General features: G+C 34.1%; 3 protein-coding genes and 1 long non-coding RNA gene across 4 annotated transcripts; 3 read left to right on the top strand and 1 right to left on the bottom strand.

Moving 5' to 3' along the window:
* The first annotated feature begins 7,264 nt into the window (after positions 1-7,264).
* On the top strand, positions 7,265-13,673 carry LOC105154085 (uncharacterized). Its single transcript, XM_011069356.2, has 2 exons — positions 7,265-7,895; positions 12,644-13,673. The coding sequence occupies exons 1-2, from the start codon at positions 7,607-7,609 to the stop codon at positions 12,787-12,789; spliced, it is 435 nt and encodes a 144-aa protein (XP_011067658.1). The 5' UTR covers positions 7,265-7,606; the 3' UTR covers positions 12,790-13,673.
* Positions 13,674-34,336: 20,663 nt separating this feature from the next.
* LOC105154084 (hypothetical protein) lies at positions 34,337-41,308 on the top strand. The gene is made up of 4 exons (XM_011069353.2): positions 34,337-34,548; positions 35,934-36,220; positions 39,771-40,054; positions 40,219-41,308. Exons 3-4 carry the CDS (start codon positions 39,773-39,775, stop codon positions 40,330-40,332), a joined length of 396 nt encoding a protein of 131 aa, XP_011067655.1. The 5' UTR covers positions 34,337-34,548; positions 35,934-36,220; positions 39,771-39,772; the 3' UTR covers positions 40,333-41,308.
* A 236-nt stretch (positions 41,309-41,544) lies between these two features.
* On the bottom strand, positions 41,545-47,503 carry LOC147909326 (uncharacterized). The gene is made up of 2 exons (XR_015545318.1): positions 45,080-47,503; positions 41,545-44,028 (listed from the first exon to the last, which is right to left on the bottom strand). It is a non-coding gene; the product is annotated as an uncharacterized LOC147909326 (long non-coding RNA).
* Positions 47,504-47,663: 160 nt separating this feature from the next.
* Positions 47,664-60,377, top strand: dap (cyclin-dependent kinase inhibitor dacapo). The gene is made up of 2 exons (XM_011069352.2): positions 47,664-49,955; positions 56,872-60,377. The coding sequence occupies exons 1-2, from the start codon at positions 49,250-49,252 to the stop codon at positions 56,970-56,972; spliced, it is 807 nt and encodes a 268-aa protein (XP_011067654.1). The 5' UTR covers positions 47,664-49,249; the 3' UTR covers positions 56,973-60,377.
* Positions 60,378-72,089: the final 11,712 nt, after the last annotated feature.

Below are 72,089 nucleotides of genomic sequence, written 5' to 3'. Positions count from 1 at the left end.
ATAAATATAGGTACTTTTAGGAATTGGTCCTCTAATTATTTTTGGAAAGAACGATTTTACTGAAGCATACAAAAATGAGATCAAATGCAGATTTGAAAACACACAATTATGGACTATAATAATTATGTAAGAGACTCAAGCATAATAATAATTAAGAAATTTAGACATTACTTGATCTTAGAAATCTAACAATAATATTTTAGAGTACACATATATGAAGAATTCCAGAAAAGATGTGAAATTTTTTGCTGTATCTGAAAAGTGTTATACAAGAAATCTGAAAGATTTTTTTAAAAATTATAAAATTATTCAAAAATTCTGGAAATTTCTGAAATTTACATAAAAATTCTAAATGTTATATGAAAAATTCTCAAAAAAATTTTCCAAGGTAACTTTAGCTACCCTTTTATTACGTACAAAAAGCGAAAGGACGTTTGCGTCACTCATCGAAAGAAAACATCAGTTATTATCAACCCGACGTCCGTAAAAATCTTGTGAATTACAGCTCGTAACGCGCAGATCTAAATTGACTGAAATTACAGTGTCGGCCTTGAGCGTCTCTCAAAGAACGGTGTCACTGAATTCTCGCGCGCCCTGGAAAGTAGCTAACTGCCAACCGGCAATTTTTCCGCTTCCTTTTCTGCATCGTACAAGCTCTCGATTTTACATGGTTCGTATCGGCCAGAGGAGAAAATAATAAACGAGCGCGAGCTGCACGCACAAAGTGACAGCAACGTCCTGCGTTAAATGTTTCCTCCGCTCCGGTGAACGCACGATTTTTGCGTCGCGTGGGTAAACTGGATCAATTACTCGCAGTCATTTTAACCTTTTGTGTACGAAGACTGGCTATCAGTCGGTTGGATGCAACAAAGGATAGAAAAAATACGTCTTTATCATACCTAAACGATAAACGGCAAGTTAATTAAATCGTAAACTCACGACATAAAGCAACTTAATTTTATTAATGTCTTTGTAAAAGTAACTTTACGTTAGCAATTGTAGATCATTTATCAATATCACATAATCTAAATAAAATTAATAAGAATTAAAAGATAAACAAACGGCAACTATATTTTATGGGACGAATCATTCTGAGGAATATGAATCATCCGCTAATTTGATACTTTGCTGTCTAGTTTAAGATATTGTTAACTCTACATTACCAGCAGTTTTTTTAATGTAACTACTCGTGCGAGGTATTTTTGACATCCCAACATTATATCTCATTTTTCATTATTTCCTTAATTTAATAATTTACAATTAAATAAACATTGAGTGAAATAGACCAAGAAATGTTTAAAGTTTACAAGTAAGAGAGGGAAAAAAGAAAACCATTTTCGGTCAAAGTGGGTCTTGAACTTAATTATATGTATATAAAAATAAACAAATAAAATTATCAGTTCTACAGACTACTGTGCGTTGACTTGTGCGTTTGTCGAACTTAAAACATAATCATAAATTGAAATAATAATTTTATAATTAAATTAATTGTCAATTTAATAACAATGCTACTAGCAACTCAGTAATCTGTAAAAAATTTATAAAGATTGATAATATTCTTTCGTTCTTTAATTAAAGATAAATGCAATGTTTTTTAAATTTTGAAACAATTTGTTCTAAATGTAATAATATAAATAAGCATTCATGCATTTATCGAATTTATAAGGCAGAGGTATCCTGTCTGAATAATGAAAGACTAATAAAGCGTTATTAATGCAATTACATAAATTTTCTTTTATCAAAGAAATCACATTCCGAAGTGCTCGAAAAAGACGATCTCTTGTACGTGAAGAGTGCAGCCTCGTGTGCATCCAGTCGCGACATCCAATGTTTTCGACGTGGCTGGAATTTCAAAATTTTTAGAGCATCTGCAACCCAACGAGCAGCTGTTTGTGCATATCCCATTTATTCCTGGTACAATATGACAAACGCGACGATGTACAGACGTCTGCATTTCCGTAAAGAATGTCAAACCGCTCTACTATCGCATTTTCTCGGATCTTAAAAAGAGAATTTATGTATGTATATAATACGATATTATTTTCTTTTTATTGAGATACACAGTGTTCTAAAGAATTAAGAAGTATAATTTTCCTCCTACGCGCGCACGGGGATCTTGCGACGAGCAGATGATGAAACATTGATCGAATATATCGAATTTCCACGCAAAAGCAGCTATGCTAGCCACGCGACTGCTTCCGTTTATTTTCGTGATACAGGCACACGTGGAAAAGACAGCATTGTTTCCTCGGAGACGCTTTCGGACTACCTGCGAGTATGTACAGGTGGTTGCTCAACACGAGATCCATTGTCCAGCTTCTATCCCTCGTCTTACCGCTTCCTACACGATTACCCTTCGTAAATAAACCTATAGTATTTAGTCAAATTTCACCGTAGTGGTGAGTTTGATGACCTTAGTATAACCTTTAGCTTTTAACGACAGAAATCTATTTTTAAAATCTTATAGCTTTTCCTTGAGTAAAACCTACGACACATGATGCATTTTTTCCTGCCGAATTGCTTACATCTTATATTTTAATAAAATTTTAGAAATTCCACGTTCTTTGTGATGCAATTCTAGTAATTAAAAATGTAAGCAATTAAGCAGGAAAAATGCATCATGTGCAGATTGGATTAAAATTTTTTATAATTCATTAAAGAAAAATGAATTATACTTAATATTATTATTATTATTATTATAATAAAATATATATATATATATTTAATAATACTAATATATAATAATATATATACAATATTATTATTTATTCAAGATTATTAATTTAAAGTATTAATAATTTTCAGTATATTTTACAAATTGATTCCGTCGACTTGTAAAATACTACAGATGAGAATTCTAACGTAACGATTTATAATAAACCGTTTCGTGTTCATGTACTATATTAGCTGACTAGTAGAGAGTTAATACGCGGCTGGCAACAATCACGGCTAACAGCTGACCGACACGCGGTGCGCTCCCGTTAATTTCGACGCTGAACGAAAGCCGCGAGACGCATCGGTGATTCCGCAGAATTTTCAGAGCCTTCCGAGCGGGGGCACGGAGAGAATTTGCAGAGAGAGAGAGAGAGAGAGACAGAGACCGGGCCGCGGAGACGTTCGTCCTTTTATATTTGGCACATATGCTGCCAGGTGCTCACACCGATGGCCAAAGGGTAGAGTTTCGAATTTTCTTACCTTATTCCTTGCGGTTTCTTCATTTCATTTTGTTCGATGTTTCTCACTCTTTTTCTTCCTCCCTGACAACGACGTCAGCTGTCGATCATCTTTTCATCCGACTTCACTTTCCTCCAATACGGGGTAACGATCGTGCCTGCAAATGATAATAGCATGGTGTTATGGCAAGAATGCAAGTGCAAGAACGCAAGAAGAAATATGTATGACAGTTTAAGAATGTAAGAATTGCTGTTCATACATGTACAAAGTAATATATGTGGCAATATTTTTAATTTCTTGAAAATAAAGATTTTTGTTAATATAATATATCAGTATTATTATATATTAGTGAATATATTAATATTATAATGTTAATATATTAAATACATATTTTACCCGCTTTTTTATTGCGGGTTTTCGATGGAATTACACTTTCAAAGATTTGTAAAAATAGTTATAAAAAAAATGTTGAACAATATCTATAAAAAATAATATTTTACACTTTATATTTTTTTGCCACTAGAATATAAAAAGTACTTTAATTGACTATTCTTCAATTAACATCTCACAAATGAGGAAATATAACATTATTATTCCATTTATTATTGAAAAAAAATAATTATAACGATAATAATGTTATAAGTAACGCATTATTTTCCAGTTTTAAAAACAAAACTTAAGTTTCTGTTTAAAAAAACTCTATAAATCTTATGAACACTGTTATCAAATTAATATTAGCTTCAAAAAATAATATAACATATGAGTTTTATTTTTTTTTATAATACTTCTATCAGTTTTCTAGCATATTGAAAAGGATGTTATTAAATTAAAATAATGAAACCAATGGCTCGATTACAACGATAACGTACAATCTAACCGTTCCAGAATTTCTAAAAATCGTGAACACGCCGTCCATTAGATTGATCATAAAACCGTGAAAAATGATCGAGCCAGTAATTGTCTTCGGTATAAGTTAAAGTTGTGGCATTAGCTACATCCTGGCCGTGGAACCCCTGCAGATCGGTTTCTCCCTAATTTTTGACGATGCTCCGACGTCACGGTATACCCGGGGACCCCGCTTGTTCCGGTCTGCTTGACCAGGACCGGAAGCGAGAGTCCGATGGAGAGCGGGAGGGACTTGAAACTCGAAATCCCCCACGGATATTGACGTTCCCGTGTTTAAACGAGGAGGAAGTCGGCATTTCCTCAGAGATCCAACGGCTGCGCCGAAACGAGAGCAGGAGGAACGATTTACGCTCTGGAGGATAGCATCGCGGTTTACCCATTAATATCTGCGCGCTACAAAGATTTGTGGAACAGATTTCTCGGCGAGTATCTTGTGAATATTCCTTATTATAAAAAATATTCCTTGGATATCGATGGATAATAAGCCATCAATTTCGCACGCTGCGTTACAATATCACGTTGGGAAGTAATCACGGAATAATCAGGGAGCAAAGCGCATAATAATCAGCAATAATAGCCAAACAGCTGCTTCTCATGGACATTAAAAGTGGAAAAATCTCAAGAAGCAATCACAAAACAGTAATGATCATTACGGGCACTGGTTCGTGGTGGTCACGGTGTTCATCTGTCCATGATGGAACATACAAGAGTATACGATGCCGCATGTGCATGTATACGCATCCACTACGAATGCGCATCCACGACGCTGCAATGTGCCCTGTACTTTTCTGTAACGGTCGAATTTACTTCCGTCGTTTGGTTGGCTGATACAAAGAACCATGACTTGAGCGAGCAGCGCTTATCACTCGATATCGTGCGAGACATTTATAATTATACGCGTCTGATCTCGTGATGACGGCAACGTGCGTCATGCATCATTCTATGTACATATATATATATATATATATATATATATATATATATATACATAGCGCATACTTATTTAATGTTTGTACATACATCTAAATTATCTCAAAGAAGAAAAAGAAGGTCAAGACGAGCAACTAAAAAATATCAAATAAAAATGAACAGAAATTTTATTTTAAAGCGTAACGATGGGACACTTTCAAGTCTTTTTCAGTTAAAATAAATAAATCACAAAATACAAAATGTAGTTATATATAAATAAAAAATTGAACAAAAAATAAGAAATACAAAAATACAAAAATGCAAAAAATATTAACTTTCTAGTAACCAGTTTGAGCATTCTACATAATTATTTTCAGGTTTACATCCAGTTAAATTTCTAATTCGTTTAACATAATTGTTCTTTTCGTCTAATATAGATGATTTTTCTTCTTGCAGCTTATCAAAGAACTTAGGAAAGCGCAAGAAAAAGAAGCGTTATTGCGATAAAAAAATATATATCACAATCCGTAGCTCGTGGTGCTCGTTCATAAATCAAGTTTTTCCATGAATAAGCTAAATCATCATCAAATCGATTTTTGTTGGAGAAAAAAATAAAGGAGCTGTAACACTTAAGGATCAGAAGTGAAACTTTAGTTTATTTTTTACATTTTGAATGTCTTATATAAAAAACGCCTTACCGTATTGAGTCATGTTGACGCTATACAATACTCAATATTTATGAAAAATGTGCAGAATAGGCAAAAAATAATGTAAAATATTGCGATTATGATTAATTGATTAGGCAATTTAAAAGCGAGACAACAAGGAGATTTAGCAGGAAAACGACAAGATATTAATCTCACGAAACGATACTAAACAGGCATATAATACGTTGCACCCTTTATGTCATAGGACTAATCATATGCAAACTACACGATTATGATTATGATGGCTCGTTCATAAGTCACTTCTGTACTAAAACTTCTATGCGCTCGAGAAAGCGATTGCGGCAATTTTCGAAGGGCGATTCTCTGCCTGGAACTTGCTTCTACTTGGTCTCTCCCTCTCGTTCTCCGGCTGCTTCACCTGCTCGGACGGCCGTCCAGGAGTTTTTTCTTCTTGCTGCAGAACGCCCGACTTCCCGCAAAAATGCTCAGGGCAATCGTGCTCACGACAATTGGACGAACTGTCCTGTAGTCTCATCAATGCGCGCGCTTACAGGATCGAAACCATCTATTCTTCCAAAAAGCTTTCTAGAGAAATATTATTCAATTTCTAAACCTTACCTCAAATCGGAAACTGAATAGAAAAACAACTTTTTGTATCAATTTATATATAGCGCCAGATTCGATCTGACATTTTTTCCAGATAACGTCTATAAAAGAATTAAATAAAATAAGAGTTTTTATATTCTCTTTTTTCAAAAAGTCAAATTTAAAGGAATGAGAAAAAATTGCTTGTATACTATGTGTATAATGATTTGTTTATGATTTATATATGAGCAATTTTTTCTCATTTCTTCAAACTTTGGCTATTTGTGTGAAAAACAATGCAACAATTAATCTATTAATTAGTTTTATGTTTCTCTTATTATTATTATTTTTCTTGTATTAAAAAGTAATTTTACAAAAGAGAGAAGGATATATAAACATATTATAAATTATATGTTTATATATAAATTATAATCTTATATATATATATATATTATATATATGTATTTATATATGTTGTCATAGAAATGTTTACTAAAATTGAGAATTAATTAAAAAAACAGATTTGAAATATCTAGTGATTTGAATAAAAATGAAGAGAGCAATTTACGGATCAATGATAAAAAGATAATCTTTCCGTGCGATTGATAAGGCATTCCAACCGAATCCGAAAAAAAGCTCGTCGGAAGAAAGATCATTTCGAATCCTATCGCGACACGCTCGAACTACGATCGTGATCATTCTATACGTCGCGCTACTTAGAAAAAAGGCAAAAAGTACGCTTCATGGTGCACGCTCGGTCTTCTCTACCACGAGAGGTCGCTTAGCATAATCCGTTGGACGATTTCAAACAAACGCGGTGGTGAGGGTACACGTGGAGAACATGCGCACTAAAGAAGGAGCACACGATTGGATGCCGTCGTGCGTACGACGAGGACGTTACTATGCGAAATTCGCGCCATTTTTACTGCGCAACTGACACGGCGCGCCAATCAGATTTGAATTGAAACGTTCGGTGGAAGGGAACACCGGACCTCGTGGCTCGTTCAAACGGATACGAGTCGACCACTTGGAACGCTTTCACATCCCACCAGAACTAGTCTGACCGTGGAGCAGTGAGGACTGAGGCTCGATTGTTCTTGAACGTCGCGCAAGTCCATGAGGAGCGAGATCGTTCAAGAAGAAAACTTCACAGAAAAGTCGAGTGGATCAGCAGAATTTATACAGCCAAGGATTCTCCCGTTCTTCCGGAATACGCCGAATCGGAAGAACTGGAAGACATTCGCTCATTATATTCGCTGGAAACGGAGAAGCGAGCGGGTACGTACTTTGAACTGGAAAACAAAAGTCCACGGGGAGTCTGCTTGCTCGACTAACGTACGGTGGAAACACAACAAGTACCCGAAATGCTGGCAGCCTCGATTTGTCACGAAATCTACTACACGGTGTTGCCAAGTACGACGATGACCTCACGAGTACCACGCTGCCTCTTCGGCCGGCCAAATCCGCGAGAGACGATGGAGATGCTCCAGGAGGCATTGGACGCGGAAAGGAGCAAGTTCGCCAAGAGATGGGGAGTGGATCCTCGTTCCGAGGATAAGGAGAATACTTATCAGAGGCGGAACAACGAGAAGAGCGACCGGTCGCCCGGCAAAAAGCGTAGTAATCCGTATTCAAGGCAGACCAGCATTCACGGTGAGCAACATTTCTCTTCTCTTTCGCGAAATATTATCGACGAGCCTTGGCGGCAATTTAGGCGCGCGAACGCGTCGCACGTCGCACGTCGCGTGCGTATGCTCGCGGAATATGCATGAAGAAGCATGAGTCATACATTCGACAAGTCTCCCTGGACGGGCAACAAGCGTGAATTTCGCGGGATGCATGTATGGCGCGCGAAAGTAGGTCGGCGAATACCGTCTTCTTCGATTTAATGCACGCGAGCATAAATCTAAAAATATCTCTTACATGTAAGATTTCTTCTTTGCGATTTCAACTATTGTGTACTTGTTGCACTTGAAACGAAATAGATATATTTATTTTAAGTTTGACGAAAATGAGACAAAAAGCTTTAATGCAGCGACAAAGGATGTGTCTATAATTCAATATGGCATACCGCTATAAGTTTATTGAGGTGGGAACAGAATTATGTAACGATTCTCACGCAGTATGGTCATGGATATTCGGATACTTGCGACTTGTAACCAATTTGTCGACGAAAAAAATTCAATTCGGCTTACTTTAACCAATAGACTGCTGTTTAGCCTGCTGGATGACATTGAAACGGGATTGCGAGTCTATTGCTGTAGCGTCATAGAAGCGGCGGGTTTTTGGCGGGAAAACCGTGACGAAGAAAGGGAAGTCGGACGCGCAGACGCGACGTGGTCGCGTGGCTCCGACCTGTTTTCTTATTCTAAACCCGCTGCCTCTCTTCCGCCTTCTCTCCTCCTCTCTTCTCTGTAGCCGTCCCTCGCCAGAATACTCCCGGCTACCCGTCTTACGCTCTCCTTTGACCAATCTTCCACCCTGTCGTTTTCTTACGCCAGAAGCACGCATCGTAAACGGGTCGCAGACCCGTTGCAGATAATCCAAGTGTGGTCTGAATCTCGGACTAAAGATCAAGAATTCGTTCTCTATTCTAAAAGACAATTTACAAACACATACGTCAATAATTTCCGTACATTTTATTTACCAGTTCTCCAACCGATTTCCAACATTTTTTTTTTTTTTAATAAATTGAATTCAATATAGGAACAACGATTTAACAAATTTTTTTTAATTGTTCGTGAAATGTAAATGAATAATTTCTACGGTCTTTTGTAATTTTTTAATTTGAAGTCAAGTTAAGATATATTTAAACAATTATATATTTATATAATTATAAATATATTAAAAAATATTTTATCCAAATGTGAAATATTTCGAAATGTTAAATTATTCAATGAAAAGTAATTAAATTTGTTATTAAATATAGTTTTGTTAGAAAAATTTGTTTTATAATACTTTTTTTCTACATAATTTTATCTTATTCGAGGAGATATTCAATGGTCGAAGAGATATTCTATGGAACAACCAAATATATCTACAAAAAATACTCGCGTTATCACAAAAAGATAAGTGGACACGTGTGGTGTACGATGATCGTGAGAAGTCGATCAGTCGCCAGTCCATGCAGAATGCAGTTAGAGAAAGAGCGTCGCGATCGGGAATGAGATCACTCCTATGAGTCATGTATCTAAGGCGGGTATCCAACGTACCTGTAGGACACTGAGTCATCGAAGGGCCAATTTCCAAGGAGTAAAAGAAACTCATGATTGCATTCCTTGGATTCTTCAGGCATGATGCGATCACCCACTTCTCTCGTCTTATCGCATGAATTCTTGTGCACAATGGACATATCATTTCTTCGACCAAGTGCAAAATATTGCATGTTATTATATATGAAACCAATATTATCGACCAGATTGCACGCACCCTTAGATTAAATGTGCCTTGATGGAAAGAACAATTTCTAAATATCTAAAAATTTAGATGGATCTGAAAATAATTTTATTGTATACTATCAAAATAATTAGGACACTCGGATTCTAATTGTTTTTGATAATGCAAAATTATCTTCAGATCTACATGTAGCACAATTTTTAGATACTTCAATAAAATTGTTCCTTCTGTGCTTTGGGAGATAGATTTCTAAAAAATATATTTCTCAATCAGCATGTAGAATGGCTCTAATATCCTTTTTGAAAAATTATATAGGAATTCGTGTTGGTTCGCAAGTTAAAGAAATCGTTCGTAAACACGCGTACGCGATAATCTTACCTATGGGGTGGGGAAAACCCTATGATTTCTCAACCTCGGACCGAGATCCTGTGCCTATTTGCACTGATAATCCCCCACACACGATGACTTCTTGGGTTGGAACACAACGAGACCCTCGAAAATTTAACAGAGCGGGACGGCGCAACCAGCTCTTTTTCCACCGACACCTGTTAGCCCTTGCTAAGGGCCCATGACGACTAGAACGTCTTTTCCCACGATTAAATCAGACTCGCGAACACGCGATACCACGCGAGACCTTACGAAGGTCGCGCACCACTTGCTGAGACAAATTGCATTTGATGCAACTACACTAATTCGCATTTCTTCTCAACATATCTAACATCTTTAAGAACAAAAAATTTTTATCTATCTCATGACATAAAGTACAACACACACACACACACACACACACATACATATTTATATAATTTTTTCTAATTTTTATAACTTATTGTCGTAACAATTTTAATATACATGTTTTACTCCATACATCCTTGTATTTACTCTGAGGTTAAAAAGAAATAATTAAGATTTACATGCAATAAACAAATTTGTCAAATAAAGAAATATCTAAACTATTATCTTTTATACCTATTTGGTCTAAAATACACGATTACAAACGTACTCTATTTTCTTCTACAATTAATACTGAAGGAAAAATAAACACGGATTGTATTGCAAAACGAAGGATAATCGCAGCATTTTTCATGCCATGAAGAATAAAAAACTCTCGATATTCTTGATCCTGAGATGTTGACAAAGGACTCCTTCAATTGCGACTTAACAGACTTTGTGATCCGTTCGTGTGGTTTCCCTGTAAAATCGGAAACGCCTTATAGAGTATAGGATTCAAACGAAATCCTTCGCTCGAGTAAAGGACGCGTCAGAAGGATCCGCGAACAAAAGAAAATTTTCGAGGTGGAATCACGTTCGAGACATATGGACAGGTAAGCGTCGAGCTTTTTTCGACGCATCTAGGATCTATTTCGCGGCACATTGAGGCGTGGAAACAGATGTTGACAAGCAAAATCGTAAACGCGACTGGAGAACAGAGGAGAGAGGGAGGAGAAAGAGAGAGAGAGAGAAAGGAGAGAGAGAGAGAAAGAGAAAGAGAAGACGTTGGTTGAGGAAGAACTTGGTTTCGCGCACCATATGGCGGACCGTTGCCAAAAAGAGAGAAGCGCAGAGAAAGGATCATGTCTTCGACATATGGCGGTTGTGGATTTTTTTCAGTCTTTTTCACGTACACACGATATCAACCTGGACCATATTCTATTTACTATATCGATTCACGAATACTTCCTCAGTACTTTAAATTCATGTTACGAGTCTCACCCGATTAAGTCATATTCCATTGTAAATATCAACCAAGATGTTCAAACTTGACCAAAGTGGCTGTTGCAAGAGCATGACCGCAATAATAAACAATGTCAAATATGGTTTGAGCTGTAAATAAATGAAACCGAATCTAATGCTATAAATCACTGATGCGAATGCTTTGTTTCATACATTAGTTTTTTTACAGACTTCGTCACAAAATAAAAGATGTGATTTTTACGCCTTTCATATTTTTGTCAGAATATCAGAGAAAAGAGCAGATTTCCGAACCGGTACTGTTAACATTAAGTCGCACCTGTCAAGTAGTCAGTCAGAAAAAGAGAGAAAAGCAGAAAGAAACGAGGGTAGAGCACTCAGGTGGCTACCTGATCGAACTAGGGTGCTCCTAAGACGCAGTCTTTGTTGTGGAAATTTCATACTTCTCTCGCACGGTGTTCCTATACAGGTTACTCTACGTCCCCTGACCCCATCGATCCATGAAACCTCAACTATTACGGAATCTTGAGTATATACTTATTACAAGAGAAGCTTTACGTGTTCCGTCGCAGAGATTCATATCTATTTACATGACGCGAAACATAAGAATGAACAGGTTTACCATGATAAAAAAACTACGCAACGACGTTATAACGATAACGAAACTTGAGTTAAGAGTTACAGAATAACCCTGCAGAACGATTTCTTACGGTATATATATATATGTATATATATATATATATATATATATATATATATATATATATACATATACCGTAATATTGATATCGTTACCTTTTATGATGCTCAATCTCTCACTACCTATACTTGCGTAGGATGTTTAATCTTAAAGCGGCTCCAGATGATGTGGCTAATGTACGCCTTTGCACACATTCGCTAAACATTGACCTACATTTATATTGTGCATGTATTTACGTGTATGTGTAATATTTGCTAATGTGACATACATTGACCATGTCATTTGGAGCCGCCTTTATAAAATCTCTAAATGTATAATAAGTGCTATTATAATCATTCTAGATATTTAATATTTAGAATAAAAATTATTTCACAATTTAGAAAAAAATTGCACATATATTTCTTCATCTAAAAGATTTACAGAATATTATCAATCTTTATTTAATTATAAACCAAAGAGAACAATAAAGATTGTGATGTTATTGGTACGTTAGAAATATTGATATGTTAGAAATATGCTCTACGCAAGTTTTAATTACGTTAAAAATCGTTCGAGTAATATGAAGTTAAACAATACATATTTAATGATAACTGATATAATATTTTTGTTACAGATTATTGGCGAGCTAGAAAAGTATGCGACGTGAACAAAAAGCCGCTGACGGCCACAGTGGACGTGTCGAAACAAAATGTGGAATCGTCGAAAACAACGAAGGCGATCCCTACGACAACAACGACAACCATAACGAAGACCACGTAGAAGACGTTGAACTAATCATATATTCTGTTGCACAGACCCCGTGCACACGTGCGGTTTTCTCTTATTTTGCTGCGGTGGCGAAAAAATCGCCATGTTAACTTAAATGTACTAGGCGGCAAAAAAACTAATCAGCTAGCTTGAAATTACTTAAAAAAATTAATATATTTTAGCGGATTATTAAAATATTATTTAAATACTATTTTTTAAATTAATTATAAAGAACGTACTGCACAAAGTGATAATCGCCAATTAATGAAAAGTGAGCACAAATTCTTAGGCGCGGGGTTTTAACGATTGTTTGCGTAAACCGGACCTTCGTCTGCGTTACTGTAATTTGTATATTTATTCCCTGGTCTTTCGAGCATCATATGTTATCATCAATTATTGAAATAATCCTCTTTAGATTTAATCGCGACGGACGTATTAATGAATTTTTGTAAATAATTCGTCAAGAAAGAGAGAAAGTGTGTGTGTGTGTGTGTGTGTGTGTGTGTGTGTGTGTGAGAGAGAGAGAGAGAGAGAGATTTATGGAGGTTTGGATGGATTCGTCAACTAAAATGCTTATCGAATCGTCAATTAAAATGCTTAAATGATTGATAAATCAATTTAGAGTAATTTATTGATGTGGTTTTTAACAATATATTAAAAACTTCTCATGGCGGCGACTATTCATTGAAAGCCTGAAACGGTTGGTTCCATGACGAAGCCAACAATGCAGCGCCTCCAAAGATTAATTGATTACAAACGTCTGTTCGCAACTCCGCATTCTCATCGCATGAGACAGGAAAATGTCCTATGTACATGTTGTTTTAGAATTAAGAGGAAAAGTTCTCTAGTCATCTAGTCATTTAAGTTGGTAATAAACTATTGTGCTTTCATTCTTATCTGTTGTGTTATTATTTCTTCACTTCCTTTACTTATTATACAATATTTGAAATATAATGTATATCAGAACTATTTTATAAGCATGTTGTTACATATATGAGAGATAAGTATGCTATAAGATAATAATTGTATAAAAATAAAAATAGATAATTTTTTGAGTGATATAAAATATCTCTCATTTGACTCATTGATATTCATTTTTACCAATGTAGATTAACTAGAAAAAGATTATATATATAAAAGTAAGTTAAATCAAGATTAAAGATAATCTACACATTGGTGGAAAGTAGAAATAAATATTAGTGTGATTTTTATGTAATATCTTATATTCTATACAAGACGTACAGGATAAATTTTTCGATATTTTAAAACAATGAAAAATCAAAACGAATACATATATATATATATATATATATATATATTTCTTTTATTTTTTGCACTTTTATTTTAAAGAACAACTAAAAAAGTTTTTACAAAAAATTATTAAACTTCTATATGAATACTTTTAATAAGGTAAACAAAAAATTCAGCAGTTATTCCATTTCACATCAAGCGCTGTAGAATTTCACAATATTGGTATGATGCCAATAACAGTCACAATTCAGTTGTGCAAAAAATTTACGTTCAGTAATTTAATAGAATAAACTGTATTCTTGATATGCCTCCAGAAGAAAAAAATCCAAGAGACTAGCATTACAAAACAAATCAGGAGATGGAATCCCTTGCAATTATTCGAAAAAACCACTAAAAGTACTCACGTGCAAGTTTAGTAAAACATTTTTGTGAGAAACTTTAGTGTTCTTTAATAAAAATATCCAAAAATATGTGTTTGTTTTTATTTCTCATTATTTCGAAATACCTGACGTTTATTGTGTATGTCCACCCTTTCTATTATTATTTCTATTTATACGGTATTTTATACAAACACTATTTAAAAATTGTAACCTTTTATGATCATTCTATGTATATCTTCTTTAGATTAATTCAACAATTGATATAAATTAATTCTACAAGTAAAACTTAAAAAAACTAATCGATTGCGACAGTAGTAATTATTCCGCATCGTATTATGCTGTAATATTTTTTCATCCAAAATTATCTATATTATCCAAAGTCTTTTAAATTAATAACATGTTATACAGACATTAAAAAGCGTCAGACCAGACGCGACATTATCTGATATTCCATCGACACGTTTTATAAGGTAATCGACACGTGGAGGCTCGAGTCAAAATCATCGAAAATTAGACAGCTGAACAATATGAATCGCGCTTTGTAACGAACATTTTGTAACATTCACCTGGACGCGTGCCATGGTGGTCTCTCGATGAACACATGGGGGTAAAACTATAGGGTGATGCAAAAACTGTTGCGATGTACACGTACGATAATCAGTTACTCATAATATTTATCAAATATTTCAAATTTATCAAAAATTTTATAAAAATTTTTACTACAGTAAAAAGAAAAGAAAAAACAATAAAGATATTGAAATAAAGTTTTATAACTTGTACATTATATCAGAATAATACAAATAAGAAGAATGTTTCTAAAATAAGAAGTCTAACGAACGTCTTTTTCATATTTTTTTAAATAATTTGTGAATATTTTTAATGTGTGAGTCACTATATATATAAAAAATTCATTTGGAACATAATTACAGTAAACTTATTAATTAGATAATGATAATATCCAAATATATACGAAACTGAATTTATGCCAATTTCTAGACATAAAATACATTGCGCTGAGTGCAATAAATCTTTAATAACTATATTATTCTTTAGTATATCTCAATCGCATATTTCCCATAACAACTCCAAAAACTAAGTAGGTTCTAGAAAATAAGTTTGAATATTAAAAATTTTTGGAGTATTAAAATTTTGTTATAAATATTAATTTGAAAATGTAATAATTGATTATATAACAATAAAGTTATGTTCTTTTAAAGCAATTTTTATGATTCCATTTATTTTTTGCAAGAAATAAAAATGATAATTTTTTAGTTCTATTGTTATTGTAACAAATGAGCAATACATTTACGTGGCAAAGTATACGCGATTCTAAAATATAATTTTACAATGGCAATAATACATTACAATATTTTTTTAATAGCACCCTGTGTAGGTGAGTAGTTTACTTATCTGTACGTCGATACGAGCATGGGGGTGACTCGGCGTGGTCATTATATGGTTAATTATAATGCACGATGCACCGCAGGGTCTTCTACCTATGGGGGAAACTCCGCGATGGGAAGCAGCTGGTTCATAGTTTTAATGCTGTCATCCTAGCTGGTCATTTCGATAATAGTAACTAATACAATGCCTCTCTCGAACACGAAACCATGCCTGCGTTAAATTGAATATTGACGAAATGTCGCTTCATAAATGAATTTTCGGCCGTTACATATTGCAACGGATGATTAGCATCGGTCGTATGATTGAAATCATCGAAATGTAAATTAAGTTTTGTATGAATGTATGCGTGTTCCAAAAATTTTACATCAAATTTCTTATCTAACTTAATTTAAATTTGTGTCACATCTCAAAGTATTATCAAAAAATATAAAAATATCATAAAGTGAGTTACATATTATTACATCTGAGTTGAGTATCTATGTATAATTTGAACATTATTCTTTTATTGGTTTAAAAGTTATTTAATTTTTTTTATTCTCATCCCACACAATTCTTATGTAAAATCACAATATATGATAGCTATTTGCAAATGAGGATGTAGCATCGTGAATAAAATTATATTTTTTATATGCATTAATAAAATCCTAATAAATATTTATGTAAAAGTTTATTTGGACACAATTATTCGTTTAAAGTTGCAGCAAAATATTGCACTACATAAATAATAATAAGCCAAATTATATATTACTGTTTGTTTTTTTGCAGAGGACTAACAAGTAGAGTCAAAGGTTCCGGAATCATATTTATTAATTGACAAATATATTTGAAACTGTTTAAAGAAATTGACACCCATGTTGCTTGTTAATTGATTTCATACTTTATCATAATATTATTGTAATATGAGTAAATTAGTTTTCTATTTCTTAATTTATAATTAGAAGTTATAAATAATATATTGCCCCGAATTCTATACTAAATGATATATCAACTAAAAAATTTAAACCTTCGAAGTTCATGACTTTGAATTTTCAAGCTTCTCTTAGTCCATCGATAGACACCAGGTGTGCTGTTGAATGTACGCTTAATGAGTATCTATCGCTGATACACGTGTAATTCACCCCAGCGTACGTTTAATTGATTGAATTAGCTATAGAACCAGTTTGGATCGCGACCTACCTGATCGTAACAGTCCCGGCTGATCGATTTTGATGAATCGCTTGCGATCGCGACAGAATGATCTATCAAACAATTTTTTCTGCTGTAACAAAGCTATAAATCATTTTTTTTAGATTTATGCTTTCATTATTTGGTCGGATAATGGATCGCATATTTTATTACTGATGAATCAAATAAAAAATTTCAATCCAAGGTATACAGAAAAACTTCCTTTTTTGTATTTATCTTCTTTTTTTAATATTTTAAATGTAACCCAAAAACCGATACCTAAAATATTTCGTAGATATATTCTGGCTCATCATAGAGATCATCTGAGAATAAAAGGATTGCATTTTCTCATTCATCTTGAAAATGTCACGAATTACTACAATCGCGTTGAACATCATGATAAATTGCCAATGATTATTTATATATTCAACCTTTTGCAAAGTGTATCTACCGCAACAGATCAATGACGAAAACTTTAACGGTTCGTTCCTGCTCCCGTGAAAAACTTCAACTGTCGTCCAGGCAAACTGGTGGCAAGAAAACGTGTGTCGGCAACGGCGATAAATTGCGATCTTTACGGTGAATCGGGGCGGTCCTAAATGAGAGGGGTAAACGTCCGATCGAGGATCACCAAACGATGTCCACAATGGCCAAAACGAACTCGCCCAGTAGCATTTCACTTTCTAACGGCAACACGCGTCTATCCATGTCTCTCCCCATGTATCTACCATAAATTAACTAATACCCTGTAAACACGCTCTTCCACAAAGAAGGTCCAGCAGGCTGCTCTAATTAAAGGACATTCATATCGAGAGACCCGCTTCGTCGATCCCTTTACTTTCGGCTTTCGCGAAAACTGGTTCGAGTGTCCGTTTGGCCTGACCCGCCACGCGAACACCATTTGCCTGGTTTTTTTTTGCATATGATTTGGCACTTTTAGATTTTTAGTATCTTGCAGTGTATCTACCAACAGTCGTATCGACATTGTAGAATAAAGATCTCGTAATATAAGAAAAAGAGAATTGATAATTTTTACTTATTATTAGATATATCTTGTATATGAATAAAGGAACTTGAAATAATATTAAAATGATTGAAGCTTATTATGATTTTAAATAGCAGTCAACGGACGTGAAGTATAACACGTTCACGTTTCTTCTTATATTAAATTTTATCTTTTTTTTTCACTTTTGATATCGTTTTGTTTAAAAAAAAGAGCCAATGTAGTATTTGATCACATTCGTATTCAACGCATTCAAATTAGTAAAAAATTGTATTATTAAAACTGAGACTTAAAAACTTATACTTAAAATTATACTTAAAAAACAATATGAAAACTATGACATTTTATTCCCCAGTATAATTTTATTTACATAAAACAAATCAACAAAAAATTCTTGCATCAATATAATACTTATCTGAATTTTTAATTATATGTTTATTACTCTGAGAAATCGTGTTAAAAGAGTTATGTTCAAATTGTAAAGATTCATCATGAAAATGAATCATGCGATGCGTCCTTGCAATTTTAATCATCTTTGAGTGCTGTCATGTTTTATTCATCGTTAAGCTAACAATATTTCCATTGACAGCAAAGTATACAACGGTGAAGATATTATAAATCTGTCAGTGGTACTTGCACGCTGTTCGAGTCTTGACTCAATGAAATAATCACGTAAATCACTAAACTATTTTGAGAAAAAAAATCATTCTTTCATGCCGTTCGTTCCATAGCCATCGATGATTCATAATTTATTTATATATTCCGAAAATTATTTACAATTGATTTAAATAAATGTTTGGATACTGATTGTACGTTTACTGTTGACTTCTTTAGTTAAAACTGCGTATATTTTTGGAATTATAATGTTTATTTCTATTAATGTGTAGATTAATCTTTACTAACCTTAGACACGATGATTTTTTGGTCTTTTAATACAAGATCATTCTTGTCTATACTAATTTTCATCATTTTTACAAGTAGAAAAATTATTAAGTGATTCTCTCTCTCTCTCTCTCTCTCTCTCTCTCTCTCTCTCTCTCTCTCTCTCTTTCTCTCTTTAAAAAATATTTGTAAGGTTATTGTATTACCATTATATTATCATATATAATATTACAAAAATTTGCATAGAAACTATAAAGTATACTATCGTTATTGTAATTTTTTGTTTAGCATACAAATATATTTACACAATTAGAGGTAAAAAAAGTACTACTTTACTAATTAAAAAAAAATTAATACTACATAATTTTATATATTTTCACTATAAATTAAATATAAAGAGAAATAAAAAAAAGTGGCACATTTATCTGATGCCCGATGAAATTTCAGTCGGTGGTTCTCCCCTCGCATCAAAGTTCGATCAATCTATCGCCGATGGATTACGGTTACACAAAGTAAGTGCGTTTGCAACATGCGGTTCCCTCAGGGATGTCTCACGGAGGGACCTCTCCTCCGATTCTCTTGGCCGGTGGACCAAGACACCACAAAAACTAACCGTATCGAGTCGCTCAGGGTTACGAATCACCGAGAACCAACGTCCTTCGTCTTGTCTCTCACGGCTCCTTGTGAGAATCGTCGTGAATTTGATCACGATCATGACCTGTTCTCTTGGATCACAACAGAACGGAATGACGGCGAGGCTATTTCCAGAATCTTTCCAGCAAGCGAGCCGACGCGAATTACTGTCCATCTACCGCAGTAATCAAAGTCCCTGAGCCAACATTCACCATATCCAATTTTATGTTCACTTGAATTTTTTTTCTTTTTAATCTTTATATTTTTTATTTTATTCTTAGTACAAGTAAGATATACATATGTTATGTATATGTTATTCATTGAATTTGTACAATAATTTTTTTATGAGTTTACATTTATACATAAGAAAAGTAATATTTCCGACTGTAATTGTACAGTAAGATATTTATTATGATTAGGAACACTATTTTTATAATTGTTACTGTTAAGTTAATACTGTCAATAATAATTATAATCATAAGAACCAAAAACTTTTCTTTCAATGTAAATTATCATCTATTGTAATTGTTTTCTGTTTCATTAATAATAATGAAAGGATCTAATAATGAAGCAATCAAGTTTAAAAATCAAGAAAAAACTAATAAGGAAAATTAATAAATAAAGAATAATGTGACTGAATGATGCTTATACATACAAGGAAGGAGGATCGCTAGCAGGATGCCTCGCCTAGATCCTGTCTGGAGACCAAAGAGAGGTCCTCCGGAGCGTGAAATCACTTCCAGCCTGAATATAAAGAGCGAAAAAACGAGTGTCCGTTTGTGTTTCGGTCGTTCCGTATCACCGCCTCCGCAACAGCGCTCAAGCGGCTCGAAATCATCGCGCGCCTTCTAAGCTTCTTCCCTTCGTGCATCCTGACTTTGATTACTTTCTCCGCCACTCGAAGGGATCGCCATTAGCAGCAGTTAAGAGCACGAACTGAAGATACGGCTACGACGAATGCATTAGCCGAGCAATGTGGCCTATCTTTTTATCAATTTCAGTTTGTCAACCAAAAGCTTCATTAAAGTCAGTGTGCAACTGAATTACAATTTATCCAAATGCAAATGTTTAACCAAAATCTACTTTAAATTCTAATTAAACTTTCATTAAAAACACATTATTATTTTGCTGGCAAAATAAATGTATGTGGTTCAATTTTAAATGAGTTACAAGAAACAAAAACGCTGAAAGAAAAAAAATTCGAAGAATTCGTTCAAAATATATAATGCATGCAAAAAGTATTCGTAGGGGATATCTTTTTCTAAAACCTTATTTTTTAAAAAATAAACATTAATTAGCAATTTATTAACAAAGAATATAAACTGGATTGTATTAGGTGTTGGAATTAATTCGTAGCGTTTTTTAATGAAAGAATGTTATTTATTTCACATGAGCATTAAAAAATACATTAATGAAAGTACTTCCCATCACTTGTAAAACGCTACGAATTAATTCCAACACCTAATATATATTTCTTAAAATTATTTTATCTAAAAATATGTGTAATAATTAACATCTCAATAATTAGCAAAAATGAAAAATTATATTATTTGGATCCACAAAGGCTATGTTTCCTTATTCATTGTTACTCACTGCGAATACTGAAAATCTAGTTCACATTACGTAATACCTATAAATAACGGACAGCTCAAAAGTACTTATACAGTCGAAAAATTCAGCTTTGAAAATCACAACACAATTATTTTCGCGAAAAGCTCGATCTTTCATTTATATTAGGACAGAATATATTCATCATAAATTGCTAATAATAAATTAATAAATTGGTAATAATTATTTATTTATATTTTCTACAAATAAGACTTTTTTTAAATAAAAATTTTTCCAGTTTAAATTTTGCATTCAATGTATAAAAATGTTGGCAGCGGAAGTTATACAAATGAGATACAAGTTAAAGTTTCAAGATTATTTCAGAGCGAGGTTGATTGTTTATAATGAGAATTGACAGCCAGGTATCGGTTTTCGTTTTGGATATCTTTTTGATTATTCGCCAAAAGTGCGGCACATCGTGATAAGGCGAGATCGGCGAGCGAGAGGAAGAGGCGATGCGTTTTAAAGTTATCACGAAGGAAACGAAGAAATCGCCACTGCTCGAGAAAAAAAGAAGCGGTTAAAAATTTGTTGTCAAACAGGTTAACGTACTTTTATGACTCGTGCCGCTCGGTAATGTCGCATCCGGTTTACTGGCGACTTGAAGAAAAAAAAAGTTACGAGAGCACTCTTTGTAACGCGAACCAGACGGTCACACTTGAAACTTCAAGTTGACACAATCCTTTAAATTTCAAGAGCACGGAAGTTCTAAAATATACATTTTCAGAATCTCAATGTACATATAGTCTTAAAATATATTATGTTTCATAAATAACAGAAAGATCATTCTTCTTTTTTTTACATTTATTATTGATTTAGCACAAATAAAATGCCAATATAAGCTTCCGCGGTTGTTACGTAAATGCCATAAAGATATAATTACACACACAAACAATTGAAATATATTTACCAAGTAAAATTAACTGCTTTTAGACTTTTCGACTTTGGATTTTTAATCTTCTTCAATATGATGATTATCGAATATAAAACTGAAAGAAATTATTATAAGGAAACATTTCTTTGTAAATTACATCCTATCGTCTTATAAATACGTAGTTACACATCACTAACATCCGCAGAAATTCACATCTTTCATTTGTACTGAATTTATTCTTGGAATATATTCTAAACAAATACCATCAACTTAATTTATTTTAATTTATTAATTTATTTAAGATGTTTTTCGTTTCTATTCTACGATCACATTCTGCGTGCATGATATGTCAATATACTTGACACTCACGAAACTCAATATACTTGATCTTTTCAAATCAAATGACGTGCATGCATTTTCAAGCGCACGACTCGGCAAATTAGAGTTTCTCCCTTTTTCCGGAAATAGACTTCCTTTCTCGGGGCCAATACTCCCTTGCTGTTCGACGTGCACCCCAATGTCTCTCTTTACTCATTCTCCCTGATGCAGCCATGCACTCACGAGTCTATAAATAAAATCGACGTCTCCGCGACGCGCCAGTCGCCGCGATGTAGTGAATCGAATAATAGAAATTCCTCGAAGGAGCTTAAAAAAAGTTTGACTTTGTATATTTTATCATTCAAAGTATTTAGTAAAATAGTTATACAATTAATTCATATATTAGAAATTATATTATGAGAGAGAGAGAAAGAAACAGATAAATAAATAAGATTCATCAATATAAAACGTTCGAATATTTTGCTAATTTGATCAAGATGAGCTACTTAATTTTTAAAACTGTATAATAATAAAAACTATGAAATATATTTCCATGTATGATTTGATCTATTTGAAAAATATTAAGAGATACACAATAATACCTTGCCAACTTACACGAGAAAAAATGTTATTATGTTAAATGTTTTATATATATATATATAATATTATATATATAGATATAATTATATATAATTATATATATATAAATTTTTTGTATATATATGTCCATATATATATATATATATATATAACATTTTTTCTCGGGTAAGATGCGTGCAACAACAGCAAGGTAAACCGTATCTATATATACGCAAGCTGCCTGATTGCGAGTACCTTAGATAAGTCAGTTCTCAGAAATAATATCTTGGTCGATTGTGTTCTTAATTGCAATGTCACTCATATTTGCGTGACGCATAAAATTCGCGATCTGACGATCTGATAGTTTTATTTATCCGATCAGAAAGATTTTATTAATATCACCGAAGTGTCTTCTTTCGATTTTGATGATCAACCAATTTAATTCAAAAGACAATAACCGATTTTCTTCGAAGTGTGTTTCACCTCTTAAAAGTGAAAACAGGAACAATACAAAAATACGCATCCCTTATTCTTGTCTAGATAAGAATATATTAAAGACCCATCAAATTCGAAGGGAAACACTTCCGTAATATCATGTATATACATCTAGACAGGATATTTATGATAACGGTTTATAAGATTTTTTTAATTATTAGAAAACAAAATGAAATCTTGCTTTTACTATGTTCTCGTCATCAGTTCTACTAGAGTAGGATATAATAAAATTTTATAATTATGTTTATTATAGAATGTCGATTATTTTTCATCATTATACATGAAGGTACATACATTTCTATTATTTGTAAGCTCAAAATTAAAAAACGGAAATAAGGTAATGCGAAAATACTTTACTGAAATCCTAAGTTAAAATGCTATACAAATGAAGACATAAATAGCAATAAATGTAAATGTTCCATTATCATGTTTGAGAACCCCTAGTTGTTTCGATCCACTGTACCATGCGTGGAAACCAAAACACAGTAACAGAAATGCTTGTGGAATGTGCCGTTCTCGTTAAAGCACAGAGAAGCATAAAGAGCGTCAGTCGATGCCAGAAACTTGTGATGATCGGTTCGACTGTGAATTTTAATAACTCGGTACTATAATCAATAAACATATAATATAATTTTCAAGAATTTATAGTATCTACAGTTTTCAATAATTTATAATTGCGCTGGTCTTGTGATTCTCTTATGATAGAATCTTATTAACACTGCAAGGCACACATAGGTGAGTTAAAATTATTTGCATAATATAGCAAATGAAGAATGCAATACGTAACCAATAAAGATGGGAAATAAAGGCTCATAACGTCGAAGCTGAGTCTTTAATGTTAAGAGTGCAATAAGATTAATATTAGACTATTTTGAAAAATACTTAATTCCTTTACAAGTTTTTAGTAAGGAGCTCTTTAATTCTGAAAAAGTGAAAGTGTGTATGTATGTGTGTGTGTGTGTGTGTGTGTGTGTGTGTGTGTATGTGTGTGTTTTAAGTATACTGTCTTAAGATAATGTATAAACCAATCACCTATTATTAAGCATTGCAGCATAGCAAACTACTTCATAATTTTATAGTATTCGACCATATGGTTTTATGGTTCGACCATACATTTGATTGTCCATCTGCAAAATTGAAAACGGCTGAACTTTTTCAAATTCTGTTTTCGATAATAAATTCGAAGACTTTAGTTTCATCGCAAAATGTTAAATCAATTGACTGTAAAGGGATCAAAGGAATTAAAATCAATAACATTTTCAGTAATATAGGGCAAACCAAATGGCTCAACTTTTTCAAATTTTGGTTTATCGCTGCATTATTTCGTTACATCAGTTGCAATGATTTATTAACAATACGGTTTAAATCGGTATTCAAAATCAATTCTTACATTTAAGACTGCCTTAAATATAATATTAATCAGAGAGCTATATTAGCATCTTAAGACATTACTAAAAATGTTCTTCAAATAAGAACGAACAATGAATATCATCCTTAATTAAAACTTCGATTAATATCAATCATCGCATCGGCGATTGTTTTAAATCTTAATATATCTTGATACATGTACCGCATTTTAATGCGATATGCAAATGCCTGTTCAGTCACGTACAATATCTGGAGTAAATATATATGACATACACATTTATCCGACGTCTCACTACAATTATATGAAGCGCTCGCATGAATTCATATGTATCCGTTATGCGTAGAACAATGAACTGGGCATCACGTCATAGCGTTACATCGAATCGCAAAGCAAATATCGATTCATGAAAAGTACCATATCAAAATGTACTATACGGAACAAGTGATTCTATGGGTCATTCTTATGTCCGGTAATCCGTGTCCATTCGTAAGAGGAGATACTTAAATCAAGACAGATCGAGAACGGACGTGAGTGGATCTGAGAAAGAAGAGTGAAGGGGGTTGCACGTGACTAGTGTTACATACGGGATTTAACAGCTAATGTAACGTTACACTATTGGTCGGGCCTTTCTGGTGCTGCGCTGCTCGGATTCAGGACAGTAGTGGTCTTGGATTTCTTGCGACAATGAAGAAAGTGATTGCGCTGCAAAGGTTTTAAATTTCGACCAGACGACATCCACGAGCTATCCTCTTTACGCCTCTTTCTTCGATATCAAGAAAGTGTCCACGTCATCGACGATAGAACAATTTACGTTCATTCTTGCGTGATGCCTTACAATATCGCAGCGAGAGTACTCACGGCCGGAAATAGCGCTAAAAAGCGTTCGATAGCGAAGAGCTTATATTTCCCCATCGAGTGATATTTTTAACTTTTAATGATAATGTCTTAAAAAGTAATAAAAGAATAAAAAATCTTTTTTTAATTGCATATATATATATATATATATATATATATATATATATATATATTTGTAGTTACAATATTTAATAATCTTATAAAAATTAACGGAAAATAACTTCAATTTAAACAAGTGCCTTTATAATGTTAAATATAATACAAATATCCGATAGATTAAATAAATGATTGAAAACAATGAAAAGCAAATTCGAATAACTAACTTGAGACTAGTGCTTTTCGCTTATTCATGTTGAATAAAACTTGTCCTAAAAATATTTTTCTTATTACAAATTGCAGCAATTATTTAGCAAAGCAAAATAATAAAGATTGCTATGATAGTTTAATAAAAATACGAAAAGGAAAGAAAAATAACTCGTGTCATCTTATCTTGACCTACGATCAGATCAAATACACCCTCGCGATATAAATGCGAGGTCCCTGTACACGTGTACTCAAGCAATTACAAACAATTAAAATTTATATTGGTATACTGCGTCGTGAATATTCTCGGGTGGGAACATGAATGATAATTATATCCTCTTACTTTACTGGTAATGCTTTATGCGTGCTGAGATACGAATAAAACAAGAAATAGAAAATGACATGTAAAACCGACAAGCGAGAGTTTTTATAATGCAACTTTTGAAAGCAACTTAAGTGCGGGAAATCGGTCTTCTCCATCACGTTTAAAAATGTGTATTCATTTTTATTTCTCGAATCAACACTGACATTTCCGCCGTGTATCGTACCATTGTGACGGGAAAAAAGTCACCGACGTCTGCACGGATCTTTCGAGTTCCAGACAGTGCAAGAATAAATATTTGTGAATCTGAACGAGGATGTGCCGAAAGTGCTAAGTGCTGCGCTCGTGCCTCGTGTATCTGTATTATAAAATTCATCGGATACATTCTACGTTTTCGCCGGCAGCATTATCTTAAATATTCTATCGCAACTGAAAAAAGAGTTTGATTGCATTTATTGAAATTCTGAGAATGGACAAAAAAAATCAGAATTTTTTAATTAAATTTTCTATTATAATTCTAATTGAGATAACTAGAATTCTAACATCATCAGAATCTTCTGATTCGTTCATTTTCGGTAAGAAACTTTTCTAATGTATCATTATTAAATAGAATTTTTATACTATTGCATTATTAATAAAAAATACACGCACAAATAGTTAAATAATAAAAATAGTTACTTCTAAACTTGAAAAGTATTATAGAATACTATTCTGGATAAGAAAATATATACTTTTAAAGGTAAGTTCAAAAAATCTCTAGAAAGAGAGACTCAAATCGCAACCGGAAATGAAAATCGAAACGAGTTCAACAAAAATGTGCAATTTCATTCCATTCTCAACTTCCTTGGTAAAATCACAAAAGAATTGTTTTCTTTTTGATCTCTTAAAGCGTGAGACACACAGACGTCACTGACCTATAGCAAATGAACGTACATTACGCGAACGCTAAATAAACTTCTAAACGATATTCCGCGACCTACGTAAATCTATTTTCGTTTAGTAGCACGTGAGCCAAGGATAGAAATTGTGGGTGGTTGTCTTGAATACAGAAAAAAATGTCGATAGCCCGAATAAAAATGCAGAAGACACAATGAAACGAGTTATCATAAATTATGTTTTTAAATGGTTCGGAACGTTGTATTCCCAAACAATGTCACGGATCGTGAATTCCATAGATAAACTTAACTGCACATAATCGGATGTTCACGGAAAAAAAGCAATCAAATGAGGAGGAATATGTATATTTAGAAAGACGCTTCACGCGATATAGAGATTACTCTGTTCAACAAAATGCAGATTGCAATTGTATTGCGTGCCGTAACGTTAATTATTAAAGGGGATCCCAAGATAATTAACTGGCTGATAGCGATCATCGACATTGGAACAAGAGAACGTTGAGGAAGTTTTCATGATGTTACAATAATTTCTAGTTCGGATTTTTACGTGAGATACCGATGCCATGAGGTGAAGGCTCTTTAACAACTCTTGTTTACGGAACATACGTTCCGTATTTTCTACTGACGTCATTGAAAGTTGTGTATTTTATTAAAAATCATTCAAAATAATTACACGTAAAATATAAAATATTATCAACTCTACATTACACACATGATTTTTTTTAATGTAATTAATCGTGTAAGGTATCTTTGACATTTTAACATTATATTTCAATTTTCATTGTTTTCTTTGATAATTTATAAATTAATAAAGCTTGGTATTATATATATATATTTTTTTTTCTATTTTTTTTTTATATGAGGAAACAAAATTTCCGTTAATATCTAGCAGTGATTCACTTTTTCCGAACATTCTGTAATTTCTTCGTCTATCTCGCGATCTCTCTTCGTGCACTTATAAACGACTACAGTTGGTGTAGCTCGTGGCAGAGACAGATTGAATACACATGAAACTACATGCTCCTACTTTTCTCGCGTAGCTTTCCTCTCTTAGAAACGTCGCGACTGCCGGATGAAAACATCCGACAGGAAATATTCCCGTTGGATCGAGGGAAGGGTTCTTTTTTTATATCAATTTAAACCACAGTTACACAGCAGAAAGTATGGGAGGGGTGATGCCGCAGACTAACTTTAAATCTTAGGCAACGAGGGGACGTTCGTTAAACGCATGCACCCTTCAGGTTAAAAGGATCATGTGATTCTTTGAAGTTTTTCTTTGGCCTCAAACTCATATCGTCATACATTGTTATATTAAATATATTAATAATAATAATAATAACTTTATTGGATGCAAATAATAAACAGGCATGCTAAATGATACATATCATCATTTGTATACGTAGTATAAATATAAATATAAATATTAATTACAGACAAAAGATAAAATTGCGACCAAATGCTGATTTAATTCCTAACTTGATCAATATATTCAACATAGTGTAATTAGTAAATAAATTAGTGATAGTAAACAGAAGATGTCACAAAGGTTTGCACTATAAATTGTTTTTAATGATTAGTATATATATATATATAAAGTTTGACAATGAAAAGAGATAATAATATAATGCAAATAATTCAGTATAAAATTTTTACGAGCTATAGTCATTATAAGAAAAAAGAAGAGTATTATGTGACCAAGCATGAAGAAAGAAATTTTAAATCCTTCGAGTAAAATGTAATGTAAAATATTCTTAATAGAAAACAATTTATTTATTTGTCTGCATTTTTATCTCATCTGTTTTCCCTGCATTCTTGGAAAAATATTAAAAATCCCGGCAAATTTCTTAGAATATATAAAAAATTGCAGGTCGTTGGCACAATCTTCAATGCCTCACAATCTACAATTTTTCGGAAAGATACATCAAACGCTTGACTTACTTCCTACACCCAATGACTACCTGTTTTCTTTCTCGCGCGAGTCTCTTCCTTGTCTAACAGAGCGTGACTGGGATGATTTCTCTTCGCGAAAAGAATACATTTCAAGGTCCGTGGATTTATGCAGGAAGCGACAGTTGGCGCGAGAAAGATTTTTAGCATATGTCGGATCTGTAGAAGCCGAACACGTGCACCGCGCAAAAATTGAATGAATATGCATTCCATTCATAAGAATCGCTCGAGGTTCGTTGCCTGCTGAAGAAGGAGGGCACAGCTGACTCCCCCAACATCGAAATTAAGGCACGTGATTTTGGATGCAAATTAGGAAGACTCCGAGTGCATGTCCGAAAAGAACATAATTTGAAATCACGCGAAAATTCAAGAAAGAGAAAAAAAAAGGAAATAGTTTGAAAATCTTTATGAATTTCATGAGTAAATTAATCAAAATTTTGAATAAATTGGAGTGAAATGGGGGATAACGTTTTTGGCCCATTTCATTCCAATTTACTCAAAATTCTAATACGTTATCCAAATTTCGTCAACGACATCGTGTTCGATGTGAAATAATCTTCAGGGAGTCTGTTACTTACTACGGCACTTCGGGAAGAAGAAAAATGATTCTTTTGTTGAAGTATGTAATTTGATATTGATGATTACTATCGGATAGAATGCAAAACGAATGTGGTCGCGTGCTATCTGCAAATCTGAAACGCATTAGCGACAAGTTAATAACGTCGATAGTGCCGAGTGCACGCAATTTTTACGACCCGCGATAAGAAACGAAGTCAAGAACGCGCACAAGGTGAAATAGTTTTCGATAACATTATTAGCTATCAGCTTTAATTAATATTACGCATATTGCGTTTTATTCGTGAATTAAAACAAAACTTTTCGTCGTACGAATAGTAAATTTACGAGTAGTAGAGAATAATACAATTTTTTTATAAAATTAAATTTTCTTATGGAATTGATGATATTTCATGAAAAAAAAACCGATAAAATTGTAAAGAAGTTCATTAACGGATATTTTATTCTCTACGGTCAGGAATGTGTACTATTCGAACATTAATATTGATTAGGCAGACGTCAAGTTAAAAATACTCATGCTAGTCACACACGATACTAAGCTAAATAAGTCACAGTCAATAAGTCTTACGGTATTAAAGAAAACAAACAAAACTTTTTTTTTAAGAATAAGACAAAGAAAAAAACAAAGAAAAAATAGGCGTACGTAAGAAGGGCCGCTTGCCCCTTCCTCCCTAAATTTGGGCAAGAAGAAACGATTAAATTATGAAAATCATTTTTATGACGAAAAATTAAATCTTATTAGCTAATGTGTGGCTTACGCGTTATTTGTAAAAAAAAAGTTCGCCGAAGATTCTCAATTTAATTTTAATATAAAGTTTTACTGAAGACATATATTATATTATAAACTCTTTTGGCCCCTCCTGACTGAAATATTGGATACATTCATGGCAAGAACTGTTGATGTCGATAAAAGGATGTAAAAAAATACGTTAAAAATACGTTGTTCTAACATCGTTTGATTTCTGTGTCCATGCACACAGTACAATTGTATTGTGTAAGAGATAATGTACAAAAACCCCTACTTAGCTTGCGAAACGAGCGAATAGTTGCTAGGCGGCGTTTCGGATCACGCAATGTTTCGCCACGCTAGCTTAGTTCTATCTCGAATGGCATCGGAAATCTTTTCTCGTGGTAAAAGATGCAAATGACTTCTTCGCCGTGAGGGGACCGTCCGGTAGAAATTTCTTCGGGGCGCTAAGGGCCTGTCCGTTTGCTCGGTAACTCAAGCGGAATAATTACTGGGCATCAGTCGAACCTTCTCCACTTTTTCATACGACTTCTTGGTAGACAGGGATGAGCGAATTTACTTGGGGGGAATCTTCTTTCACACAGGTGTCGAGGCGCAGAACGAAAGAACCGCATTATACGCGCGGTTGCGCGCAAGTCGGATTTTTCGAATCCTGCCCGCATTAATGATCCTTTTTTCCTAGTTAATCTTTTTTGCCCCCTGATCTTATCTATTGCTTCAACTTCATTTAAGACACCCAGAACCTCGCACTGAAAATATTTTGTACTCGTTAACATAACGTGATTGTGTTCTTTGAACATTTTGTTGACATTAAAGTCAACATTTTTTAGTGTTAAAATAACAATTTATCAGAGTAAGTGACCTTATATTTTAAAACGTAAATTTCAAGATAAATGTATAATTTAACATATTATAAATATTAAATTAATTGAAAAAATATGCTTCTACAATTTTTTTGCAAATTGCGTCAGTGTTATATTTTTTGTTAATTTGTTTGTAACATTCATGTTATTTACTAACATATTTATCTTGTGATAGATTACAATGTATTAAAGTATATTAAAATAAATTACACGAAAATTTGAATGGACCATTTAAGATACATGAAATATATTAAAAATGACATACATTTTGTAATTTTATAAGAGAAAGACGAGTTATCCTTGCACTAATCTGACATAATATCATTTCTTTTTTAAATTATTAAAAGAAACACTTGTCGCAAGTCATTTATGCAATGTGCCATAACCATTTTGCAATGACGGTGCTAAAACGATAGTAAATATTATCATTATTACTCCATATTGTTATCGATCGTCACATGCATTCCACTTACGCAATCGATGGCTCTGTAAGATTATCATACAGAAGTTTGTAATTGTCGCGAGGAAAAAAGAAACAATAAACGCACAGTCGTGTGACACAGACGTGTGTCAACGTATATCGCGTAGTCGGTTAAAACTGCTCGTGAAACAGTTAACAACAGGTCGATCACGTTGACATCTTTATTTTTAATCGATTCTACAAGATTACGTAATTTTTTACATATGAAAAATAATTTTCTCTCAAATATATCAAGAAAGATAAGTATCTAGTATCAGTTGACTGTAATAACGTGAACCAACATCGTGCGAATAACTTGACTCGTGAACTGAAGACGTGGTCACGTCAAAGAAGAGAAAAGGTTACGGAGAAGCATCGATTATTGGTAATTTCACAGTAAATATTTTTGCCCCCCAGTGACGAAAAATCACAGATTTTTGCCGTAAAACGAAACAATCACGTCGCGTCTTCGAGATGCTCGTACGCTTTGTCGCAGCTCGTTCGATCAGCAGCGAAGGGAAAAAGTCTCGTTGACTGATCGAGGCTGAAGTCAAGGAGCGAGTCGAACGCGAAGATCAGCGTTCCGACATGAAAAACGTCTGGATGTTCAACGTTCAAGTGCGAGCTTACCTGAGAAAAAACTTACGCGCGATTTAGTTACTCGTGTTTCCTCGACGATAATCACGATGCGGAACACCGCCTTCGAAACGGTACGAAACGGCGGTTGCCTGCGAGCCGTTAAAGAGGTCGTCGCCAGCCGTAGGAAGTGCCGTGCCCAAGGAAGGAGAATGTTTTTAAAACTACGTCTCTAAACGCGTCACTGATTCAGCTGTTACCTTTTTTTAGAATTCCTCCTGCGTGATTGCACGAATATCTGCATGTAAGGCTTCTTATTGTGGCACTTCCCGTTGTGTTATCTGTAAAAAAAAATATTCATTAGAGATATAGATATCTCTTCTGACACTTGGTTGAATTATATCGAAGATATATACATGGAAAGAACAGTTTTGTTGTGTGAAATATTTAATTAGATATAAATCTAAAAATAATTTTCTTGAATTATCAAAATAATTATCTAAGACATTTAAAATGTGATTATACTGTTACAAAAAAATTTAATAGTCTAACAACCAATATTAGTGTTATTTAATTATTTTGATCCAACAAAATTACATATTTTTTGTTATATCTGTATCTAAATTTAGATGCTGTTTTGCTTCAGCAAAATGGTAAAAAAACATTCTTTCCGTATAGTAACTAATATCAAACTTTTTTGCGCTTCAAAATCCGCAAATCTCTATGCTTAATTAAAAAGTTCATATTGTGGCAGTTATAGACGATAATTTTATGAATTATAAACAATAAAAGTAGTATTTTGCAAATTTCAAATATTCTTGACTAATTTAACTTAGAATCATGTAAGCTGTTGAAGATTCTATATTTGTGTTGATTTTTAGAGATACTTAAAAAAATGTTAATTTTCTTGTAATTATGTATATGTAACATACGTATGTTCGGATAATATTAAATTTTTTACTTGTTGTAGAAGTATATATACCTTCTGTCAAAACAAATAAATACATATTAGGTGTTGGAATTAATTCGTAGCGTTTTTTAATGAAAGAATGTTATTTATTTCACATGAGCATTAAAAAATACATTAATGAAAGTACTTTTAAAACTTATAAATACTTTGTAAAACGCTACGAATTAATTCCAACACCTAATAAAATATAAAATATATTTTCTAAAATAATTTGAAAAATGCAATTTAAGTTTCATTCGTCGAAATAGACGTATGCTTATTTTTATCGGATTTCTAAATGTGCTTGTCGTTCTACATTTAATACACGAATATACAAATGCGTAGTATATCAGCTTAATTGGCAATTTTTTATTTTGTTTTGAGTAAACGGTAGAAAGATTAAAAATGCAGAAAGATCAACTATCGCGAAACGGCGCAATTTCGCGTCTTATCACGACGAGCTGCGTTTCAATAAGATGCAATGTCAGAATAATCTTCGTGTTATGCTCAATCGATGTACGTCTATCGGATTCTACGGGCCAATATACAAGCGGCGCGATCACGTTACTCTTCCCGATTGCAAATACGATACCCATCCGGTACTCCTCGGAAAACTACAACCTTGGGCTTCAAGCGCTGATAACGTGGTGCAAACGTTGTTAATTAAAGCGCTATCATTATGGCATCACGCGAATTATCGGACGTGCATCGTCGATTAAACTCCATCTCGGCCAGATGATTCCACGAAACAAGACATTGGTCTGGAACGGAAATGCGCGCCCCAGAGTGACGCGATAATTCCCATCGGACCTCTCGAAGGTAGTCTCAATATGACCTTCTTGCTAATCCCCGTCCATCTCCCGCTCCTCCCGTCCTCCTCTCGCGATCGCAACAAGATTCGCGGAACGTCCAGAGCAAGATTTCTTCGCCGGAAAAATATCATCCATCATCATGATGAACAGTTGCTAAAATGTGTCATCGGCATCGGCCGATATAAATTTGCTTTGCAGGATGAATGACCGCGCAATAAAAAGTGCGGTTAACGGGTTCTTTCGCGCATGCGTTTGCACTGTCGTCCGCGGTCGTCCGTGCGAGGCCTAAGTGAATCTAGGCTAGTCAGAGCTGCAGCCGAGATGCAGCAATAGAATAGTCTTACCTTGGGACTAGTTGCATGCTAACAGAGAGAGAGAGAGTTTCTCCGTCTGCAACGCAGTCTCTCAGTGTTCTCTCAACTTCCGTCGGATTATTCTATAAATACCGTCAGACAAGAGAGTGTCATTTACATTTCAAGACATTTTGATATCAGCAATTGTGAGGTAAATTAGTTTCAAGTATTCATGGAAAGTAAAAAGGAGCTGCGAACCGTTATTATTTCTCTCATAGAAATATTTCTTAATTATTTAAGAATCGTTAGAATATTTCTTTAGCTTTGGGAGTCATTAGAATGTAGATTGTTTGAATTAACACGTGTTTAAAAGTTAATCCTTTTAGAATCCGAGAAGTAGGTCAAAAAGTCATGCATTCCTCTTTAGATTTCATTTCATATGAAATATGTCAAAATCTTTCATTCTGTTAACAACGTAATTTAATTATTTGGAAAAATCGTTAGAGCATTGAGTCCAGTTAAAACTCTCCGCATAAGAACGTATACATTGTAATAATAAATGACAAGATTGAGGCTAATGAGAATCAGCGCAGGAATAGATAGTGCGCATAGATATTAATTCATGTAAAATACTTTAATTTAATAGATGATGCAACTTTATTGCGAAATCTTGAACGTTTCCACTCTCTTTGGAATTTTATCAACAGCATGTTATACATAATCAACGATCAATGTTGATTAAACGATCTGTTTGAGGTGAGTTACTCACATTTTTTGAGGATTATCTTTCCACTACATATTGTTACAATTTTACAACTTTATATATCAAATTTCGCTTCAGTTCGGAATCTGACAGCCCAGGAAAAAATATTTTATATATAATTATATAAAATTATATTAGGTGTTGGAATTAATTCGTAGCGTTTTACAAGTGATGGGAAGTACTTTCATTAATGTATTTTTTAATGCTCATGTGAAATAAATAACATTCTTTCATTAAAAACGCTACGAATTAATTCCAACACCTAATATAAAAATTTAATTGTACACAATTGTATATATTTATGTACAATTATATGTAAACTTATATATATATAAAAAATTATATATTAAACTATATATAAAATTATATATAATTTTATTTAATTATATATATAAAATATTTTTTCCGGAAGTGACTCATCAAAAACAGATCGTTTAACCAAAGAGAGGAGAAACATTCAAGATTTCTCAATAAAGCTACACATCATCTATCAAATTGAAGTATTTTACATGAATTAATACCTATATGAATTAATACCTATTCCCGTGCTGCCTCACATTAGCCTTAATCTTATTGTTATTTATTATTTTAAAGTTTGAGGGTCCTATTTAAATTATATTTTTCGTATACATTATATTACGTCGCACACAGAAAAACTTAAGCAGTAAGAAACAAAAGTAATCAATATTTTAGATTTGCTATTGTTTACATTTTACTACTTGCGTTTCTTTTTTTGTACCATGGCTCTACAAATCGAATTGTATCATGCTATCGATAATCGCATATCGAAAACCTTGCGAATACGCCCTGACGATTGTTCACCCTCGTCGTAGGGTATGTGCGCGCGCACAAGATCACCCCAGTCGGATTCTACACCCCCGATGAAAACGTTTATCGATCTGGTGTAAATGTACGAACTGACGACCGGTTGTGTCCGACGTTAAACCAAAAGACGAGACGCACGTGCGAAGGCGAGATAAATAAACAGTTACGAAGTGCAACAAAAACGATCTCAATTAAATACGCTCGCCGGTGTAATTACTACAGATAAAAGCGGATACCTTATCACCGTTTTGCAGACACTCTGCAAGAGGCTGAAAGAGGAAGTTATCCCGAGGAAGTGAGTAGACGAATGTACAAACGGATTAGGCTGGATACATATCTCGGCATAATAATCTGCTAGAATTTCATTCGTTTCCTTAATTAATTCTGCATACTTTCCTTTCCTGTTCTCGATTGATACTCGACCTGCTGTCAACGTAACTACAAAACCTGTCTCTGACGTAATTTAGTGGTAAGATTGGCCTTAGATTAACGCGACATGCGATGAATACGAATAAAAATGAGAAATAGAATTTGCGAGTCGCAAAGTTGCACCGGATATGTTAACCGTAGTTGTCTATCGTGCACGGAATATTTTATATCGCATTTCCTTTTTATCTATGAAATAGAACCCATATAGTACAAACGTTCAAATTACAGAGGCTTATTTTTTATTTCCATCATGAAGAAAAATACATAAGAAAATGTAAAATAAAATGATCCCCGAAAAGATAAAAATTGTATCCTCCTTTATCTCTCCCTTCTCGATTCGATAAATTTATTCTAAATATATGAATATAAATTTAACACCATGTGGTGTTTTATAATCTCCATCGTGTTGATGCAATAATATCAACACGGTGAGATTTAAAAACCCATGGTGTTTATATCAATATTAACAGTGAGAATTATATAAACACATTATATCATATTAAATCCATATTTATATTTTTTAGAAAAAAATATAGAATTAATATAGAATTGATAATATATATAGAATTGATAATTCAGTACTAATATGTGCAATTGGAAAAAACATAACATTTGCGTGTTTTGTGATGAATTCTCACGTGTCAACTAAGAATGATGAAATCAATTGTGCAATTCGATATTTGTATAGAATAGTCGAACGACTAAGTAGGTCAGAGAAAGGCATGCACCTTTGTATAAACTCGTACTACCTGTTTGATAGGTTGCAGGCATACAGGAATGTGCGAGAGAGAACAATTCTTTAGAATACAAAACTTTCGATCAAATCAAAAGAGTCGAATATATAACATTGTATACAAAAGAACAATATTGCTGCATTGGAAAAAAATCTGGTTACATTAATCGGAATTCCAGTTAAAAATATTGGACATACCAAATAAAAATTTTCTGATTGAATCTAATTATAATTTTATAGTCATTGTATAGTCAATATGTTATAATTTTAATCCTAGAGATGAATCCGAATCTTCTGATTCGTCCATTTTCAACTAGAAATTTTTCTCAATGTGATAAGAATCTCAAACATAATAAGCAATGCTGTAAAAAATTTTGACAATATTCTAACAATCATCTTGATCGCCTTATATAATTATTTGAATAATCCAACAAAGTTATTTTCAGATCTGTATATAATTAAATTTTTAGATATTTCAACAAAACCGTTCTTTCTACAAGTAATTTCTGCAAGTAATTTTCTTACGTTTTCTAAGATTTAGAAAAAGCTAAGTACGCAAATCGAATAAATAATTTCACGTTTAGTTGAAGCTGCGCAAAGTATCATTTCAAAATGAGTACTTCCAATACCGGCAGTTAAATCTATTCAACATACAGTGCTCCAGATAAATCGCCAATGTCAGTTTTAGACGACCAAATAAACGGCGCGCGCAATTTATGCCGGCGATAAATCCGCAATAATTGGATCGTCGCAAAAAGTACACGACAGCGACGGTTTCAGAAAACGAGAAAAAAATATAGATACATATATATCGTTCTCGGACGATTGCGATTTTCGAGTTAATACGGTGCGACGATATATTATGCCGAATCAGATGATTGTTGGCTCCGCATGATGCCATTCGAGTGATTTCAACAATGCGCGCTCGTTTCTCTCCATCTCTCTCTCCTTTCCTCTCACGAGTCATTTCGCACCTCGATTCGCGGAGTGCATGAGTGCCAGCACCCATTTATCTTTCCAATCCTGGTATACGTGAATATGGCCGAAATGTGAATATGGCCGAGAAAGGAAAGCACGTATCCCCGAGTGCATTAACCTGGCCGGTGCAGAGAGAAGAGAAGCTACTGTACTGCGTCATCCTGCATGTAACCTGAGGAGTTAATGCACTCGGCTGTATCACCTGCTCCACTGTACATCATAGTAATTACGCGAATAACGTGGAATTCATTCGTTGCTCACGGCGAAAGCCGACGAATCAAACCAGTTTGCGTTAACGAACGCGCGTAAAAAGCGCGGTGTTTCATTCGCGATCATTAAGAGCGTAAGGAGCACAAAGAGAAGAGAAATCTTATCTCTGGCACTGCACTGGTGTAACTTCGAAAGTCTATTCGATCCTTAACTTTACGATATGTCCCTACGAAGGTTATTAAAAACGCGTGTCCACTTAAAGTAGAATCTCTGGGATTATCTCTAACGGTATAAAAATAAATTGGGATGTTGGCGCGTAATCTTTGGTGTATTATAGATATTTTCTACAGTGCATGAAAAATTTTTGTTATTACAAATAATATACAAATAATAAAGAATAATATGTAAAAAGATAGGATTGTACATTCGAATTTTTATAAAGTTGTAGCACATAATTTCAGTTTTTAAGATACAGACTTTTAAGATATTTAAAAAATAAGTTAATGTTTAATTACGAAATATCATAAGCTGATGCAGTTTCGCAGCTTTAAAACATTCGCGATGCGAATTGTTAACTCATGATAAATTTGGTCACTCGCATTACACTGGATTAGTAATGCGTATTAACTTTGCGTCTATAATTTGAAATTTTTTTGGCTTTTATTCTAAAATTTCTTCATATTTTAATTTTTATTAAGTAAAGATTTGCACATTTAAGTTCAAAAACCTATTTTGTTATATTTTAATGTAATGGGAAAATTATTTGCACATTACTACAAAAATTCTCACATCTTGATGTATGTCCGAAGAGTTTATTATAAATTGTTCATCATAAATACGGAATATTATGAGAAGAACAAACAAAATTCAACTACGTTGTGGATTATAGCTGTTATGCGAGGGCATTGTTTTAAAATTAACTTTCTAAATTAACAATTGGATCTAAATGTAATTAAAATTATTTCAACAGCCATAGAAAGCCGCAAGTAATTAAATCATATTTCAACAACAACTCATATTTCTAGTGATAACGACGATAACGAGGACAGTTGTGATCATATGTTGATTTTAGATTTGATTTCGCATAGGTAAGGATCTTCTCCCACCTTTCTTTAAGATATTCCCAAGTAGGAAGTGGTGAGAAACTTGTGCAGGAGTTTGTTGTCACTTCTCAACTTAACTATCGCTGATGAAGAACGATGACGTGACGACGCGACAGATTTCTAAATCTGGCTGTCATTGACGAAGAATATAGTGATAGTTTTCAATAAATTTTATAGTTTCAATAAGTTTTTATTTGAAAAGATATTAATTTCTAATTAGTAATCTATGCTTAAAAAATTCGGACGAGTCCGAATAAAATGAATCAGATTTCAAATCAAAGTTTATTTTTTAATATTAACTCTTTCTCTCTTTATCATAAACTCCATCAATTGTAAAAAGATAATACCGCGGGTTACCTAACTTAATCATTAAAAAGTTTCATTTTTCTTAGTAATGGAAGAAAACATTGGCATTATCCAATACAACAACCAACGTCGTGATGTACGTAGACGTTCTTCAGACGATGGTATCAACAATCGACACCATTGTGTGCGTAGAAGATTTTCTTCAGACAGCGATGGCAACGATCAGCAAGAACGCAGGAACGTTGACATCAGTCGACTCCATCGTGTGCGTAGAAGACTTAATTTCGACGACGGTGACAACGACAATCCACAGGAACGTGAGAATATTAACAATCATTTTTTAGAAGAAAGGCGAATACAATTGGAAGAGGTGAGAAACAAATCATTTTCTTTAATAAATTAAATTCGAACGATTGTTAAAATTATTTCTCGTCACAATTACAATAATTGTGTCCCGATAAAGTAATTATAATGAAATATTGCAGAAATTAGACATCAATTGACATTTAAAAATGAAAATTTATTGATGCGTAGGCCATGAAGAAGTGGGATTTCGATTTTCGGCGCGGAAGGCCAGTGGAGAATCCTGTTCGTTATGAATGGGTACAACTTGATGAACAAGGAAATGAAATTTTAAATTTAAGATAAATTAGAATAAATAAATAAATAAATTTACGAGAAGAATGCGCGGAGAAAACAAAAAATAATGCAGAAAATTCGTTTAACAAATCGACGGATGAAAAAAAAAACAATGCGGCAAAAAAATCAAATTGTGATATTATTTGATAATAAGCAAATTTTAATTACGACGTTGTAATTTTTCAAGCGTAATAAGACGCAAATTATTAACTACGTAAATTTTTTTGCAATACGTATGAATCATTTTTTATTAATAACGAATTTATAAATTTGTTCTAAAAAGATTAGAAAATTAGGTTTTTTTTATACAAGCAAGAAGAATAGTGAGCCCAAAATTTCATAAAACATAATCAGAATGACACTACTTTATAAACTAGAACTTATAAAGTGGTGGCTCATTAATTCTTTCAAGTTAACTGACTTTTAAGTTTCTAGTCAAAGAAGACATGATGTCAAATCATATCTCCAAGCTAAGAAACCAAAGCTAAATTCTTAATTTTAATTAACTTATTAAAAGAGATATCTGAAGATATACATATACATGTATATGTATGTAAGCGAACCGAATTCTAGGATTTGATATCTAATTAATTTTATTTATACTTCTACATTTATTTTTAGTTTTACAATATGACATATATTATGTGATATTATATTCAATTAATGTCCATAAAAACAAAATGTGCAATACACGTTATTCAATTGATATTTTTAATACTTTAAAGTACATCCGTGCAGTTTAAAAGAAAGATCTGTGAAAATCTATAGAAAAATATACATATTTCTGTAAAATTATAAAATAATTGCGATATTTTATATATGTGTTTCCCTTATCTTCTCACTTCAGACTACGTCTAATGAAGAAAAGAGAATTGTTATACGCGAGCTTGGCAATGCTTAATGCATAATTATACATAAGTTATATGTGTAATCTAATTTATATCAATTTGTACTACATTAAAATGAAACATTTTACGACAAACAACTATATCCTACAGCATTTATCACAAAATGTCTATAAATCGAATATACTGAAAAAAATTTATCAAAACTTAATACATATTTTTTGAATAGTACTAAGCAGTAATTTACGTATAGTAAATAAATATTTGTTTAATAAAAAAAATGATAATTAAATCAAATTATTGGAATTCTTGTATCAAATAAATATATGTTTAGTAAATATTTACTTAAAATTATTCAAATAAATACTTATTAAAATTTTGTATTTTTTTTTAGTGTAAAGAAGAAAAGTTGACAAAAATGGTTAATAGAATAAATACTTTTTTTCAATATTTAAAACGTAGTTCGCAAAAAAAAACTCTTTATCGATCAGAAATACATCTTATAATTGCGAATTATCTTTAATTATTGCAAAAATGAAAAGTACGAGACAGTATCTTCAATATTGAAATAAAAATTACAAACAGATTAGACAAGTAAAAGCACGGTGCATATAAATTATACAAATATATTCTAATTATACAAGTATTATAAATAAGTTTGTAATTAAAATATATTACGTTTGTAAAATTTATGTGCACCGCACCGCATTCTTATTTGCCTAATCGATTTTTATAATTATTGACTTTATTTCCTTCCCGGAATACTCATTGTGACAGCTGATACCACGACTATCACGATTTCGTCGAAATGATCCGTGAGTACTTTGCCGTGAGAAGACGCGAGAATCCGCGTTGCACCTGGCAACCCGCGTTTCTTTAAAGATCGTTTTTTCTTCGCGCTGCTATGGAAGCTGGCCACGATGGTACCGGCCAGAAATTGCACTTCCGTTCCGCGAATTCCCACGGAAGTGGGCACAATCGCGATGGCGACAAAAGATATTCTGCCGCACAACCGTATACCGCACACATTATTCTGACCGAGCATTGAAAATCCTTTCGATAAAGAACCTTCCGCGAACGGATTACAATCACAGATGTTCAGAAAGAAAAATTTTCGAATATGTGCAATATTTCTATTACGAGGATTTCCATGCAGTTATAAAAATCATAACAAAAATTTCCGCAAACAGTGATCAAAGTTGACTGAAATTCAACTCTACTCGCGTAAGAGGTTTCTGACTTCTTAACATTGTGTCTCAAATTTCATTGTTCTCTTGGATGATTTACAAAATAAATAAATATTAGTGTGATATTCTACACATTTTTTCGATAAATATAGATAAAGATAAATGCAAAAAAAATTTTTTAATTGTAAAACAATTTGCGCTAAATGATGTCTATAAATAGTATAACAATGTGTATAACAAAACTCATAAAGTAATGTGTGTAATTATTGTAATTAATATTCAAACATTTAGCAAATTCATGAGGTTGAACATTACACCTCACGTAAGTAATGAAGGGTTAACCGATTCTTAAATAGCTTGAACGTTCTGATCCGACGTATGTAAACTGACTAATTTATCACTGCTTGAAACATTCATCTTACCAGATACCGACATGTCTTGGAGGAAAGTAGGCTTCTTACATCTGAGGAACAGTGCATCCGTTTTCAACCTCGATCTCGATCCACCACCTTGAGCTCAATAAAAGTATGATTTATCGCAGCTGCAGCTTAATCTGTCCCCGTTAGTATGCGATGAGATAACACGGCGGCGGCCTCAAATGAATTGTAAGAGCACGGTTCTGATAGTGAAATGATGAAACAGGTGACTCTTTCGGTGGTAAACACGCGATGCAGATGCGATAAATCTATGCGCCTTCCGGTCGTGCGCCTTGCCTGCGAATAAACATCAGCTTCCTTTGGAAACAATCTGGCTGACTCACAAATACATATACGCAATATCCAGGCATCGTTCATGAGGCGAGAAATGTTTGTTTTTTTAATCGTCAGTAATCGTGTAGTAACAACGCGTATCTATTCATTTAAGGCTGCATGAATTTGTTGAAGATTAATGTACAATAAGGATAAATTATGATAAATAATATTTCAACAATTGTATTCGAAACTATTAAACATAAAAAATAAAAACGTAAGAAAGTTAGTTACTCCAGTTAATTATTGCATTCCGCATAATATAATTAGAATAACATATTCAGAGAAAAATGGCACACAGTATGGTTTTACAGATAGAATTATTTATACACAGTTGAACAAACTATTTTATAATTATAATAATTGTGAAATAATTTATTCAATTATATACATAATTCTAGATATAAAACTTGTATAAGTGTGACCTTTATAGTTTCTATCATTATGTCTTTCTCTAAGTACATAAATCTCTTCCTCGATCTTTTCGATGATTTATTATTATAAATTTATTGAGGAAACCTGTTAACGTTATCTGGCAACAAATATCGCAGGAAGTATAAGAGTTTTCGCTTTATTGTAGGTTATAAAACGCAACCTGTGCAACCAGACACCTCGCTGAAATGCACTCCTGCGGTGGACAATGAATAAGAGACGGTGGTCTCTCTGCAAAAACGCAGAAAGAATTGTTTTACGTGAACCCGTTCGTCCGTCTCCCCTCATTGAAATGCATCCGGTGTCACCCCTCACCACTTCCTGGATGCTGCGTGGGATTTTGTTTCCCCAGAGTAGCGTGCTGCACCGACGCGGATTTCCTCCTGCACGTCGTGGCGTCTCTCTTATTTAGAATTTTAAATAATTTAATTAATCCTACATTATTCACGTGGTTTTGTAAATTTGTTTTAACGCAATTACTCCCATAAGTTTCTGAAAAACAGATTATTATAAACATAATTTTTATATGTATGCAGTTTATTTAAAGTATAAATATTAACATATTTGTAAAAATGATTCAGATACATCTTTAAATAAAAATCAATGCAAAAAATGTTTCTAAATTGTAAAACAGACATAATAATATGTATACAAATCGTACTTGTACATTTAACAAATATATAAGACCGGGATGTCCTGAACCCCATTACGTAAGTAATGAAGAGTTAAAAGATAATCAATAATACATACAAAAAAAAGAACAATCAATAATCGGTAATTCTTTAAAATAACCCCCCCCCCTCCCCCACCTCAAATTTTAATAAAAATACACTTATTCGACGCGTTTTTACTCAACGAAAGAATCTGGCAAAAAAACGCGGCAGTCGATCTCGTGAATCGAGTTATTAAGCGTTAAAGTTGGAGACTCTAGAGATTAAGATATCATCCCGACTCGATACAGCTCTGTATATATGTTCTGCATTAATTACACAAATTCACTGCTTTAAAAACACAAATTCACTGCTTTAAAAACACAAATTCACTGCTAATGCAAAGAATGCGTGTACTTAAAGCAATTTGTATTATTAAAACAGCGAATATGTTTTCAAAGCAGTGAATTTATGTAATTAATGCAGAACGTATACATAGCTATATAGCGCTATATTGAGTCGAGATGTCAGATATCTTAATCTCTAAAGTCTCCAACTTTTAACGCTTAATAACTCGATTCACGAGGCCGATCACCGCGTTTTTTTTTTTTTTGCCAGATTCTTCCGTTTTAAGTGAAAACATCGAATAAGTGTCTTTTTATTAAGATTCGAGGTAGGAAGGGGGGAGGGGATATTTTAAATAATTATCCGTACAACAATCGTATAACAGAAATAATTTTACTGTTTTTTTTTATCCTATATAAAACTATTATATTATTTTGCGTATTTATAGAAATTCTTGGAAACGATGCACATGATGATTTACTTTTACTACATCTAGTCGTTAATCGAGCTGCGACGTGGGAGAAAGATAGGCATAGTCCTCGACTCACGTTTGAATATTCGAAATGTTCGCGCCACGTTATGGCGGCGTAGCGTTAATGCGACCGAGCCTCGCACACACGCACCTTCCGTACACGAGCAAGATTGAACGCCGCGTGGCAAACTCGCTCTCCAATTGGACTCCGGGATCGTTTATCTACACTTCGCTCGTCGTGAGTTGCGCCGCCGAGCGTCGATGAGCGCGCCGAGCTGGTTTCCCGTAGGTGTCCCCTCGCGTGCCGCGCGCGCGAGACGAGCACAACGGAGTAAATTGACAATTATCAATGAAAAGTCTCGATTCGTCCCGTTGATTTTATGTCATCGCACTCAGCACTGTGACGTGCGCACGATCATCACGGAGCGCTGTAGAATCGCACATAGAATCAAATGGCACGTCGCGTTGAAAGATTCAAAGACGTCAGAGAACCTTTGTGCGACATCTTATGAATTAAAACTTTCCAATTTCCTCCCTTAAATCGATTTCTGCGATTCCGACTACTCTGGGAAATTGTTCAATTTCTACTATCGAGAGGATCGGGCTCTAAAAAGTTTAAATCATCAAGCTACATTTTGGAGCGTAGTCAGTCTAACGTAAATTAAACGAATCGAGACTGACTTTAACAAGAAATATATTAAAAATAGGTAATTATTTAATATTATGTAAAATGATGTATCAAACTATTACGTAAATAATATATCGAACTAAAAACTTTCTTTAGGTAGATAATGAATGAGAATTTTTCTTTCACAATAAAAATGTTTCTATTAAAACCGATTCAAATTTTTGTATTAAATTTGTAACATATCTGAGTGTTAATTCAACATAATATAATCACGTTATTTAAATATTTACAGTTAAATTGATTTCTGAGGGTTAAAATAATACAGCTAAGTGAATATAATATTTAATATTTTTGAAAGTGTAGTTTTAAGACGTAAATTCCAAGATAAATAAAAGGTGAATGTACATGTTAATTTTACCAAAGAAATATGTTTCCACGATTTATTCCGAATTGTGTGTCAAAGTATTACATTTTGTGTAAACTTTTGTATAATATTTGTATTACTATCTAACAGATTTATCTCGCGTTAAATTAACATAAAAATTTGGGTGAACCGTTTGAGACATCGTCGACTCGAATCAGAGGGATTTAACAAAATATGATCTCATTTCTTTACAGTAGTAGCTCAACGTAGTAACCTTCGGACTGCGCGTGGCGAGTCTATCATGCTGTATTAAATGTCGACGATAATCCGAGTGGTATGCAAATAAGTTCATCGTGCGTAACGTGTCGCGTCGTGCAAACATGAAAAACCACCGAATATATGCACACGATAAGATTGTGTTGTGTTGTTTTGAAGACTAGACTTATTTATTTCTCGTTTCCCACATCATGTCCCTCTCGTTCGAAGAGAGACGCGCCACTCTCTTTTCGTCACTGCTATCCGGGAGCACGAGTGCGTGAAGGACAATTAAAACGACGAATTAAGGTCACAATTAAATTAATTTGACACGTCCGACGACATTTTCGATCCCGATCTTGTACGTGGTCTCATTAATCACATCATGAAATGAGAAGAATGAAAGGAGCAAGAGACATAATATCTCTATTGTAAAATATTGAATAATCGAGAAATTAATCTTAAAGTAGATAGACGATTTAAAAATACGCAAGTAGGTAGTTGGGTTTTCAGACCGTCCCAACAAAATTCTACTTTTATACTTATACTTTTTACTTATATTATGTTGGAATTAAATTTATTAGTTATACATCACTTTTATGAGAAATAAAGAAATATTTATTCTTTTAAAAAAAAAAAAAGATTTTAAAAAAACTATACTTGCTACTGACTTAAATAAGATAATTCCTCGAAGACAAATTTCCAATTTTGTTAGATAGAAAACCGTTATGGAAGTTGGACAGTTTTTCGTTACTGTTCTTTTAACATCATTTCTTCAAGTAATCCTATATTATGAAATATTAAAGTAACGGAAACAAAATATCATTTTTGAAAGAAAGTCATCGTGAGAACTAGACAATTTTCCAGTTCAGAGTTCTCATAATATCGTCCCCTCAAGTAATCCTATTAAGAATCCAACCTAACGAGTGAACTTTTAAAATTTCGTCCCTCCCCGAAATTTGAAAGCTGGAATATTGGAGCACGACCGCAGCGCAGAGAGATCGCGATTGGCATTCCGCTCGGCCGTGTAAGCCGTGTAAGCCGTGTAAGCCGTTCTCCCATGGTCCCTATGAGTAGGGATGAAGCGTCGAGCGTTCTCCCGATAACTGTACACTGTACACTGTACGATCTTTCCGCACACGTTTCGCCCAAGTCCGACTCTGACCGCGTACACTCGCAGCAACTCGCAGTCAGGTCGAGGGGACTATACATCGCGAATGGCGGTTATTTCGTTCCTCCGCTCGCCGCGTGATTGGCCTGGCGGCGGTGGAGGTTGGCGAAGGTGGCGGGGAAGAGGAGGAAGGGGCCGAGCCGAGTCGTGACGGAGAGTGCCGAATCGCGCGGGAGGTTCACTTGCTCGCGATGAAAGAAGCACGCTTCAGTCGCTAGAGAGCGCTTTTCATGACAACTACGTGTCTTTGCGCAACTCCGTAATATCGCGCACGTATCTGTACCGTCGGTGTATTCGACGTCACGTAACTGCGCAATCGTATCTCTCGTATCCACACACGTTCTTCCAGAGCCAGTCAGTCAGCCAACCAGCCAGCCAGCCAAGCTAACCCCCCCGGGTGGGCCACGCGCGCGTGTGCCTTGACAGTGGCGTTTGTTTGGCGGGAAAGCGAGTGAGGCGTGTGATTCTTCGTGCTTATTTACGCGGTGTCAAAGGCGACTAGGCGACGCACTCGGTGAGTGACTCCCCCACCGCGAATCGACATATTGCTTGCGGGCCGTGTGCAATATCGCTTTTTCTATGGAATTCCTTCACCCCGAGACCACGGACTGCGTTATCGCGTCTCGGCGTTTGTGCGTGGCAGTGTCTCGTCGTGCGTGAGTGCGAGCAGCGCGAGACGTGAAAGAGAAACGAAGGAGAAAGAAGGGAGAAGAGACAGAGAGAGAGAGAGAGAGATCGACCGCGTCACGGACAATCGCCACACGGACCACGAAATTCGCGCGGGATACGTCGCAACACGCTCTCTCGCCGTCGCTCGGATACTCACGCGCAAGTGCGGGGCCGTGCGACGTTGCCGGATCGCATTCTGGAGGCTACGGCTACGCCGAAAGGAGGAATCGTTTATGCGTCTCGAGTCTCGAGTCTCGAGCCTCGAGGTCGAGGAGAGTGAATTTGAGCGAATCTTCGCGGGTATCGATAGTGTTTGTATCGTGCACTTTTGACTGTTGTTGGCGCGAAGGAGCTGCTCCACGGCGGCCTTGTGTTGGAATCGCGCGCGCGCGCGGATAGCGAGGCGGAGTTTGTTTTCGCCGCCGCGCTATCTCTGTCTGGCACGTAGTAACCGTGCTTACCCCCTCTCTCCCCTGTGTGTTGCCAAGCGCGGCTGCTGTTCGTTGTGCACGCTGGTGCACGCGTCGTCTTATGAGCCACGACCATCTCCTGGACAGGGATTGAGCCGAGTATCGTCGTTATCATCATCATCGTCGTCATCATTGTTGTCGTCGAGGTACGATCACGTCGAATCACCGAAGCGGTGCCCTGGTCAACGTACGTCGACGACGGCGGCGGCGGCGGCAGCGCGGCCATTATTCGAAATTCGGTGGGTCGCGCCACCGATCGCGGCGTTGCCAGCGTTCCTGTTCTCCGCGGTACGTAGCCGCGATTATTTCAACAACGTTCCCCACGACGACGGTGGAGGCGGAGGCGGAGGTGGAGGCAGCGGGGACGCGGACACGGTTCCTGGAAGGAGTCATCGTCATCCCTGCGTCACGGCCAATGCTAGAAGAAGCGCGAGCTCTTATCTCGTAAGCGCGTGTCACACTTCTCTGTTCTCTCCCATCGCAGGCGACAGGGAAGTGCAGTGGAAGAGAGTGAGAAGAGAGAAAGCAAGGACGAAGAAAGAATAGAGATTAAGCAGCGTGCGTGCGCGTTGTGTTCGCGTTCATCTCGAATCCTGATTTTTCGCGCTCAAACACGCTTTTGTGCCACTCTTGTCTAGCGCCGCGAGAGCGTAGTGGAGCGTAGTGGCGGCGATAGAGCGCGACGAAATATGAGCGCACGAGTGCTGAACCCAACGGCGATGATGACGGAAATAAGCAGGAACCTGAGCGGCGGAGGTGGTGGCGGTGGCGGTGGCGGACGAGCGGCGCCGAGCAGGGCCGCGCTCGCCCGCGTGCGACGCGATCTCTTCGGCCCGGTGGACCACGCGGCGGCTCAGGCGCTCGCCAAGCGCGAATTGCGGGCTCAGTCGCAGCTCGATGCCAATCGATGGGGATTTAACTTCCAAAAGGGTGCACCTCTCAAATCGAATTCGCGTTACGAGTGGGAACCGCTCACGGAGCACGACGTCGTGCCTGAGCCTTACGCCCTGCGCGGTATGCCCTTCCTCAGGAAACACGCGCCTGGGACACCGCGCAAATTGCGCTTCGACGACGCTTTAACCACCGTATCGTCCTCGACGTCCATGACAACCTCAGCATCGTCGATGACGACGACATCGTCAACTGCGGCGACCTCGTTGACAGCGATCATGACCACGGTGACGAGCACGAGGATCATGGAGCAAATGGAGACGGTCGTCACGCCGGCGCCGTCGGCCGAGAGGACACCGCCGCAGGAGCCTCGAGTGCCTGAGATCGGCGAGGCTACGACGCCCAGTCAACTCCTCAATCCGGATACCAAGAGGAAGAGATGCGCGATAGAGCCGACTACTCCTGTACTACCTTCTGCCGCGAGGAAACAGTCCACTATCACTGGTGAGTCTTGCACTGGGAGTCTTTCGTCCAGCCGCGGAAAGAATGATTTTACTTTTCAAGTTATGTACAATGGTAGATGTATAGATTCGAAAATAATGTGTGATACAACTAAAAGTTTGAAAATTCTAGAAGCAACTTGAGTGTATACATAATTATTTTCTAAAAAATTATTTTCAGATCTGTATCTAGCTAAATTTTTAGATACTTTAGCAAAAACTATTCTTTCCGTATAATCTTTATATTATACATATAAATTCCAAATTTTCCTTTAGATACTAATTACGTTTTCACTGATTACTTTAATTAATTTTACCGTTGATTACAACCATTGATTAGTGAAGAATTCAATAAATCATAATGCTGATGTGATTTCTTGTAAGAAAAATTGGAAAATTTATACAGAAGGGATAATTTTGCTAAAATATCTAAAATTAAGATAGATACCGATATGAAAATAATATTTGATTGGACCATCAAAGTAAATTATTTTCAGATCCGTGTCAAATTAAATTTTTAGATATTTCTGCAAAATCATTCTTTCCGCCGCATTCTACGCCGCTAAATAAGCTGAATAATCGGAATAACGCACAATAGAATCGTTGTTTCTAGTACTTTCTAATGATTTCAGCGATGGTATATGTTTTCATTCAATTTTCAACAAATTTTACGTTATATATACACAGTTCCACTTGACACCTTGATTTCACTGTTGTGTGGAGCTTTTGTGAGGGACAAAAAAAAAGATTTAGATAACACACAAAATAGTTAATAAAAATTGTAAAACTCAAAGCGTACGTTCGCCTTTGAATCTCCGTCGGTTAGGTGTATATATGACGATATGAATGCAATCGGGTGATGTTTGTTTTTGAAATTGTTTGGCCCGCACACGCGCCGTGTACAAAATTAACGCTATCGTTATCAGCGACGACATTCGCTTGATCAGCGGTTACAGATTATCCCGATGAAATCACGCGAGTTGCAATTTACAACGAAACTCGGCATGTTTTGCTCGATTGCCCGGCGTATCTCCGTTTTTCGCACCTCTAATCTGCTCGTAACTCATCGTGCATAAGTATTTTTCGCATATCTTTCAAAACAGAAGCTTCAGCTGCTTCGAGTATAATGAAGTTCGTTTGTACTTACATTGTACGATACACAATGAACGCAAGACAATCGAGAGGGTAATGATTATTACTTTCACGTTGGTCCTTGCCAAATATCAGCGTTAATTATCAGCTTGCTTAGGTCGATCATTTGCTCAATGCTTTTGTATGTTAAAGGGATTAATTCTATGATTTAGGAACATTCATGGATTATTTTAGAAATAGTTAGACGTGAATTTTTTTCTTAAAACACATTAACAGGGACAGTAGAATAAGGATATGAGGAGAGAAATTTTCTCAATTGTGTTTATTTCTATCGGTGTAGATTAATTTTAATCTCTGTTTAATTAATTTTTTTTTTTGTCATTCCAATATCCATATCTATCAATGTAAGAATAACTTTAATCTCAGTTTAATTTACTTTTTATCTGTTTTAATTATTAGAATTAAAAAAGGATAAAAAATTAGTTAATTAAGATTAAAGCTATAATCTATATTGGTAGAAAACATTGAAATTATATATATATGTTTCTGCTAATATAATTTAATTTTAATTTTTCTCGATTCGACTGACTTTTCATCTTCTTATTCTAGATATTAGAAAAAGACGAAGAGTACGCTGAATCAATAATTAAAGTTCATTTATAGGTAGAAATTGACATTAAAAAACTCACGAGAAAGTTAGACTAAAGATTAATCTACATCAGTAGAAATTTATTTTATAGTTAGAAATTTCTGAAAAGCAGATTTTAATCTCTGTGAAAAGATGTGAATCATTGCATATTTGCGTAGAGTTATAATGTATGTATGAATCATGAAAATAATTTTGCACAAAATAACTGGTTCCTGACCAGAATTTATCATGGCTAATTTGCTCGATGCATTTATGCAGGAAGCGTATTGCCTAGGTCAATCCAATTCATTCGTTGGAAGGTCGTCGTAATTCGTCAGCGCCTGATAATAACAAATTGTGTTTGCATTTCGTTATTCGTAAATTATTATTTCGAAATATTATCAACTTTATTTTTTGTTGGACACTCGTATGCGGATAAAAGAATATACATATATATTTCAGCCGGCAAAATCAAATTTATGGTAAAATAAAAATTTTAATCAACTTTTGTGTGTGTTTGGAAATACTTTTTACTTATTTCACAATATTCTATATTCATGGAAAAAACGATTTTGCTGGAATTTTTTTTAAATTTAATTAGATACAGAATCGGAAAATAATTTTATTAAATTATCAAAATGATCGCGCTCAAGCAAAATAGGCAATGATGCAAAAAGTTTTAACATTTCAGAGCAATCAATTTGTGAGTCTTACATAATTATTTTAATAGTCTAACAAAATTATTTTCACACACACACGGATTTGTATCGATCTAAATTTTTGAATACTTTAGTAAAACCGTTCTTTCCGTTTAATACATCGTATCTCATAACAATGAACAAAACGACGCAAAATATTCATTTGAACTAGTTTTCACGTTTTCTTATCACTATTCTTTAATATTTACTAATAGTCTACATAACCTTCAACGTTTTGTATGTAGAGTGCACGATCATTTTTTCCTGTTTTCTGTGTCAATAAAACCGAATTCTGCAAACGAAACGCAACATGTATGCATTATCGGAACTATATATCGCGTGCCGCGATAACGTTGAAGAGAGGCTTTGATAGTATAAAAACTTTTTTATTCACGGTTAAGCGGAATCACGCTCGAACGTCTACATCGCGAGCGATGACACAATCAATAATATTGCATTAGATGTTTATGTCAACAGTAAATTGCGCAAAATTTGATTTTGGAATAACACTACAAAATAAGGCAGAATAGGCGTAATAAATTTGTGTCGTGTGTCAAATCTTTTCATTAGAAATTTTAAGATAAATTCGTTTTGTGTGGAATTGGCACTCTAAGTGTTTATTTCTTTTATTTAATTCGCCAGAACTATTTTTAATTTTCGGAAGAACCTCTAAAACTCTTCGGGATGTACTCAGAATTATATAATAAAAAATTTATTTAAGTGATTATTTGAGATACTAACTTTACAAAAAAAATAAATTATTAGATGAACTATAAGAAAAACTAAACCGATATGTAGAATTTTAAGTAGAGGAACGCCAAACAATTAGTGTCTAATAATATTATAAAGTTTGATAAATCTGTCTCATGTTATTTTGAAAGTAAATATTTCACACTATTCGGGAGAAGCGCCGAAAATACACTTGCAATAATATTTCCAAGAAGATCTACTCAAAATGGAAGGAACGTATCGTTAATCATAATTGCATACATGATTCATCTATACATATCATGTTATCATTTTCGCACCAAAATATTGTTTTTTGACGTTACATTATATATATATGTTTACGCGAGCGATGTGTATCATTATATGCAGTGCTAATTTTGAACTTAATCGCCGTCCTTTGGAAATTTTTTTGATAACGATTAATCGATTGTACGAAGATCATTATTGAGAGATTGAGTCAATACATAATTGAATGACATAATGATCGAGAGATATGCATCTAATGATGAGAGATTTGCAACTTCTTAAAAAAAAAAAGTAAAAATGGAATTATTATATTTGTTTCATGTCTGTTTCTACGATATAGATTATAATTTTTACCTTGGTTTAATTTACTTTATCATTTTCTACATAGTTCTATGAATTAAGGAAGGATAAAAAGTAAAACCGGGAAAATAAAGTTGATCTATATTGATAGAAATGGACATTAATTAATTATCAACATTAGATTGATAAATTAGTATAATAAATTGTAATCATACAAATATTGAATTTGGACGTAAAAGAAATAGTAAGACGTTCCCTCGCCATAAAAATTTATTTCTACGTGATTTCGAATATTTGGACGAAATTTCAATTTCTTTACATCATCGTGTTTGTTGCCACACAGGCATCTTGTCGAAGTAGTAAAAACTTAACCAATCTAGTTCTGCTTCTTTTTTCTTCCATTTATTATTCGGCCATGCACACCACCCACGCGACGCAACTATTTTTGGACATGACTCGTCATGTGTCACGCACGCGTGTACACACGTGTAAACACATTTCACGTTGCGCCAGCACGCGACGCCTTTGTTTATATTTTTACTACACTCGCGTGAAAAAGCGAAACTACGCCTTACTGCAAGTCAGCGGAGAGACATTCGTCGTCTACCGTTACATTCGTGACGCATCAACGTTTCTTTTTTTTTTTAATCTTATTTTATCTTTGTCTTACTTTCTCGAATAAAAAGATTAAATATTAATCCAAAGTGTGTTCGAAAAAATTCGATATTAATTCGAGATCAATATTGATTAATTAATCGTTGATGACTCATGAAAACTTCGGTATTGAAACGGTCATTTTTCTTAGTTCGTCTTTTGCTATCTGAAAGGAAGTGCGCAACTTCCGGGGCATCGTGTACGCACGTGTAGACTAGAAGGATGAGAACCGATTGGGTTTCCTATCTGCGCCACTTAATTCATTCGAGGAAGTAACGCGTTCGTAACGTATTTTGCTTTACGAATACAGCCATGGGGGCGCCGAACGATATTTCCAACGTACTTTATTAATGAGCCGCGCGGTCAGCTGTTGAAATCCATATGGGGTTGCTGGCCTCGAGTGCACCCCCATGTCCTTTCTCCCATCTCCCTTTCCGACCCCCACTAGCGTACTAGCTCCCTTTTCGAGCCCTTTGTATTCCGCGTGACGCGTGTACGTCGAGTGTTTGCACGCGTGGGGGGCATCAGCTGTGCACGCAATCGCGTGCCCCTGTCTCTACGAACCCCAGGGGCGGCAGACGGATCGTTGCAAAAGGGTCGGCATTTAAAATCAGGATAGCGCCCGCATATCTCGTCCCAGATATTTAAAGCATCGCGCAGAAAAATAATTGCGAAATCCTCTTTCGGAATTGTTTCGCATTCTTATTATGACAACTTTTGAATCTTGATTTTTATTGTAATGGACATTCTTAAGTTTGCTCGATAATTAGAAAAAATTTATACATATCAGAATTGTGAGACAGAGATTGGCAATGTTTAGATTATAATATATTACAATAAAATATATCCATGAAGTATTTAAAATAATAAATAAAAGAATTTTTAATAAGGATTTTAAATAAGGGAAGTGTTAGAAGAACGAAACATAGATACTCGTGCAATTTTAAGAATTTTCATCACGTAGCTCGACAAACGACAAAAGTATGGGAAGGTTGACTAGAGAATTGGACAGATGCACCTATTTTCATCGCGTGGAAACTTTGCCAAATGGTACTCTAAAGGGGTGCCTTTGTATCTTTGGGGTGTATCCGTTTATGAGTCACGTCCAGTCGGTCCAATAAGCTTCTTTTTGAAGCTCTTTCATATTTTCAGGATCATATTTTTGTTTGAAATTCGTTAAATATAGTGACTTATATGAATTTTTATGTACTATTTATTATATGTAGAAAATAGAATTTTTTAAATATATTTTAAAAATTCAAATATTGTGTCTACTCTACATATTTTTCGAGCACTCGATCGTTTTTCCATTTCTTAAATATTTTTAATCGCGCAAAATTTCGTCACGAGCCCAATATGATATTCGTTTTGTGGTAACGAAAATATTTGTCTGAAAATTGCAACTGCGTTCAAACGTGCAATAAACATAATAAAATCCTGACCTCGCGCTCTTATCTCGCGATATAATTAGCGAGTACGGTACGACATAATATTTCGAAGGTTATCGGAGGAAAGATTTTGCTTGCATACATGCAGTCGGGAATAAGCCGGATTGTGCATAAGGTTAAGTGGCATTGCATGCGATTATAAGAAATCGAAGCTGAAGATAAGCTGCGAATTGCTTACGCTGTCCGTCCGCCAGATGCGTTCCGAGATATTTTGACTTACTCCAGATGCAATATATGTTAATAAATAAATACAATTAACAAATATAGATAAATTAAAAGAACCACACACACACACACACACATATATATATAAATATAATATATATATATATATATAATAAATAATATTCCTTTCTATAAAATTCTCTCAACTCTTACATACATATGATACATTCCAATTTTCTTTTACTTTATGTGCATGTTAATTTTTTTTATTAATTCTCCAGTTAATAAAAAGCAATTTGGCTCTTTCTCGTCCAATCCAAGTTTTTACTATTTTAGGTTTTTTAAAAAAATGTGGAAAAATTTAATATTATTTGCCAACATTTCTATTATCGAATAATATTTAACTTAAATTTAAAATTTTTGTTCATTAGAAAATGAGATAGAAATTTGTGTGCTTCGCTTATGCCAAAAAAAGATTTAGATTGTAAAGGAAGATTAATAAAGATACATATAATTGCTTGTTATCATTATACTTCTTAATATTTGGTGTTTCGATTGAAAAAATTTGTTATAATATGTTCAATATCTAAAAATAGTTAAAGTGTCTAAAAATTTAATTATATACAGATTTAAAAATAATTTATTTTCAGATGTATGTAGCTAAATTTTTACTGATTGATAGAATTAAAACTTTTTGCATCATTATCATTAACATAATTATTTTGATAGTTCAACATTATTGTTTTTAAATCTGTATATAAATAAATTTTTTGATACTTCAACGAAATTATTCTTTCCAAAACGCGATGCTTCACTGTACTCTTTGGTGAGTCGACTTGAAATTAGAAATTAAAATATTATTCGAAACGACAGTATACAGTATAGTTAGATTCTAATCTTCTTCAATGAACCTGTCACCTCGATTATGTAAAGATATGTTTTCTTTGTTGTCTGTTTCAGACTATATGAAGAGTCGTAAGCGCAGCCTGAACGGTACCACAAAGAGCATGATAGAGCCGCCGGAGAAGATCGCTCGCAACGCGGGTCAGATACGCAGCTAAAAATCCTTCAGCTTTCTTATTCGAATAGTCGCCTTTTTCCACCTCGTTTGTACACAACGGGAGACAGTAAGAAACGGAAGTGAGAAACTGCATTACCGTGTGGAATAACGGGGAAAGAAGAGGGTAGAGACTCTGACAGGAGGCGCGAGGTCCGCGTTGGCTGTGCCATTCATATAGTTTTATCCGCCATGAGCGCAGACGAAATAAATGAATAAAAAGAAAAAAAATAAGAAAAAATAAAAAACGGGAGTAACGCCGTTTTCCATCACGTATATCTTCGTCTGTCATATCGCTTTGTAATACCGCAAGGATTATGAGAATAGTAACAGCGATTAAGAAAGGACGTGAGACGAGGGAAAGCATAAGATAGAGAGTCACATATGAAGGTTGCTTGATGGGGAAAGAGAGAGAGAGGAAAAGAGAAACTCGTGACTCTCGTCGCTATTTTTTATAATATGTGTCACATCATTTTCTGTATTAGAATATAGAATAAGTAATACTAAGGAAAATATAAAAATTAGATTGTAGATAAAGAGTAATATGATTTGTGTCCAAATTAATTAATGTAATATATTCATTGTTTGTTTCTGAAACGTTCGTAGAAAAATGTTTAAACGATGTCGTTACACAAACACGTTATGGAAAAAAAGAGAGAGAAGCTAAGAAATACATGCAAGTTTATATATAGGTTATTTTCATAGGGATTAGAGCTGATTAGATTCTAAGATATAAAACAGAGTATATCGCGCGTATTCATTGGATCTAATGGAAGGGGATGTTTGAGCTCGTCCATGGAAATTCAGTACTCGTGATTGCCCAGTGATGAAATTTTAAAATTGTATAAAAACTATTTAAAAACAGTTCTGTGACAGATATCGCGCCAATTTCGATGCTGTGTCCTTGAAATGCGTGCGATATTGAGAATTGACTTCAAATTTCTATAATAAGTTTCACGAGTTTTTGTTTGAAATTGTCAAACACGAATCGGACATGGTCTTGCGAAAACATGAAAAGGAAAAGTGCAAAAGAGCGGTTGCGATTCCGTGATCAGAATGCGACCAGCTTTAAGGAAGAAGAGAAATATATAATTTAGCTGTAATTTGTTACCCAAGTTTAAGCATTGATCTCCTGTACGATTTTAAGAAAGTACAGCCGATGCCAAATCATCCCGTGATTTTTTCTTCTCTACCTATTAAATACAGAAAAAACAGAAGATTTGTCATCTCCTTTTTCCTTTTTCCCTTCCCTTTTTCCCTCCCATATCACATTCGTTTCCGGCAGATAATGCGAGAGACACGTAATCCTCATAAAGTTTTTACGGAAAAAACATGGTTTGATTTCCTCTTTTATATCATCATTTTCATTTCTTTTTTTATATTGCGAATTAAAATATCAAGTTTTTTTTTAATATTTTTATGACTTTCGGTTAAAAATTGGATTTCTCAATTTTACCGCGATATTCTCTTAGATATTCATTTATAGACAATGCTTTTCAACCTCAATGCTTTAAATTTCCACATTTCAATTTATTTAGACAATGTAACAGCTTACATTTACATAAAAATTTAATTTAATCTAATCTTAAAAAACATCAATGATTTTGATATATCTCCGTTATGTTAAAAATTCATCAACGGCATTAACTCTTTTTTTAGTCATGTATATATATATATATATATATATATATATATAATTTCAAAAGAAATAAAATTATATGTAAGAAATTTCAAGTATTTAACAAGAAATCAATATAGTTCGCAATACTTTATTTTTGTAATTGGTACGAAGAGATGCATTTTCTTTGACAAGCATCATCGAGATCGACAATTAAACATTTCAAAATGTAAAAAAATTCCAGTGCAAATAGTAAAAAGAGCGTTTATTTTGTTTGTTGACAACGAATTTGAAGCATAAAATATTAGAGCGTACTATCTAATTGTATATTAATTGAGTTTTATAATGGTAGCTGTTTATCATACACGACTTTTTGTTTGTTAACACCCCATTAACGCGATCCTCGTTAAATGTCCTATCGTATCTTGCTCCTCCTGATACTTCTTTTTCCTGCTCTCCATTTCCTTTTTGAGATTATAATCCAAAAATACGACTGGTGGTTACAAGCTATTTTTTCAAAGCCCGCTCGTAATAATGAGCGTGTGGGAGAGAAGCGACGAAAAGTGTAACAGATAAATCAAATTTAAACGTACGCATTGATTACAATATTTCGTTTTCTTCCGCGCGGAATAAAAAGTCCAGAGTTTTATAAAAATTTACAAAATAGTAGTCGGATTGAAAAATAATTATCATTAATTATGTTCGTGAAAGATTCGGCACCTCGCGATCTTGGTATTAGTACAACAAATCATTAAAAACAAAAAGCAAGTTAATTTAATCTGACGATGTCACTATGGACGCACTCGGAGAAGAACAGTGATAGCAACGATAGCAATTATGTAAGTGACAACTATAGAAATTTTGTATTATGTAGAATTAATACACACATACATACACACACACACACACACACACATACACATACATACTGAATAAACTATTTTATTTAGTTGCAATAATTGTACATTAATTTTACATATAGAACTTGTATAGTTGCCACCGATATAAGAGTTGCCTCTTTTTCTCTGATTGTGTAAGATTGTGTAACATTTTTCTAATAGGTTTTTATTCGAAAACGTGGCAGGATCATGATAATATTTTCGAGCTTAGTGAAAAAATTATTTTTCATCTAATGATATATTGCAAAATTAAAGCTTAGTGATTGAGGGTTCTCTACAGTATACGGTGTCACCGTTGGATTAAAAAAAAAGAAACAGGACTTAAGAATCTTGGAATCTCATAAGATCTGAGAAAGTCGCGACGTGTGGTGCCTGTCGTGGAGAAAACTCAAAAAAAATAGCAAAGAGAGAAAAATCTAATGTTTATGTAACCCTGTGATGTATTAGTATGATCTCAGTAAACATAACTTAGCGTGTACTTCTTATCTATAATAATTAGATTATGTATGTATATGCGATAGCGAGAAATTGTGACAGACATTTGAAAAGTGTCTCCCGTAATAGAGTATAAAAATTAGAAATCACGGATCAAGTCGACAATTCCCGATATTTGTGTGTGCGTGTGCGTGAGTATGATATATGCATGAGAGTACGTCCTGCAGAATGAAAGATGAAAGAAAAAGATAGAACAGGAGGCCACCTGTGAATCATGCCTCACTTTCAGTCGATACTCCACGACTAAAATTATATATGTGTAACGACAATATTATATAATGTATAATTATATATAAAAAAAACTGTAACTATAAGAGAGTCTAAAAAACTAACTAATTAACATAAGTGAATTGTGACCCAATTGTTTATTAAAAAAAGATCTATCTATATAAAAAAATTATCATTTTTTTCTTTCTCAATTATCATATCCTTACATTATATATATATATATATCTTTATGAAAATTATTTTATAGTAAAAGTAAAGTTACTATCCTAATTAAAACGTTTCAGAACATAAAAAGAATTTTATATGCTCTACTGAAGATTTTGCTAATTTTGAGTTGTGTGAAATGTAATCTTTTTTTTAAGAGTATGATTAAAATATTCGACAAATGTCAGTCTCATACATATATGGTCGCTTTGATAGAAAAGTGATACAATTAAAAAGTTGGTATTTTTGAGATAATAATAGGAAACTTATCCTCTAAAACATAAATGCATTTTTTGTTGAAAGAATGATACATTTGTTAATAAATTGCTTATGGAAAAGTTACAACTTTGATAAGAATGAAATTTATACAACCCTATATTAGGATTGCAGTGTTTGCAATATTGAAAAGTTACTAATTATGTCGCTTTTCTATGAATGCAACAATATGTTAGTGTACATTATATCATCACAAATTAATATGGCTATAATGTGTAAACTACATTCATTTCACTTTCTTTATAACAATATTTCAAGAACAAAAAACAAAAAACAATTTATCTCATTTCACAGCGAAAAAATCTGGATAATACTATACGTTCCTTCTTCTTTACCACAATGCGGTACAAAAACCTTGCAGAATCCAGCGATTAAGGAAAACGTGGCAGGTGCAATTGGAGGTATCTAAAGGACTTGTTCCCGGCAATCCCGGACAGGTGGCCGGAAAGCTTTGCTGGTAAGTGATTTCGTTTCACCTTTACGTCCCTTAGTTTCTGCCCAGACGCCAATTTTGTGGTTGTAACGGTCGAATTCGTCTGACATGACGCGCGTGGAGAATCTGGCTGACAATGTCAATATATAATATCAAGAAGTCGACCATGAAAAATTACGCATTGTGCATTACATAGAACGATACAGATTATTGATTATTTTCCATAAAAATGTAATAATAATAAGCGCACAAGCGGATATGTCAAACACTTCCGTTAAAAATACATCATCTGTTTTCAATTCTAAAAGTTTATTATTAATTGGTTAAAATGGTTAATTTATTTAACTGCTTTATTATTGGGATTACATTTTACTTAAAAAAATGCAGTATCTTTGAAGTCGATGCATATCTCATAATTATAATTTTTCGTATTTAAGGATATATCAGATGTATAAATTTACACAAAAAAATGACTGAAGTTGGAAATTTATATTTTTTGTAAAAATGAATTAAGTATATACATATAACGAAACAGTTCAATTAAAGTCAATATTTATATTTAACAACTATTTTATAGTTTAAATAAAAATTTTCTCATTTTATCTTAATTATTTTTGAAAAACATCTACATACCATCAAACTTTATATTATTTTCAAATATAATTTAAAAAATGTAATTTTTTCCATAATTTTAACATCTATTAAAAAATACATGTAATATAATATCTTTAAGATAAGTATATTTACATGTTTCTTGAATTTTTTATATATTTCATACACATTACAAAATATTTTAATACAACTATTTCGAACCAATAAAAACTACCGCTTGCATCAATTACGATTTATATTACAGTTGCGTCGTGAATATAATTAGCGGGTTCGAAGATGTCGTTGCGAATGTTGCGATATCGTTTGCGGATGCTATTCATCGATGACCGAACGACAATACGTGCGTTATAAAGTGCAAGCTAAGTTGCATCTCGCGTCGCCAAATTTGCAAGTAAATTAATGCAAACTGACTGCTGTCGTTGATGTAAAAAATCTCGACACATTGCATATGAAATATCCATGATCCCAAAGCGCGCGATCCTAATTGGATGATCCATTTGCATATCAATCGATAAGTTTTGCAATCTTTCTGAAATTTATTATATTATTCGATCGAAATTTTGGCTACATGCAACGCGGCGTTATACATATTACGCAAAATTATATTATGTAATATTACAATAATATATATATTACAGATCGACAATAACAATTGATTGATTTTTACAGAAACTCGACACTAGTTTCGATTAATTTGAAATATATTTATAATGTAATGACAGCTTCTCTGAAATAAACTTAAAAAAATCACCAAGATAATTTGTCGAAAAAGATTTCTGTGTTTTTGTATTTCAATGTCATCCGCGTCAGACTTTAAACATGAGTGGAAAAGACAACGTACAAGGCTTAATCTTTGTTAATTGTCGAAATCGTGGGCGAGGATACCACGCGAAGTCGCGACGATTATCTCCGCAGTTTCTTTTTCTTTCTTTTTTTTTTTTTTTTTTTCATGTTCTGTGTCCTCGTTGCGGCACGTAGAAACACGCGCGTTCACTGTAGCTGTGCTTCTATGCAATCTCTGTTGCTAGGCGCACCTCAGACTCAGTCCACCGGCAATATTTTTAGACGATACGCTCACATGTCGCCACTGGTTCTTGAATGAATTAGAGACAGGTCCCATGAACCTGCTTTCTCTTAATGAAAGTACAGTTGTTCAGATTTGCCGCGAAAAAATGTTTACTAATGCCATTCGTATTTCTGTTGTGTAAATAACTTCAAAAATAAATACTTGTAATTAAAAAACTTAGTCCAATAAATTGAAGCGAAAAAAAATTTGAAGATTCAATAGATTAAAAATCAAGAACTTGGAACTTCTTTAAAAATCAGAACGTTAGATTTTTTTTTTTTTTTATTAATATATGTTTATAAAATTTATTTATACTAGCACGATCAACTAGCATGATTCGTTAGTCCTCTTTCGAATTTCTTCATTTAATTTTTAACATTTGTCGAACGATATTATAAAAATGTGATAATTTAAAATTATGCTACTATTACAAAAAAATATTTATATAAATATTATATTTTATTAAACAAATTTACAAATGTATACAAGAACATCAGCCAGTGCGATCAGTGCTTAATTTTCATCGGAAGTAGCAGTTCCGTTACCGAATCTTCATTGAGGGAATCGATGCATAAAGTTCGATTCGGTGGACACTCACAAAAATGCGCGGAAATTGCAGCGCGCACTCGACTGCATCTCCCACAATAGGAAATAAATGGGTTGTCGGAGTGATCCTTTTTACTTGTCGCTACGGTGATGATTCGTCATTATTATATCCAGTGATTCATGTGTTCACAATATATAAAAATATAGAGTAAAAATAAATAGGACGTTAAAGTTTACTCGCACGCATACATTAAGACGGCGCCCGTTACAACTAAGTGGACCGCCTTCTTAGTAAACGCAATGAGCACGAGACTTCCGGTTTATTATGAGTGATATGCAGTGCAGAAGATTAAAAAAGAATTATAACAGGATAAATTTAAGGATAATTGTTATAATTTGTCCAATGATTCTAAGATGATTATCGTGCCATCGCGACAAATATCTGTAAAGTGCAAGTAGTTTTACAATTGTCGACTGTTACTAAGCTGTAAAGAGTCCTCGAAAGAACCTTGATTTGATAATTTGAATCTTCCTGTGATTTGCTCAAACTGGTAATTTTATAGTGTTTTGTGAAAGAGAAGGATAATACGTTTTTAATTTAAATACACTATAGATTGAGAATGTTTAGTAAACTTATTTTTAAAATATTAGAAATTTAACAAAAATTTTACAGATTGTTCTGACATATGTTCGGAGATTTATGACAAAATCCAGAGTCGATGTAATTAAAGATTTACTGAAGCAATTTAAAATTATATTTTAATGACCGGAGCACAGACTCTTATATAATACATAGTACATAGTGCATAAGGGAATCAACCAATCGAAATTCTTCTTTTTTATGAAATGGAAGCAAAGGAAAGATTCTGATTAGTTGATTCATTTACGCACTATATGTTATGCGTTATGCAAAAGTCTGTGCTGCGGCCTTAATTTGCAATGAATTTTTTGTATAGACAAAACATCTTTAATTACATCGATAATAGTTTTAAATAATGTATTTTTTTAACAAATTGACACATTTAGTAATTCCGAAGAAAGAACACGATATTTCGTTTCAAAACACGACAATGTATTTAAAATAGATTTTATAAATCAATAGATATAATTCTTTAAATCTTTTTTTTTCTCTACTTGGCTACATTTGTGTTTTATTTTTATTGAAATCTTTATTAGTTCAGTAGTTTTATTCGAAAATAAAATTCTTTGGCAACATCCACGCTCACAGTGGTGAATAAAAGAACTAAATATGTCGGTAAAACTGGCAGCTTGGTTCTTGATGCTGAGTAATTAGAATCTCTTGTGTCGATTAAAAACACTTTGCGAATAATAATATTTAACTATCGCTACGAATCATCATAACGAAATCCGAGAATTAATTAATTGAAATTTTCGTAACTATAATTACTTTTTTTACAAATTATGAGTTCTTTATCATCGAAACTGGCGCTGAGTTATAACGATAAAACGACCGACGGAGTTTCTAGATTAGTTTGATATATAATCATTCTGTTTCTTTCGCGCAAACTAATTTCATACATTTACCGAGAGGATTCTCAAATATTCAAATATTAAAAAAAGATAATAAACAATAAAACAATTATATTTAACATTGCGAGACGTTTGTGCTTTTACGACGAAAAATCGTTTGCTAAAAAAAAAAAATTAGAATATATTATACTATCGTTCTACAGAGCTGTAATTATCGAAACTCGAGAGTCTTGCAAACCGGAAGTTGTCGCGCTAGGCGCAGATACCGCTTGGCCTCATTTGGCACCGATAGTTTCGCTTTCTGATAGATGAGCACAACCGTGAGTGCGATATAAACTAGCAAAATTGATAAGTCCCAAAACAAATAAAAATATCTTGTAGAGAAATATGATAATTTGACCTAAAGACACTGCTTTTTCATAATAAATGTCTCTTTTTTCTCTTACGAATATCCAATGAAACGAATACATTCACGCGGCTGTATGGTAAATCAGGTTTTAGAAACGATTAATTCAGTAAACGAGTCTTCGTTTGCCCAATACTCAGAACTTTGACCCAGTCCAAACTCAGCGAACTTTCATTCGAAATCACCATCATCAAATTCGCCCGGCTCGTTCCGTGATACCGATCCCGGTTCTCATGTCCAAGAGTCGCATCAGCCAACTAATCTGGGCCCATTCTCAATCTGCTCGAATCGAGCAGGAAGCGAGAAATTCAAGAGGCGGGAGACAAGGCGTGGAAGAAGCTTCATGGGCCGTTATTCGAAGATGTTTTCGGCATTATTTTCGGACGGCGACTCCTCAAAGGATAGAGATGACGAGATACAGAGAGACAGAGAGAGAAGGGGAGGGGGAGGGAGAGAGAGAATGTTCATCATGCTTTCGGCTCTTACAAATTGCGGTACGGGTGCAACGTACCTGTTGTTTACTACATAGCGGGTTCAAAGCCCGGTCAGTACAACGGGTCCTCCACCTTCCCTGCCTGCCTGCCCGTATACACCTTCCCTCCCGCCCGTCTCACTCCCGTCATGCATCCCTAAGGTAGATGCATCCCATCCCCTGCCGTCGGTCTCTTCAAGGTAAAAGCAGAAGAGGTAGTTACCTGCAGTTCAAGCTCTCTTTCTCTCTTTCGTTCTCCTCTCGTGGATGCGCAAGACGAGGAGCTGGGTCGGGGTCTGAAACACGCACGCACGCACACACACACACACACACACACACACACACACACACACACACACACACACACACACACACACACGTCCACGGTGCATCGCGCGACGTACATCCATGACTCGGCAGAAATCCCTTCAACGAACAAGCGAGTCTTATCCGCGGAGGGAGCGCGGTAGTTCCGATCTGTGCGATAAGCGCTTTTTGCGCTTTCGTCGAACGCCAGAGGGAAGAAGAGGTTCAACGTACTACGATAGACACGCGAGGGGGGAAATACCTTTCCTCGCCGAGAGAACGATTTAACCCTTTGCGATAGGACAGGGAGATGAGACGTGGGATACTTGACCTGCTCTTGAGCGAATGATCGCGCCGGACATCGCAATAGATGCAAGAGGATTGTTGGGAAAGGTTGGATACGGATGCAGTATGTTCCCTTCTTCTTTAGGACGATCGATATTCTAATTTATAAGAACAACAATTTATGTCAAGCTTCGCATAGAGTAAGGAGAATTATGAGCAAAGATTTAAAAAATTTTAAATTTTAAAAGATAATTTTACGCACTAACACACGTACTTATAGTGCTTTATTAACTGTATGTATATATAAAACTCTATGCATAATAGACACATCGAGTAAATATTTTCTAAAGATTAAAAACTCAGTGTTGATGATTACAACTTGCTTCGATTTTTTTTTTTTTTTTTTTTTTTCGTTAATTCTATCTACAGAGATATTGTTAAACTATAATACGAGACGCAAAAATCTATAATCAAATATTCTATAAAATAATATCTTATGTAAAAATAATATTTTATAAATAAATTAATGAAAACCCTTTATGAGGAGGACCGACGACCCAGTTTGGGGTTAGTCAATTTTAATGAAATTTGACTTTATAGGATAATTTGATAATGTTTTATTCGAATCAAAAAAGAAAAAATTAAAAATAATGGACTCAATATGACAGACAGAATTTCAAAAGAAACAATTTGATTATCGTAAAACTCGGCTTTAAAGAGCTTTCATTGAAGAGTAACATCAAATTTCTAATTTTGCTTTATTTAAAGCTCATCAGTGCTATGTAAACAATCAGTATTGATTTCCAAACCAACTTTCAATCTCTGATTATGCACACTAAATCCTCTTTCATGGAGGTTATTGTCCTTTTGAAATTTGATATTTTCAGGCTACATTTAATCCGAAGGTACCAAGAACACACACACACATACACACCTTCCTAAAATCAAGTTTCAAGATAATCAGATTACTTTTTTTTTATTTGAATTTTTGAATTTCAATACCAGAATCAAATTCAGGGACCCCGAAAATCTTTAGAAAGTGGAAATCTTTCCATAGAAAGCTCCGGTCTCCTCAAAGGGTTAACTTAATAAATGTATTGATTCTTCGATTTCTTTATTGGCTTGAAGGCAGTGAAAGGTATGAGAAGAAACTTGTCGACGAAACAAAGAACATAGGGAAGAGAGCAAGGTTCATAGTGCGGTAAACCAGAGAGGAGAGACCAACTCTAATCCCGACAAGCTCTCCGTACTACTACGTAGTACTATAGTGGGACCAGGGTTCAAAGCCCGGTCAACACCATGCTCGTGTGTCCCTCTCCCACTACTTTTTTCTGTCCTCTCTCTCTCTCTCTCTCTCTCTCCTCCCTCCCTCCCTCCCCCCTCCCTCCCCTCCCTCTCTCTTTCTCTTCTTCTCTTTCTACATGCTCCCTCTCCTTTCTTCTTTTTTCTTCCTTTACCAACCTTCCTCCTTTTCTTCTCTATCTCTCATTGCACCTCGGCCATTTCACGATATACGCGCGTACACCAACACACGTACATCATGATCGCGCGCAGAGCATCACTGGGATCCTCCGCGCTGCGCTTTCCAGCCATCTTGCTTCCTCTCCTTCTCTCCCTCTCTTACAAAAGCGTCGTATTGGCCGGGGTGATTCATCATCGGTCGGAGATAAGCGGCCAATAAAAGGAACCGTAGAGAGCAGCACCAGAGGATAACAACATGCTCCGCGCGATCCATGAGAGAAGATATCGAGTAACGAAGATGAAAAACTAAACTGCGAATTGATATCTCCGCGAGTTCTCTCACTGATTAAATCGCACGATTGATATTATCATGTTCTCTACGTTTCTGGCGCGAGATACTTTGGGAGGAAAATTAGTCGGTTAATAACGAAATATATAAATTATAATTTTATTCATTTAATTATTATTATAAACACTTGGTTTAATCGTTTTGTAAAAATAATATTAATAATCAAGCGAATCCGGGAATTTCGAAATATATTTTATTGTTTATTTACATGCAGCGATGTAAGTCAATTCTGTATCTGTTTTTATAATCGCAAAACAAATATATTTTTTTGACAAATGTAACTTTCACGCGAGAAGACCGGTTGCACGGATGTACTCGTTAAAACATCGCTGACCATCGGCTGAAATTATTTCCCGACCCGGCATTTATTTTATCAACGCAATATAGCTTTAATAATTTTGTATTTTTATGGGCGTATACAATAGAGGTAGAAAAAGCACTTGTCTTTATTCTCCTCTTTTTCGGCAAGGAAAAACAATTAAATTATGAAAATGATTTTTTATAACGAAAAGTTAGACACTCATTGATCAATGCGTGGTTTACGTATTATTTGTAAGAAAATTTTTTTTAAAGTTAATCTTCAATGAAGATTAGCTTTAAGTATCTTAGGTTACATTCCAAAATGTAGCCTGAGATATTTAATTTTCTCTGAGGAAGATTTACTCTATATATTATAACATATATATATTACGTATATATATTTCGAGTAAAATCCTCCTCGGAGAGAACGTTTTGGAATGTAACCTTAATATATTTCGTGTAGAGATAAATTTTTGTAGCCTTAATAAGTTTTGTGTAGAGATAAATTTTGTCCCCCCCCCCCCTCCCTTCTGACTCTAAAATCCTGAATACGCCCATACACATACTTCCGTCTCTCGCAATGAATATGAAGTACCCAAGTGGCCTAAAGATATGCATAAAATAAATTTTGCCAGCGAGATGGACGAATGCAATTTGAATGCAGATCTTCCGGGAACCATGGTGAATGCATAACTTCTCGGTAGAATCGTGAGTCTTGTTTGAGAAAAATGCTAGTTACAAAAATACGATGTTTATACACAAGTCTTTGCAAAAAAAGTCGCGAGGAAACGCAACTACATCAATCTTAAAAATGTAAAGTAATAAAATATATAAAGTAGAAAAAAGTACTGAATTCTATAAATATAATATACTTCTTCGTTCGTTACTCAACGCGAAATGCATTAATTTTTTATTGCTTCCTTTTTCCTAGATACAGAATTTTATTTTCTTTCATTCTGAATTATATCAATCACTTTCGTAAATTTTAAATATATTATATATATAATGAAATTAGTTCTTTTGATATTCTCGGAAGCTCAAATGAGTACATTTAAAAAACAGGCTTAATATAAATAATTGATCCTCCAGAGCTGATGGTGAATCTTTTGGACTCACTCAATGAATCTCTTTATTAAAGATGTCAAATAACAATCTTCTTTATATTACATCCTCAACTTTGGGTTATACTTATTGAAATATACTGAATAGTTATTCTTTTTATATAGAAGTATTATATCATTTTGTTCCTTGAAATTACTTAATTCTTTTAATTAATATATTATAAATTAGATGGACCAAACCCAGTTCCTTGTACCTCAGTAATTGTATTACAGATTTTGGCGTTACTCCTAAGGATTAAAAAGTTAAGCAAAACTGAGTTGACGTGTACGAATAACTTACAAATAATCACATGCTTTTGTAATTGTCAGAATATAAGTCACGAAAAAGTTTCACTCGCACAGGTTTCTCCTTACAATTAGTTCAAATGGCTCCTTCTGACAACTGGGAGAGTAATCGAATAATGGTTGTCATTAGCGTCTTGCGCTTTATATAGCACGTTTATCACAGAGATCTTTTATGTAGCGCGCACAACGCGTTGTAAAAAATTATACCATTTATATGTTTGCCGCCATATCGTTACTTCCAATGCTAAGCCGCTGATGCAGCATCTCCACGAAAAGTCGTGCGTGAGTTGCGGATAGTTCTGTACTTAAAGGCGCGAATATACCTTCTCAAAATCAATCATGCGCTATTAATTTAGAAATTCAAGCAAAGAATCTTATAATGATAGCGGGTTGTCTGATTAATTCTCTTGTTATCATTACAAGATCATTATTTGCTATGTAATCAGAATCATGTTTGCTATATAAGTAGATGTAAAATCACAACTTTAACGAGTCTTTACGGTCCTCGTTTACTTTTATTATAGAATAAAAATATTGTGAGATACGTAATAATTAAAAAATAATTAAGTTAATCCGTTAGAGAGTATATGGAATAAATATCAATATTATAAAAATGAACCTTTAATCTTTAAGTAAACTGAAATCGTACATAAAGCATAAAAGATATATAATTCTGCATTGGACTTTGAAGATATAGTCGATTTTTTGATTGTGAATTCTAGTAAATAAATTTAAATCTATAAAAAATAAATAAAATACAATTAAACTCCCATAATATTAAAAACTTATTAATTTTTCATATTTGTGTATAGTTCGGAACACAACGTAAAAATTTGCACTGAAGCTCAAATATTCAGATTGTTGAAGATATAAAATTCTACATGGCCGACGGAAGATTAAATTTATCGAATGAAATTTTTCGTATGTTACGATTGTTTTGGTTTTATCGCTCTGATATATTTATTAACACTAGTAATCGTTTAATTAATCTTCGAAGCGTAGAAGCTTGAATTCCGTGTCCTCGCAGTGTGTGAAAAGAAGAATTATCTGGCCGAGAACCGTTGCGGATAAGTTTCTGCGAGTTTCTGCACGCGCAGGGAATGTATGCGAAAATCTTGACTGTGTGCATCACGTACTACACTGGCGGCCTTGAGCGTAAGCGATCTGTTTACGAAAGGGCCGTCGACCCCGTGTTATTCCCCGAGACTATAATGGCGTTTGTCGAAAAGGGAGGCGAGAAGCCTTGCAGTATTATTCGCAGGGTTCCCGACCATTTACACGATGCTTAATGACTTTCGTCGTTACGAGATTTACGACTTTTGCGATAAAACCATCTTACCCGGAATACTCGCAAATACGATAATCGCGCAATAAACTTTTCTTTCCTTCATAACTTTCTGGGTAATAAATAATTAGAACATAGAAATTCTCGTACGAATTGTTCCGCTTCTCGCGTTCTTCTCTTTCTTTTGTAAAGAGTAAGGTATTATTAACCTCCCAGAATTGACGCCAAAATCTGTAACAATGTTACTGTCGTTGGACCCATGTAATTTATTTTAAAAGATACTCTTATTTTACATTAATTAATTTCAAGGAACTAAAATACGTAACTTAAACTTTTTATAAAAAAGAATAAATTCTAAATCTTAATAAAAATAATAGATATTTTAATAAAAATAATACAAATTTTCAGATGTAACGTAAAAAAAATTTAATTGTTTGACATTTTTTCAAAAAATTTATAATTTATAATTTAGTGGATTCAATAAACCCATCAGCTCCGAAGAGTTAAGTAATAATGATAGTATGTATATATTTATTTATTATGAACATTTTGTAAGATTAGACGGTTACTGGTCTTTTTTATACTCATATAAGCATCGTGATAAGACTTAATCTAACACATATACATACAAATTGTTATCAAGCTTCCACTTATCGACTCAGCACGAGGCAATCTCGAGTCGTCTCGTCAAAACAGAAGATTTATTGCAGAGAAAACAATTAATTCGTGGCCCGCTCATTTATTTCTTTCTGTAATTATTAATACTTCATATTTTTTATCAAAATCTTTCGTATCATTATAATTTTCCTTTATGTCTATGGATGCTTTGCGCGAAAAAAAATACGCAATACATAAAAAAAGGTATCGCTTCTTCGATAAAATTTTATATTTTCTCCAAAAAAAAAAAATTAATTCTTGTCTTTACATATGTCAGGTTTTCTAGTAAATATATTTTAAGATTATCATACGCAAGGAAATATCCT

Source organism: Acromyrmex echinatior, chromosome 6, assembly GCF_024713525.1.
Source record: "Acromyrmex echinatior isolate Ae372 chromosome 6, ASM2471352v2, whole genome shotgun sequence".
NCBI classification, from domain to species: Eukaryota; Metazoa; Arthropoda; class Insecta; order Hymenoptera; family Formicidae; genus Acromyrmex; species Acromyrmex echinatior.
Note: the sequence above shows the minus strand (reverse complement) of the source record. Positions and strands in the feature narration are given on the sequence as shown.

Coding starts and splice junctions, on each gene's coding strand:
- LOC105154085 (XM_011069356.2), top strand. CDS start 7,607: ATGCTGGCAGCCTCGATTTGTCACGAAATCTACTACACGGTGTTGCCA. Junction 7,896..12,643: donor AAGGCAGACCAGCATTCACG/GTGAGCAACATT, acceptor TTTTTGTTACAG/ATTATTGGCGAGCTAGAAAA.
- dap (XM_011069352.2), top strand. CDS start 49,250: ATGAGCGCACGAGTGCTGAACCCAACGGCGATGATGACGGAAATAAGC. Junction 49,956..56,871: donor GAAACAGTCCACTATCACTG/GTGAGTCTTGCA, acceptor TGTCTGTTTCAG/ACTATATGAAGAGTCGTAAG.
- LOC105154084 (XM_011069353.2), top strand. CDS start 39,773: ATGGAAGAAAACATTGGCATTATCCAATACAACAACCAACGTCGTGAT. Junction 40,055..40,218: donor GGCGAATACAATTGGAAGAG/GTGAGAAACAAA, acceptor ATTGATGCGTAG/GCCATGAAGAAGTGGGATTT.